Source organism: Mus musculus, chromosome 3 (assembly GCF_000001635.26).
Source record: "Mus musculus strain C57BL/6J chromosome 3, GRCm38.p6 C57BL/6J".
In the NCBI taxonomy this organism is placed as follows: Eukaryota; Metazoa; Chordata; class Mammalia; order Rodentia; family Muridae; genus Mus; species Mus musculus.
The window spans coordinates 127844696-127915938 of NC_000069.6; the positions used below are offsets into that span (position 1 = coordinate 127844696).

Here is a 71243-nt window from a genome sequence, read left to right on the forward strand (position 1 = left end):
AGCTTCCCAGCGGACTGCAGAGGGAAAACATACAGGAGTAATTCCCTTGAAAGCAGTTCATTGCAAAATAAGTGAGCAAATGGACAGACGAGGGAAATTGTGTATGGAAGCAGCCGGAGGCCATGTCAGATAGCAGGGAACCTGTGCTTGAGCTCCGGAAGAGGAAGGGAGAACTGGATAGAAAAGAATGTTTGAGAATAATGGGGGGGGGGGGAGTAAATGGGGCTTTGTTTTACCTTTTAGTTTAGTCTTTTTTTTCCCAATCAAGAACTCGTATAAGCAGGCTGGTCTTGAACTCTGTCTGTCGGTAGAAGAAATGGCCTTTGAATGCCTGAGTCTCCAGCCTCTGCCTCTGCTCCCGAGCGCAGGGATTACAGGTGAGCACGACCATATTCAAAGCAGAGAATGATTGCTATTTGGTAAAACACCAAGCCACACATTTAAGAACACTCGAGAGTCTCTGAGAGGATAAATACAAAGAATCTACACCCTGGCAGGCGGGCTGGCGGGTAACAGTGAAGCTGATGAAAACAAAGAGATGAAAAAGGTAACAAGAACAAACCCACAACAAAACCACATAGGGAGACAAAGAAAGAACAGTGTCTGAGGGGCTGGCAGTACCACTTCAGAGCTGAGCACTTGCTAGCATGCTTCCTGGCTGGATCCTGACCCAGAAAAACAAAACAAAAACACACTCCTAAACAAAAGAAAGCACAGCAATATGTCTCTAAAGGGCTGCAGTCATGAATAGGGCAGGGAGAGGAGACTGATGGGGGCTGTCCATAGCTTTCAGAAAAAACAAAGACAAAGAAGAACACTTTTTCAGTAAACACAAGCTGGGAGAATTCAATGCAACAGAGTTTCACTACAAAACAAACAAAGAAACAACAACAACAACAAAAATAAAGTGAGCAGACTGCCTACAGGTAACAATAGCAGCCAGGCACCCAGATTTATAGGAAAGAATGCATGAAGAACACCATAAGTAGATAAGAAGAAGCTACTAAGTGTTCTTTAACCTAAGGGGAAAGTTAACCTTATTAATAAAAGAACAACGTAATTTTGAAATTGTAGCGAAGAGGTCAGCTCAGAACCTTTGGAAAATTCCACCAGGCACCCCTCCCCTCCTGGAAGAGAAAGGTCTTGCAGCTCATAGGCACCCCTCCTCTCCAGAAGGGAAAGGCTGATTACATTCCTCAGAAAGACCACAGGGGGACCGACCTTTGGCCACTTGCATATAAGGGAAGCCCAGAGCACTGGACACATTCCTCAGGGCAGACCTACTGACTTGGCCACCCGCAGACCTCATTCCCTAAAGACCAATCAGTTTAAAAGTCACACTGTTCTGCCAATCACATTGTGCCTAGTGGTTGTTGCTCTATTCTACTCCTGAAAACTGTACAAAAACTGGCCGAATGGGCTGCCCAGGTCCTCTCCTTCGGGTGCAGGACGACCCCAGCACACTGTAACACTCCAACTCTCAGGAGAGCAGTACAGGAACAGAGGGTATGGCGTGTTAGCAGGACAGTTTTACAAAGACTGGTGGCAGAGAGAACAAGCTAGAAACAAGTGAAGACAGAATGAGCTAGAGAAGGAGAAGAAGCCAGAAGATTAGAACATATTGCCAAAGTCAGTATGTTCAGAGGCAGAGCAATTCAGTGAGAAGCTGAGAGAAGCTGGATTGAATCAGTCAGCTTGGAAGATAACATTGTACAAAAGCTAGTGGCTTCCAGGCCTTGGCCTAGGCATAGTTAAAACAGAGAAGGAAACACTCTGGACTCAGCCCAAGCTGTGTATTCATAAAACTTGGATAGGACTCTCATCTCATCCCTTAATCTGAGGAAATAAAAGTGATATTTACAGCTTGCACAGGCTAGGAATATCCTCTGCCACTAAGATAAATACATTCCTAGCCCTGTAGGTACTTTTCTTTCTCTCTTTCTTTCTTTCTTTCTTTCTTTCTTTCTTTCTTTCTTTCTTTCTTTCTTTCTTTCTTTCTTTCTTTCTTTCTTCCTTCCTTCCTTCCTTCCAACCTTCCTTCCTTCCTTCCTTCCTTCCTTCCTTTCTTTCTTTCTTTCTTTCTTTCTTTCTTTCTTTCTTTCTTTCTTTCTTTCTTTTTTTTTCCCTTAAGTTTAGATAGGCTCTCACCTCTCACTAGATTTCCCAGGACGGTGTTAAAACTGCAACTGTTCTGCCTCAGCTTTCTCATAGCTGAGATTGCATGTATGCCTAGGCTACCAGGTCTGGCTATGGGTTTAACACTTTAACAGTCAAATTTTAGTAAGAAAAATTCTGTAGTGTTGACACAAGTCACCTAACAACTTTTGATTGGTGGGGAATTAACCTTTTCCTGCATGAAATTATGGCTGAGAAAGGAGAATCATTGGAGTAGAGACATCTGTGTCCAACGATTGCAGTGACAAGATGTCAAAGTCTGCAAAGGACTGGAAACTACTAGAGTTTTGAAGACTGGTGTATATTACAGCTTGCATTTCTAGCAAATAGTTTTATAACACTGATCAACTTATTTAGAGCACAACACAAAATGCATTTTAAATCTTCAAATCTGTACACTGATTTCTATAACTGATTAGGTTATCAATTAAAAATGTTTTAGTAGCACCTTGGAAGTGTGGGGATAAAAGGAGTTTTAGAAGTCTTGCCGTTACGCAATCTACGTTTACAGTTTTGATTGGTCTAGTCTGGTCTCCATGGGGAGTTTTCCATGTTTCCCGGGAGGTGTTAACGTGCTCAGGATTGAGAATCACTGTTTCAGGATAGAATTTGACAAACTACAGCCACAGCTTCCTGTTTTGTAAATAATGTTGTATTTAGTAAAAAGCATCAGGCAGTATACTTGTTTCCCAAAGTCTGGCCAGCAGTAGTTACACCCTAAACAGCAACCTCCTGCCCCTCTGCCAGCTACATCATGTATATAACATGAACACCCTCCTGGACTAGCATGGCGGGAGTATTACCATGACAGGTAATGATGGTAATACTGTGTACAGGACAACATTCTTTATATGAAATTCTATCATTTGCAATCCTCATACTAGTACAAATTTAGGCACTAAATCTTAAAACACATACTACACACATACTCAAAAGACAAGCGCAACATTCAGGGTAGTATATGTTCTGAGAAGACAGAAAATACTTGGGGAAGAGAAAGGGCTAAGTTTAAACATAAAGGAAAAAAGACTGGCTAGGGTTGAGAGAGAGAGTTCCATGCAAGTATGCTATGCTCTACACTTTTTAAAAAAGTCTCAAAACTGAGTGATTAAGAGTAGTGGATGTTCAGCCCTTTTAGGTTCTATCTAGTACATTTTAGCAAAATGCTTTTCATTCCTTTGTCTTGTTGAGGTTCTCACAATAACACAGTAAGGTGGGTTTTAATGTTAGTTCTTTCAGAATAGGAACTGTCTCCATATTAGTTTACCATTAAATCCTTAGGTAGCAGTTTAGTGCCTGGCACTTAGTATAGGATCAAGAAATACCAACTGGATGAAGAATCAGTGACTAATTCACATTTCTGTGACTTGTGGAAGCCTAAGAGCTGGCACCCAAGCTCATACTGGCATCGGGCCAGGTATGATTCCCGATACTCCAAGTTAGCTTCCTACCACGTGCTGTATGGTGAAATAATGACTCTGACGAGAACTGCTAACAAGCAGAGAGATGAACTCATGTTTAGCATTTTCTGTAATGATCAGAAACAATCTTGAGAACACCAAATTGATAATTTTACTTTTTTTGTCTTCGGTAAATATCAAAATGAGTAGACAGCTTAACTCCTTATTGTGTAGCTGATATGTTTTATACAGTGACAGTCTGAGAATGGGTTCACTGGTAATACGGGTGGCTGCCTGGAAGGTGAGATAAGCTGGCAATCCATCCCACTGTCAATATCCTATCTAGCATACTTCCCGTGGATAGACATAAAATACAATAAAAGTACACTCTACTAGCTCATTAGCTCGCTCTCTCGCTCTCTCTCTCTCTCTCTCTCTCTCCCCCTCCCCGCGCCCCAGCCATACCCAGGCATGCACACAGCTGGATGGTGTTGTTTGTGGGGATAGAATCTGGGGCCCCAAGTTTCCTTATGCAGAGCATGTGCTCTATCCCGGAGCTACATCCCTGACCCTGGTAACACCTTTAAAGTGGCTTTTCCTTTACCCTGACACTCCCCATTCTCCACCAATTCTTTAGTGCCCAAATATATTTTACTTAAATCTTTATCTCAGTCTGAAGTGATTCAGGCAACTGAAGTCAGCTTCTGTTGTTTCCAACAAAAAATTCTGTGTATATACCTGTTTTCTTTCCCCATGTCTCCATTAATGAGGTACCATTTGCTGCTTATGGGCCTGTAGGCACATAGCAATTCTCTGCTTTAGTTTTCCACATGTAAAATGGGAACAATAAAAGACCCAACCTAGATCAATATGAGATTAATTTGGCCAATATGTGTAAAACATGCAAGACTTTAGCCAACTCATAGCATGGTGGCTTTTATTTCTTCAGTTATTGGTTTTTAGATCAGCTACCAGTTTTAAGGGAAGCTTTTCCTAACTCCCCCCATCAAATGCCCCATTCCTGGGCTCACTTCTGTCTTCCTTTCATAACACTACTTAAATGTTTTTATATCCAGTCATTTATCTTTTCTCTAAACTAGATCTTAATTAAACACATGTTCATTCTATTGTTTTACTTCAAAAGAGCAATCATTGTGGGCTAGAAACACAGTCCAGTGGCAGAGCACATGTGGCCGTAGGTTCAAATCCCACCACTGCAAAAATGAAAAAAAAAAAAAAAACAGGGCTGGCAAGATGATGGGGAGGGCAAGTGGCTTGCTACCCAGCCTGGTGACCTGAATCTGACCCTAGATCCCACATGGTGGAAGGAGGCAGCTGCCTCACACAAGCTGTGCTCTGACTTCCATGCAATGCTGTGGTCCGTGTGTGCCTCCTGTGCCAAAATCAGAATTGAAACAAATAAAACAACAACAACAGCAAAACCCAACCAAATTAATTTTATAAAAAGGAATGGCCAAACATTAAGATATCACTCACAGATTTTACTGAGGTATAATTGGCATAAAATAAGATATTCACATTTCTTTAAAATGTTAGCAGTTTCATACAAACACACACACAGTGCATTCTAATCTAGTTCTAATTCTGATCTAACCTAATTCTAAGTGCTGTATGTGTAGGATGTATTGTGATCACGCTCTCCATTGCCCTCTGGTTCTTCTCCTTCCCACTGACCCCTTTTCTTCCTCACTAATCTCCTACTTTTGTGTCATTTTCTATTTGACTCCCTGAATTCAGTGAGGGTTGCTTACCTGTGCATGGATGAGGGGTTATCTACTGGCGCACAGACAATTTACTAGGGACTCTTATCACGAGACAAGTATGATATCCTCTCCCCTGGCAACCATAAAGTTCCTCATGAGCGCCTCCCTTATCCACTACAAAGTTCTGAAGAGCCCAGTCTCGGTGGGGATCCACAGCTCCTGTGTGTTCACAAGTGCAATGACCATGTCATATTCATTTCATAGCAACCCAGCCTTAGCTCTTCTCTTTCTCTTCTGTAATGCTCACTGGGCCCTGTAATGCTCACTGGGCCCTGGAGGGGACGGTATCGATGTTTTTTTTTTTTTTTTTTAAGATTTATTTATTTATTTATTATATGTAAGTACACTGTAGCTGTCCTCAGACACTCCAGAAGAGGGAGTCAGATCTCCTTACGGATGGTTGTGAGCCACCATGTGGTTGCTGGGATTTGAACTCCTGACCTTCGGAAGAGCAGTTGGGTGCTCTTACCCACTGAGCCATCTCACCAGATGTTTTATTTAACTGAGCATTCACGGTGGTAACTTTCTCAGCCCGTTGACCAGTGAGGAATCTCTGCTCTGACCCTTGTGAAAAGAAGTTTCTCTGGCCAAGGCTGAGACCAGCCCTACTCTGAGTAACTACTCGTGTTTAAAGCACAAAATTTTATAAGCTTTGACATACGTAGAGATGAGCAGAAATATCACCACAATAAAGTAAAGCTTTATATAATCTTATTTTCTACAGCTCTCAAAGCCTCTGAGAGATTTTTTTTTCCTCTTGTTGGAGTATTTCTTCCAGGCATGCTTTCAAGGGTGTGTGTGTGTGTGTGTGTGGGTGGGTGGGTGTGGTGTGGTGTGGTGTGGAGGGTGTTGTGATATCCTGCATAACTTTGGAGGAGGATCTTTATTTCAGTCACATACTGCATATAGGAATATAACCAGCAAGAGGAAATATATGGCTAGGAAGCAGAGTCTCTTCATACCATGGAAACGAGACATATTGCTCAAACTAGTGTGGAAGGAAGCTCTACTGTTGCTACCTGTTGTATGCCGGCCTGCAGGGTATACCTGGGAGGCAGGCTGGAGCTGAAAGAGACTTAGAGGGCGAGAGGTGAATGGAGACCAAGGCACGATTCTGTTCAAGCCCCGCCAGTTTACTAAGAGAGTGTGCTTATAAGGGGGACGGCCCATCCCCTTCCAGCCCATTCTTGGTGTCTGGAGCCAGCCTGTGGGCGACCTGCAGGATAGAAAGTTCCTCTGGAATATCTGGGGGCTTCTCAGCAGGTAGCAGTGTCTTGGAGAGAGCAGTGGCAGGTGACAGGACAAAAGAGCCAGCTAGGTCGGAAGGCTCCACCCTAGGTAATCTCCTTCTTAGTGGTAGCAAGGTCAAAGTCTGGATCAGCCTGCTTCAGGGCTGAGGGAGGCTACAGCCACCCAAGCACCTGCAGTTTAGAAAGGCTGTTAGTAACAGCTCTCCCTGTGTTGGAAGCGGAGAGTTCCCTGTTGTATAAAACTTTACAAGGAAGGTTCTGTTTGTTCTCTGAAAGGATTACTTCATGATACTTCACCACAGTTTTACCTTCTATCTTTACAGGACAACTTGATTAACCCCCTTCCCACAGCTAGACTGTAAACAATGCAGAACCATGCTATTCTTGCTTATTATTCTAACAGTACATTAGTGCCCCACACTTGCTCATGAAGGCTGATTGTGTTTAGAATGAAGCAAGACTAGAAACATCTTTGAGATAATGTCTTAAAGGCCTTCACTACTGTGATGGTCTGTATATGTTTGGTCCAGTGAATGGCACTATTAAGTGTGGCCTTGTTGGAGAAGGGTGTATCACTGTGGGCGTGGGCTTTAATACCCTCATCATAGCTGCCTGGAAGCTAATCTTCTCCAGATGAAGATGTAGAACTCTCAGCTCCTCCTGCACCATATCTGCTTGGATGCTGCCATGCTCCTGTCTTGATGATAATGGACTGAATCTCTGAACCTGTAAGCCAGCCCCAATTAAATGTTGTCCTTATAAGAGTTGTCTTGGCCATGGTGTCTGTTTACAGCAGTAAAACCCTAACTAAGACAACTACCAATTGAAATCGTTTATACTACACTTGGTAAAGCTTCACAGTCCTACAGGGACACAACTGGAGGAGAACTTTAGGACCTGTGCCATTAGCCAACAGCCATGCTGGACGCACTGAGGGGGAACCAATGTCAGAGCCAGAGCTAGATCCACAAGGATCCACAAGGATCCTGAGTCAGAGGAGCAGGAGTTCTAACTGTCAAGCCCGGATGACGGGGATAATGTGCAATAAGCAGAAACAGTGGCTTTCGACAGGCAGGCAGATGGCCAGGATGAGACATGTGTCATGAGTTCATTTCAAATGGCTTTGGTTTGAGGTGCTTCGGGATGTTCACTGCAGGATGAACTGGAAATGTGGCTGGAGTTGAGGATGTACAGCCAAGTGGGAGGCGAGGCGCAGACTCAAGCAGGCTTGCCAGCTCTGCTCCCTGGCTGTCTAGCTCACCACACACTCTGCATAGCTCAAAAACTATAAGGTTTATTTTGGGGGGAAAAAAGGAGGATGAGAAGAAGAAGAAATAAATATACTAATATCTATCAAGATTCAGTGAACTATAACAGATTTAAATTTCAGTGTTCAAAAGCAGTTTTGCTGGAGTGGAACAATGGTCATCTCTTCCCAATTGGTCTGACTTCATTCCCGCCCCCCCCCCCAAGGATTTTAAAAACTGCATCAGAAGTCGCATGACTTGTGAAGATGTTAACCGTCTGGCCCTTTACGGATATGGCTCACTCTCGTGCATTTATTGCTGAGGCAGCAAAGGCTGCTCTGCTTTCTAAGGCGACTTCCCCAGTAAGGAAGACGGAAAATGGCAGCTGTTATAGAAAACAGTCGCCATCTGTCTTCCCTCCTTATACAGAGCCTTTCAAGTGTTTTGATAAGACATCAATCAAGTTGTCTTAAAATCTGTATTCAAAATTTTACATCTTATTAAAAAAAAATGTGTTGGGAGCAGTGAGATGGCTCAGTTGGTAAAGTGTTTATCGTGTAAGCCTAGTGACCCCAGGTTACTCCCCAGGACACCCATAAACGTGGAAGGAGAAAACTCACTTCACAGACTTGTCCTCTGATATGTATGCCACAGCAAAAGCTTCAGCCTCACACAATCACACACACACACACACACACACACACACACACACACACACACACACCCAACACAGCATGGCACAAACTTCCCACCGCAAACTAATCTTAATAATTTATAATAATATATACATTTGTTACAATGTTTTACTAAAAACTCTCTAAGTACTTCAGGCAAGCCCAAATTATTTGCCTTTTAAAGAAGACTAAAACTCTAGGCCTATAATAAAAACTAGAGTGCATCCTTAGGTCAGACCAAGCCTTACAGGCTATGCTGACACGAGTAAGATTAGCTGTGCTCTGTTCAGCCAAAAGGGGGAGCCATGTCGCCTCTGAGGACCAGCGTTCAGTTTGACAGTCAGCCAGAAACAGATTCTTCCCAACAAGAAAGGCTTCTTGGTGTATTAAAAGGTTGCATACGAGGAACGGCAGTACGGCTGAGGCTATGGATGGTGGCCATTACACCAGGAAAGCCTTGGGCTAGAGGAGCACCAGAGAGGCAGGACACTTGACCTGGCTGCGCAGGGCCCAGAGCTGCAGGTCTAATTAAGGCCTTTGATACATTGTGAATTGAGGTTTTGTACAGGTCGAAAGCTTAGTTCTGTTACAAGCACTGGAACTCCGTGCAGTGTTACCAGAAGCATGTGTTGAGGATGCTGTCCTTTTTCTTACTGCGTGTTTTTGACACCTCTGTTAAAGATTAGGCTGCTGTAGCGAGGCAGCTGGTGGATACAGACTGCTATTCTCAACGGGGTTCTTTTGCATTCCTGCCTCTTTTGTGATTGAAACGAAGTAGGTTTGAAATCCAATCCAGGCAAAGACTGTGTGCTAGCTACAGCTCTAAGAAGTATTCCCTGTCAGTGTTCTAGAAGGCATCAGGGTTGTCCCCAGCAGAGAATTAGAGGATTACCATGCGATGACCTCCAGAGCAGCATGTCTCTGAAGTGTTCTGTATGGACTTCTGTCTGCAGGCTGGAAACGGCCACAGCAGTTGCTGACTGCAGTGTGTAGCATCTTGGAGACCTAGACAGGGTTGAGTTCCCTCTGCCAGCAGTAGTTTAGGAAGATCTCTTCCCTTGCCAGAGGCAGTAGCTTCGAGCACAGGGCCCTAGTTCTACCGAGAGTCAGTCCCTGGAATCCTGAAGGCAGCCATCTCTTCCTCTTCCTCTTCCTCGTCTTCCCCCTTCTCCTCCTTCTTTTCCTCCTCCTCAGAATCCGGGAGTGTCCTGCATTCCAAAGCCCAAATTTGCTGGGCACCAGATGGGTCCCAATTGTTGATATTTTCTTTCTGCTGTTGTTTCCCCATGTTTGTCTCTAATTTTACTAATCTGGATCTTCTCTCTCCACCTTTTAGTTAATCTGACTAGATGTTTATCAAGCTTACTGATTTTTTTTCAACCAACCATTTGTTTCATCGATTGTCTCTAGTTTATTGATTTCAGCCCCAAGTTTGATTATTTCTTGCTGTCTGCTCCTTGAGGATGCGATTTCTACTTTTTGTTCTAGAGTTTTCAAGCATGCTATTAAGTTACTAATATGAGATCTCTCCAATATTTTTTTATAAGCACTTAGTGCTATGAACTAGCCTCTTAGAACATCCTTCATTGTGTTCCATATGTGTGGGGATGTTGGGTTTTCATTTTCATTCAATTCTAAAAACTTTAAATTTTCTTTCTCAATTTCCTGACATTTTCCATTCAGAAGTGAGTTGTTCTGTTTCAGTGAATTTGTAAGCTTCCTTTTGTTTCTGTTGTTGCCAGCTTTAATTCATGATGGTCAGATAGGATGCAGGATGTTTCAATTTTCTTGTATTTCTTGAGACTTGTTTTGTGTCCAGTTATATGGTCAATTTGGAGAAGGTCTCATGAAGTGCTAAGAAGTTATAGTCTTTGATATTTGAGTGAAATGTTCTGTAAATATCTGCCAGGTCCATTTGATTTATAGCATCATCTAGCACCACTATTTCTGTTTAGTTCTTGGCTGGATGACTCGTCTATTGGATGTATGGTCTCCTACTGATGCACAGTTGACTTACCAGCTGCTACACTTGGAGAAAACTGTCTCTCCCTGTCCCAGCAGCTCAAAATTGTCAACAGCTACATGGCCTCGTCTCAGTCACGATAGTGGTTGCTTCATAGTAATTAAAATATAGAATGTACATGTATGTGTAAGGCAGAAAGTATGCTGCTATAAGGATTCTAACTTGATGTTTGGGCCATATTGTCAGTTTTCACTCTATGGTAATTCATATTCAGTGATAAAAACATTTACATAACAGGCTCATGATCCCATTACAATGAAAGTATCTATCTATCTATCTATCTATCTATAATCCTAGAAAGCCAGTTTATGTATGTATGTATGTATGTATGTATGTATATATGTATGTATATTCCAAGAAGGGCAACTTCTAGTGGGAGCTTCTATCAATTTCCTCCTCTCGTCAAACGTCTCTGTCTTTGGGCAGCCCAGGCAACATAGATGGTTCTGTGCTGTGCTGTGGTGTTGCAATGGGAACAGCAGGCTCTGAACTCAGATTTACTTACCTCTTTAAGATCAGTCCTGGAGGCTCACTCCTGAGAGGCTCCGGCAGAGCCTGGCAATACATTGGACTGAGCACCAGGTCCCCAATGGAAGAGCTAGAGAAAGGACTGAAGGAGCTGAAGGGGTTTGCAAACCATAGGAAGAACAACAGTATCAACGAACCAGACCCCCACCCCCACCCCACCACCCCAGAGCTGCTAGGAACTAAACCATCAACCAAAGAGTACACATGGAAGCCCGGTGTGGTGGCACACACCTTTAATCCCAGTACTCAGGAGGTAGAGGCAGGCGGATTTCTGAGTTTGAGGCCAGCCTGGTCTACAAAGTGAGTTCCAGGACAGCCAGAGCTACACAGAGAAACCCTGTCTCGAAAAACAAACAAAAACAAATAAACAAACAAGACTACACATGAAGGGACCCATGGCTCCATCTACATATGTAGCAGAGGATGACCTTGTCGGACATCAGTGGGAGGAGAGACCCTTGGTCTTGGGAAGGCTAGATGCCCCAATGTAGGAGAATGCCAAAGTGGGGAGGTGGGAGTGGATGGGTGGGAAGGGGGCACCCTCATAGAAGCAGGGGGAGGGAGGATGGGGTTTCCAGAGGGGAAAGGGGATAACATTTGGAAATGTAAATAAATAAAATATCCCTCCCCCCTCCCCCCCAAAAAAAATCAGTTATGGAGGCACTTAGGCAAGAGTGGGAAGCTCCAATCTACCTGAGGCCATTGTCTGTGGCTAAGCTTCCCTCCAAGTCTCTCCTGAAAGACCTGTGCAATCATTTTCTCTAAATGGAGGTAGAAACCCATCACTTCTAGTGCTCTCCCTTTCACCTTGAATTTTGGGAGGGAATCATGTTTTCAAGGGTTCATTGCCCCAGGGAAGTGGGGGCTTTAGAAATAGTTGTGCAAGTGACATGATAGGTATGGTCAGAATGGCTTCCACTGAACGAAGATGACCACCACCACCACCACCACCACCACAATGACTATGACAACAACTACAACTAGTACTCCTTCCTTCCTTCCTTCCTTCCTTCCTTCCTTCCTTCCTCCTCTTCCTCTTCCTCTTCCTCCTTCTCTTCCTCTTTCTTCTTCTCTTATTTGCTTTGCTTTATTGGGACAGGGTTTCTCTATGACTCCCTGACTGTCTTGGAACTCACTCTGTAGAACAGGCTGGCCTCAAACTCAGCGATCTGTCTGCCTCTGCCTCCCTAGTGCTAGGATTAAAGGCGTGCGCCACCACTGACTGGCTCAACTGAACTTCTTTACTGTGGTTCTTTAAGCTATTACATTCAACTCTCAAACTACCCAGGTCACTGCAAGGATCATCTGAGCAGGGTAGCAAAGCATCTTGAAACATTATAGAAAGAGGTATTAAATGTAATAAATGAGTTTTGGTCAGCTGTTTATCTAGTCAAATTAAGACAGGCACTATTAACAACTTGAAGGAAAAGCACAAGTGTTGAGCAGACATCACAAGGGGCTTCTCAGGGAACTCCTCCTGGCCTCCACTTACTCCCATTCCCCATTTCCTGGCATTCTGCTAAGGTGATGGAAGAGAAGTAGAGGTGGGGAACTTTCTGAATGTACGTTTGAATTTTATGAATGTACATTCAGGGATTCCAGAATTTAAGCTTTCATTACTGACCTCTGATTTTTTTTCACTGACCTCTGATGGCAAACAGCTGTGTGAATAACATGGGTAGTGGTGAGTTCCCACTTTCAAGATCTTCAGTGTCATGCCAGACATTTATATGCCATTAAGCTTGCCTTCCCCACAGTCAGTCAGTGATGACACAGCCTTTGAACCCTGACAGATCAAGTGCAGAAAATAGCTTGGCCTCTGAGTTTGTAACACTCTGCCATCTTCCCGGCATCACGGGCTTCCACCCTCTGTGATCAGGCCTGACCATGCATGCAGCTGTTATTGTGGCAAATAAAAATACTTTGGAAATTTCCATCTTGAAGGCCAGCCCTTTGTGGAAAACTTTGTGAAGAATTCTATTTACTAAAAGAAAACTCAGTTCATGTATTCTTGTGGTATATATATATATATATATATATATACCTTTTTTTTTAATAAAAAAAGAAAAAAGAGAGAAAGAAAACCACTTGTTTGGGGCAGACAAATAACAGACAAGAGGTAGAGAATCTAATGCATAAATCATCACACTTGAAAACATTTGAAACACTATCCAGCAATATTTTGCCTCTTGGAGAGCTGTTGGCAGGTAGTTTCAAGTAGGGAAACTAAGACCCAAGCAACTTCTAGAGCAGCTTGAATGTGCTGTTCCTCTTGCTTTGTTACTTCACAAGTTTGTCATACACATGTTTCTCAGTCATCACTGGAGACCCAGGCAGGTGACCAATAACACATAGAGTGGAGATCCTCGGGCAGAACTGCTTTTAAGTTCCCAGGAGCTGGAGGATCTCCTAATGAGAGGAAAACAGGTGGTGCTGTCAGAAGTGTTTGTCAGACCGTGGAAAACCTTAGACTCCAGAGGGGACTCAGCACCTGCTATTACCTCCCAAGGAGGGACTCTCAGTGATATGCTGAGGTACTAAAGATACTCCATGGCTAGCAGGAATTAAAGGGAAATCGCCAGGCTGCCACCCTTCCAGCCTTCCTCCTCTCCAGGATCCTGTAAGGCTTTGTTGTTCTGATTGCACCAGCTAGTTGGTTATTGAGAGCTCTTTCAGTCATCTCTTCAATCTACTCCCCCCTTGTGTGTGTGTGTGTGTGTGTGTGTGTGTGTAAGAGAGAGAGAGAGAGAGAGAGAGAGAGAGAGAGAGAGAGAGAGAGAGAATGGATAGGAGAAGAGAGAGATGAGTTTCCTTTGATTCTGGCACTTTTTTACGTGGGCACTGGAAGATATTTCAGGCTCATGTTGTGTGCTCCCTGCCTAGCAATGAAATCAGCCATTTCTCCAGGGACTGTGGGCTCCTTTTATTGTGGAACAGTCTTAGAAACAGAGACTTGCTTCTGGTATGTTGGTTGCCCTTGTTACGCTGCTGCTTCCAGGCACTCTCATCTTGGAGCAGAAAGAGTATATACTAATTTCTTGTCTTAGATTATTTCCCTTCGCTGTGATAAAACACGCAGACAAAATCAACTTAGGGTAGAAAGGGTATATTTTGGCTTACAATTCAGAAAGATACAGTCTACTACCATGGTGAGGAAGCCACTGCAGCAAGGCAAGAAAGCATGCTTGAGAGGAGCAGAAGGCTGGCTGCATCCGTCATTCAGGAAGCAGAGAGTAAACAGATAATGGACCCAATTATAAAACCTCATGGGCTGTGATGCACTTTCTCCAGGAAGGCTCCACCTCCAAAAGGTTTCACCACCTTCCCTTAAAGCATCACCAGCTAGCTGACCAAGTGTTCAAACATGTGAATCTGTCGGGGTAGGGGGATGGTTTTAATGAGAATGGCCCCAGAGGCTCATATATTTGAATGCTTGGTCATCAGTTAGTGGAACTGTTTGGGAAGGATTAGGAGGTGAGGTGTGACCTTGTTGAAGTAAGATTAAGAGGTGGCCTTGTTGGAGGAGGTGTGTTGGGGGTGAGCTCTAAAGTTTCAAAAGCCCGTGCCAGGCCCAGTCTCCTCTGTGTCTGCTGCCTGAGATTCAGATGTAAACCTTTTGCTCAACTACTGCTCCCCCACTGTGCCTGTCTACTTCCCACCATGATAACCATGGACCAACCTTCTAAAACCGTAGGCAAGCACCGGATTCAATGTTTTATTTTATAAGAATTTCCTGGGTCACAGTGCTTCTTCACAGCAGTAGAACAAGAGCCAAGACAGAAATCAACGGGAAACTACACAAATCCAACCCTGGGAGGATGACAAACAGCAGAGACCCTTCAGGAATGAAGGTATGGGTCCCTCCTCCAGGGGAAGAACCAAGATCTGCCAAGGTGCTTGCTGAGGGTGGAGGAAACACAGAAACAGTAGAGGAGGAAGATAGTTATAACTACCAGCTTTGTCATGTAACCAATTGCAAAAAACAAGGATTATAATTGACGTGAGTCCTTTAGTTATATTTTGTTAAGATATGTTTGGGCAGATATTTGCTTTATTTTCTTGATTTATCATGCAGTATCACATCAATGAGAGAATACCAATGATTGTTATATGTATGGTTGAGATTCTGAAAGATTTTTTCCTTAAGGAACAGTACCATTTATTCTAAAAAATGCATCACGTGTTTGCTATAGTACACGAGGTAGTTATATCAATTTAGGCATAATTATGGCTTGGTAATTGTTTTCATTTGGAAACTAAGCATGGCTTAAGGAGATGCCATTATGTATCAAGTAGACAAGGGGTGGAGTTGTGATTGATATTCTTGGTTGTCAACTTGAATACACCTGGAATTAACTAAAATCCAAGCAGTTGGGTTCACCTGTGAGGGATTTTTTCCTAATCCAATCATTTGAAGTGGGAAGAGCCATCTTTAATCCAGATCATTTGAGGTGGGTACATCCACCTTAAGTATGGGCCACTCCTTCCTGTGGCAGCCATATAAAGGGCTTTGAAGGAGGAGGCTTTTGTTCTTTGCCTGTGTGCCCTCCCTCTCACTGGCAAGTCTAACCCTTCACTGGCGTCAGAGCCTACTTCTTCAGGATTCCTGTGTATACTGAAGACCAGCTTAGACATCCAGCCTCATAGACTGAATAACCGCTAGATTCTCGGACTTTCTGTTAGGATATGGCCAGTGCTGGACTAGCCTAAGCATAGCCTGTAAGCCACTCTACTAAATCCCAAGTATGTGAGAACCCTGACTTATGCAGGTAGTATTTCACATTTAAACTACAATACCTTCAGGATATGTACTCACTCCTGAGCTTATTTCTATATTCATTATCTCTATCTACATTAAACTATAGGTCAGTTGATGGTCATGTCCTTTGCTTGATTCAAAGGCAACAGTGGCAGCAGATGGTGTCTCACAGTCAATTCTATCTCAGTCTTGCTATGACTGTACGTTCCAACTACTCCAGGAGCAACTTCTTAAGTCTTTTCTTTAGGCCACCTCTAAATATTAGGCTGTAGTAAAATCATAGCTCTGGGAGCAGGGCCCTGCATAGATATGATGACACAAGACAAGCTGGTCACCGAGTATCTTCATGCTGCTCTCTGACTAGCCAAGGTGACAGGCCATATGAAGTGTGCCTACACTCCGAGGACTCAGCAGACCCGTGTTTCTGGTTTGAGTATTCTGGCAGTCACACACAGACAGAGACATGACTCATGTGTGAAGGATAGTGCTTTCAGGGGTCATTTTACTCAATTTCCAGAGACCATAGAGCACTGCAGACATCAGGAAATGGTGCTAGGAAAGCCCCTGTAATTGCAACCAAGACTTAAAGTCTAGGTCTCTGTCTCGTTTCTTCCTACTCTTCCTCCTCCTTCTTTTTCCTCTCTCTTCTCTCTCTTTCCTCCCCTCTTCCTCTTCCTTTGCCTCCACCCCCTTCTAAGTATTTCTGTCATTTTTAAAAACTGTCTTTTGTAACAGTTTTTAAGGCTTTTGCAGGCCAGGTTGATGGGAGAAGAAAGCCTGTGTCACAGACCTGAGTGTCAGCAATATGGTACGGGAGGGGGAAAAATGCAGTTTCCATTGCAGAAGCAATTTTGACCAAACGGCCAGGCACCAAGCTCCTGAGAAATGTCTCTTAGAGCTTGAAAATGAAATGCCTGGGGAGCACTGTACCGGGCCAAGCCCAGCTCTATCTGAACATCTCATAAATGTCCCGACAAGCATAGCCTGACAGCGAAGAAAATGTAGGAGAACCAGTTCTGAAATGCAGTGAGACGGAATAAAGGAAAGCTCAGGCTCAGCTGCTCACGGAAGTTCACATGCACAAGCATCCTAAGCAAGGAGCGACTGTTCGGGCATATGTATGTACTGTTCGGGCGTATGTAGAAATGTGTGTGTGCAGAAAGGAAGTAGGAAGGGGTGGGCCAGACTGAAAATACTGATGGTCCACATAGAACACTTTGAATGGCAGAGTAAGACTGATCAGACAACTCAAAGAAATATATTACATATGCAACATGCTTTTGTAGACTATAATAATAATAATATTTATGAAAATAATGCCAACCATTTACTCCATTGCTTGGCTTCTACTGGTCTACAGACTGTATCGATTGACATTGGTGTTATGTTTATAAAAAGATAAAGAGAAGGGGGGTATGTTCTATGGAGGTGTAGTCAGGTATGGGGGAAGGGGGCTCCTTGGTGGGCCCATGCTGGGGGCCCATCCCTTCCCCCTGAGGGACCAGCCACATGATGGTATAGTATAGAATGGAGTTTATTTAGGACATAGGGAGGGGAGTTAAGAGGGTAGTAGAGGCAGAGAAAGGCAGGAGGGGGAGGGGAGGGGAGGGAGATGAGTAGAGGCTGACAAGAGGGAATGGGGAGAGAGGGGGCAAGAGAAAGCAAGAGAGCAAGAGAGGAGCAAGAGAGTGAGGAGGGGGCAAGCAGCCCCTTTTAAGGTGGGGTAGGGCCTACCTTTCTTGTTGCCAGGTAACTGTGGGGCAGAACTTTGACAATTGGTATGGGAGGGATTTTTTTTTTTAAAATATGACAATACTATTTTGAGTGGGGAGTGAACCTGGTGCAATCATGTTTAAGTGGTGAAGCGTCTCAGTTGGTCATTTAAAGTGTCATCGACACTAATGGATTAGGTTTGTAACTTTTACTTTGATGACATGTTACAGGTTCTCTTTCTGATCCTATAAACATACCATAGTACTTTTGGCATATGTCACACAGTAGAGGTTAGAAATGTTTTCAGGATGGCTTTTATTTTGTAAATGTTCACATTCACAGCAGAACTGTGGGTACACTGCTGAGTGTGGTTTTTCATCTGGCTGTTAAGAAAAGGGGGCAACAGAAACCACGTGGGACTGTGGTTAAATGTTTCAAGCAACAAAGCTATAGAAGACGTGGTCACACAGGACACTGCATCCTGCTCACCAACTCTGTGGGGTCCTCATTTTACTTCCTGAAGCAGTAACCATTCCCAAGTAACACTTTAAATGACCAACTGAGACGCTTTACTGGTTAAACATGATCGCACTGGGTGCACTCCCCAAAATAGTATTGTCACATTAAAAAAAAAAAACCCTATTTAAACTATGAAGACTTGAAAACACATTGTCTTTTGTAGAGTCATATTTATGTTTCCCCCAGCAACAGAATAAGCTTTCATGGATTTCAGCGCACGAGCTTTGAAGTAAATGCCATCTCTTCAATACCAATAGTTACATTTAATAATAATTAACAATTTAATAATAGTAACACTGAAAGTTGGCTATATGTAAATCACTTTATTTCTATAAATTTTGCCACCTCACAGGTAGGGATTTGAAGTTTAAAGAGACGTAGATAAGATCTTTCTTCCTTTCTTTCTTTCTTTCTTTCTTCCTTTCTTTCTTTCTTTTTCTTTTTAAAACAAATCCTACAGTTAGTAAATAGCAGAGCCTATTCTTAAATTCAAATCTGCCACAAAGAAATCTTTTGATCTGAAAGTTTGTTTGAACATAGTTCTAATACTTTCCTGTAAGCAAAGGGGAAAATTATGGCTAAACACTGGTATAGTTTGGGTATAAAACTGGCTTTGGGTCATTGTCTTACTTGATCTTGGTATATGACTAAGATTCCTGGGCTAAAAATAGAAGCTAAAAGTACTTGTAAGGCCCCACAATATTCTGGACTAAGACTGGAGAAAGCTTTTCTGTGTGTGCCTGCTGAACTACCAAATCTGGATGCAAAGATCCTTTGTGCTAAAAATAAGTAGGAAAATCATGATTAAAGCCAAGTCAGTTGCTATTGCACGCTAGGGTGGTGGTGGTGCGCAGGACATGGTTTCTTTATAGATGGGTTCTTCTCTGCCATTGAACGTCTTTTTCAAACAAGCTCTGTTTTTTTTTTTTTTTTTTTTTTTTTTTTTTTTTTTTTTTTTTTTTTTTATTTATTTATTCAGACTTCTCTGAGAACTGGAACAGAGCCAGAAAGCTCCAACCAGAGTGTTAGAAACATCTATAACTACTCTGGAACCTTCCAGCTAGAAGACAAGCTTTGAAGACAATGTGCCCCCACCTGGAGGATTGGGTGACTGAGATATTGATCTAAGAAGTTTATGTGCACAAAATGGATTTCCTATTACCTTAAATAATGGCAACTGTGTTTTTCAGCTGTTTCTAATACTGTTAGGAGGTCTTTGTTGGATATACTGTTTATAGTCCATGAAAGCTTTATTGCAATTCAATATCTGACTTATTAGAGAAACTAGGTAACACAAGCAAGTCCCCTTCTAGCCACCTGACAAATGAATTGACAATGTAACGATTTGCATAGCACTGAGAACAGGTGACCTCAAGCTCAGAGGTCTGTCTGCTTTTGCCTCCTGAGTGAGTGCAGGGATTAAAGAGGAGCAGGGCAGCATTCAGCTGAGAATAGAGCTAGGAAGGACTCAGGGACTATGGGAGGTGAAGAAAGAAAAGAATGAGATCTAGAACAGATCCTGTATTGTGTGTACTGATCTTCCCCTTGAGACTGAAGACTTTATATCTGCAGTTGCTAGCTGACAACCTCCAGTCCTCAGTCTGAAGACTGTTTTTTTTTCCTTGCCAAAAAGCACTGCTTTCTGCCAGTGTGTGGCAGTGCTGAAGAGCCCTGATAGTTCTGGAGCACTCCCTAGTACTACCAAGGCCTGTTCCGATGGAAGCTTGATGCTCTGCTTGCTTCTTTTACAGCTCTCAGGCGCTGATCCCAGGGGCCTCCCTGATGTTCCCCCATGCTAATTTGTTCTGAGTCAACTTCCCAGGGAACTTGACCTAGAGTAAATACCATGGCAGCCCTACTCTTATTGTTTATTTGCACAGATTATCCCTGATGAATATGGTTTGATGTACTAGTTTTTAACTTTACAATGGTGTGAAACCAACACCATTTAGTATAAGATTTTTGATTTTGATTTTGGTCAGTTCCCAGGCTCATGAAATGTGCCAATGAGCCGTCGCTCTCAAATCAGTTATAGGATCGTAAGTGTAAATACTTAACATTCTCTGTGCCAACTTGCTAAAGTGTAATATTCCAACAGATTAATGCATTTATGACCTGTGGAAGATATTTTCAATGCATATTGGAATTATCAGAACATAACCACAGTTTAGAAGCCTCTATATATGGAATATTCATGTAGGATTTTATTGAAAGCAATTCAAACTGGTTTCACACTTAAATGCTTTACCCAGTAAGGAAAATTATCATTATGTTATATATGGAAGACTACTTTATGGTTCATCTTTCAAACTAACATCAGGGGAGTATTGTTTCTTTTTCTATTAGCCTTTGTATTTATTTTGCATTTATAAACATATCCTTATGCCTTAGAGCAGAAATGTATTAGCTAATAGAATGAGTCATGACTATTTTTAATGTTCCTAACATACCTAAAATCAAGAATGTTCATTAATAAAAGTGACTGTAACAAACCAGAGAAAGGCTTTCAGTAGATGATCTATATTCAAAAGTAAGGGTAGCATTTTTACACATTACTCTATAGAAGAATAATTTAATTTAAATTTTCTTAAGGCAACTTATGATATTAATAAATTCACATATATAGAATTTTCATTTCTTCATCTAAAAAATCATGTTAAAATGCACGCTCATAACATGGGGGGGAAAGATTCACACTCATGTTAAGTCATTCTACACTCTAATGTTCAGGGAAATTTGAAAGAAATTTTGAACTAGTAAAGGTTAAATTAAGAGTTGTGCAAAGATAGCTCAGATTTGTTAAGCACATGAATGCCTGTTGTGGATCTGAGACCATTGCAGAATCTTCATTTACACAACAGCCAAAGCAACAGAAAGAATGCACACAACATGGATGTGAAGGGTGAGCGTGACCTTGGTTTTCCTACTTCTCAACTTAGAGGCCACACACATAGCTGCTGGGCTCTGTCTTTCTGCCCCAGCTACAGGGATGAGTAGATAAATTCTACTCTGCCTCAGGTGTGCTGTTGCTGTGGCAATTTCCAAACCCGATGTGGTACCAAGGACCTAAGGAGAAGCCCATGGTGCAGGGAGGCGGGAGAGATGCTGAGAATGCAAGGGTGGAAAAGAACGCTTGCTATTTCACATACAACATTTGGGCTACCTGGTAGAATGAAAGTTTAGTACCATTAGTAAACCTATTTATTATAAAATATTCTTTCCAGAGAAATAGTTAATCAACCAAACATGGCATCAAAAATATTTTTTCCCTAAAAATGTGAATGTATGATAGCAAGGCTGTTTCTGTACACAAACAGCAACGGCAGTCAAGTGAAGAAACATTATTCGATGTACACATGCAACCACTCCCTTTATGCACAATCTCTATTTCTGGAACCAAAGAATTCTGATGTGTGTTAGCATTCCTTCTAGGCTCCTCCCAACAGGTAACCTGGCAATAAGCCAGGTAGGCCTGGCTTCCTACAAAAGGGGCTGTTTGGTCTCTCTCTCTTACTCTCTCTCTTTTCTCTCCCAGACCCTTTTCTCTCTCTCTCCCTTCCTCTCCCCCCTCCCCTTCCCATGTCCTAAATAAACTCTATTCTACACTAAACTGTCCTGTGGCTGGTACCTCATAGGGAAGGGATACCTCAGCATGGGCCCACTGAGGAACCCCTACACCTCACCATACCTGGCTCTACAAAACATATCCTGATCTCTTTTTTAGAAAACACAACAATGTGCAACCAGCTGTAGGTCTTCATTCTTCTTTGTTTTCCTTCTCCGTGCCCAGGAAGGAATCCAGTGCTTTGACCGTGCATGGCAAACACACTACCATAGAGACGCAAGCCACCATCCATCCCCGTGCTTCTTTGTTAATGGAGGAGGTGAGAATGGGAATAAGTGAAGTCGACTTACTTGTTTGACAATTATTTTGAGAACCTATTACATGCCAGCTGTCTTGGTAGGCATTGGCAATGTAACTACACACACAATAGACATATTCTCTGTCCACGTGAAGCATACTGTCTAAGGGAAGAAACTGACATAGGCTGTGTTACATAAGCATGGTTGATGGATGTCTACACTTAAAAGGGAACCAAGCACACGTACACCCAAACTGTATTTAAAGTGGAAGTTTGATGATGTTTAAGTTGAGTACTCCATGTGGTTGTTGGCCAGTCTGGGCGGGGCAGGCATTGGAGCTAAAGAAGGTAAGGTACATGCCAAGTGCTAGAAGAAAGCGTGCCTCTTTCAAGAAACTGATAAAAGCGTTCAGTGTAGCTGAGTCTGGAGAGGGCAGTAGTATAGAAAGACGAGGTGTGGAAGACTAGATCATGAAAGGAGACATAACTATTACAGAGTGAGTGTAGGCTTTGCCATAACAGCGACAAGAAGCCAGTCAAAAGATTAAAATCAAGGAGATCAAAGTCATATTTTAGAGATTTTACTTAACTACAGAGTGGGCAATGAAGGTGGGGAGAGCGATTAGGATTCTCACGGGGAGAATCAGACTGTGAGCGATGCTGGGAAAGAAGAGACGTAGAAAGATTAAAGACATTATTAGAAACAAAACAGGGAGGACCCAGTAATTGGCTGGCTGTGGGCAGTGTGGGAGAGATAGGGGCTAAAGATCCGCCTTACCATTCCTCCTCCTCAGGAGTTGGGGAGAGGTTGTGCCCATGCTGAAGGGGAGGGCAATGCAAAGAGAAGACAAAGACAAAGATGAGGTCTTTTTTGAAGGTGCTGAATTTGAGGAAATTTGTAAGCAAGCAAGCAAGCAAGCAAGCAAGCAAGCAAGCAAGCAAGCAAGCAAGCCAAGCAAGCAAGCAAGCAAGCAAGCAAGCAAGCAAGCAAGCAAGCAAGCAAGCAAGCAAGCCAAGCAAGCAAGCAAGCAAGCAAGCAAGCCAAGCAGTTAAACTGAGGGATCTTCTAGCCTGCCCAGTGCGCTGTTAGTATGCAAATTGCAACAAACAGATGTGTGGAGGTAGAAACCAGGCTGCCAGTCTGACCCCTAAGTAACAGCTGTAGTTACAATAGACTAAATCCACCAGTAATGCCAAAGTTTTGACCTGTGTGTTGTTCTTTAATTTGTATGTTCTTCCTGACCAAGTATTTACTGGAGTTTTAACAGGTCTACAAGAATAATCTGATTTTTTTCTTTTGTTTTCTTCTTAAGGCCAAAAACTGATGATGAAAGTAGTTTCAATAATCAGTAATGAATAGACATTTGTGAAACAACTTAAATAGAAGCTATAAGCCAAAGATCTCTGAATTTCTCAATGCCTAGATTTGACTATTTTTAAGATTATAAATTTCAACTGGTCTTAAGCCAAAACTTGTGGCTCTCTCTTCCTGATCTCCTGGCTTGTCCTTTATGGATTTGTAGCTCACTGTCAACCCAGAAAGATTTTCTCTCATCAAAGCGTTCGGTCTGGGTGGGTACGTAGGGGAGGTGGTTCTGGGTGGGTACGTGGGGGCACGCTGCACCTGCCTCTCTTGTTTCATAACATTCGTTGTCTTCTTTTCTTTGAAGACTGTGGTAGCCATGGAAATGTGGCCTGCAGGGTGGCTGATTGGGAATATGCTGAGGGTTTTTTTTTTTTTTTTTCAACTTGCTCTTTAGAAAAAAATAGTCCTTCTTTGTGGTGCCAATTTTTATGATGTAAATATTCTCACCACAGCCAATTTAATCTACCAATGTGATGTCATCGAAGGCAGAAAAACATACAGTATAGGCTCTTGTGAGCCGGTTCATGTGGCTCCTGTGGACAAATGCACTCTGTTCTCACAAGAATGGCCCTTAACACAGGAAAATGAGCTGCACAAAGTACTGCTCAGTTCAAAGAGAACGGATCTGCTTGTGTGTGGCCAGGTTGGTTTTGGTTCCTGACTTTCTCTCTGAACCCAAGGCTGACAGTACTACCAGCAGTCTGATGACCTGAGCACTCTGCCACTTTTTTATCTTTTTACTTACATTTAAAACTGAAGTAACTGAGAGTCATTCTGAATCTATTTTTATACTATGAACCAAAGAAATTATTTTGCACTTTAAGATAACAGTACAATCTGCATTCTAATGTGTTTTCTATTCTAAGCAAAAACTTTGATGGCATACTACATTCATCCATAATGTATGTGGAGGCAAAGCCATCAAATGCACCCTGTTTTCTCCTCTAATATATATATCCATTGACACCAGTGTGCACACACACAGTGTTGGGCTATTACGTAATACACACTAAGACTTCTTTTAGAGCACTTGTGACAAGAAGCACGGGTAGAACCAGAGCTGCTATTATGTGCACTGCATCTTTTATTTTGCATTCCAAAAGGAAACTGGCTTTCCTGGTAGCACTAGGAAAGAATGTACTCATTAGCATTTTGTGCACATATGCAAAAGCTCATGGATTCTATTGGAACCTTGCAATCCTACTGTATACAAAGGAGACCTTTCTCCCAACTCCCGACACTGATACTCAGCTCGCAAAGGTAAACGCAAGAATATTGTAAACACAATAAAAACCCCATGATATAGTACAAACTTTGGTTTTTGAAAAGCCAAATGCAAAGGCCTATGTTTATGTACAATCTAGAGATGCACAATATAGTCTGTGCTCCTGAATTCTTGTTACTCTGTGCAGGATTTCAGAAAGCCAAGTTCAATGTTCTCACACTATTCTGCTTCAGAATTTCTTGCAGAATAGCGTTTAAAATTGCATGGGTAAGAACTTTACAAAATGGCCTAATAAACACGTTTTAACTAAGTTAACTAAGCAGGGTTTAGTTAACGCCCTGTCAAACAAAAATGTCTCACCACCTCACTTTTGTATTTAAATTTCTTTGTTCAAATTGACGACTCTTAAACAAAAGTGTAACCTTTTAGGTTCTTTAAGAAAATCAAAAATATCAAAGTCATTTTTCATTTTCAAAATGTATTTAAAGAAATGCTTGTTTCAGTATAATAAAACCCCATACTATACATTAGAAACATGACTGGACAATTGGCTTTAATCCTAGAATATTACAAGTGGCTACTGAGTTCTAGATTTAAACATGTGATTTTATTCTGAAGTTTGTACTCTTCAATACAGATATCAAAGAAAAATTATTTGATTTTTTTTTTAAATAGATAGAAATTACTCTTTTGGGAGGAAAACTCCATGCCATGACAGAAAATGCACTGTTTTACATCTCAGAGTAATTGTTTGAAAAGAACTATAAAATTATGAACTTTTGGGAAAGAAATGCACTGAAAATGTCTCTAGAAAAACACATGCAAGCGGCTAGGGACAGTATGGCAGACACTGCCAGGCACCCGGCCGGCCGTGGGACTCACAAAAAGAAATTAGCACCAGAATCATCTCTAACTTTACAATCCCAGGAAGGCCTGAGTACAACACATAAAAACTTACATTTAACCCAAAAACGTTAGCAACAATAATAAATATATTATTTTCAGTTTGAAGACACTAGCGTTCTCACCTTCGCAGCACGACAGCGGTACCATTTACTTTGTTTTGGACTACGCAGAGATAACAGAGACAAATATATTCCCAAAATGGGATTTTTCAACTGAGGTGCAGGTGGAAGAGTTTTCCAATTAAAACTTATTCTTAGCTACAGGTCTCTTTTCCTTTCAACATGTTTTTATTGTAACTTTACAAGAACTACACCATCTCACTGCAACCCCATGCCATGCTATTTGCCCTGTTGCTGTTTTGTGATATTCAGATTTGGCATGGGAAAGCAGTATCTAACAGTAGGTACAGATCACAGGAGTGAAAAAGAGTTTTAATAGGCTAATATATAGTCAAAAATATATATATTCATCCTTGTTGTAACAAAGAGTTGAGTTTTAAAGAACACTCATTTATAATTTAAATTACAAAATAGCCAGTACACAATAGGAAATATGTCAAACTATTTTGGCTTTCAAAAAGCCCAAGTGTATATCAGTTACATACATGGCTATCAAATGTCTGGTGTTTTACTGCTGTACATAAATAATGACAAGGCAAAGAACGGCAACGAGTCCAAGGGCTTGCAGGCCCAGGAACCATAGCATAAGCCAAAAGAAAAGGACTACTACTGGTTCCACAATTCGTTCTCCAAAATACATCCTTGTGAAGCCCATGTTGAGGAGGTTTTTGTTCAGTTCACCAAAAAGTGTTCCCATCTTTTTGTAGTCATCTCCAATGGGTTCGCCAGAGTGGTTTTGTGGTTCTTCAATATCCTTAAAAAAAAGACAAACCAAGATATGGACATAAGAAACATGTAAATATCTCTAATAACAATGATCTTACTATCTTCTCCAAATAACTGGGCACACACTTCTGGTAATTATTTCGTAAACACTTAATAAAGCTGTCCACAACTCATGAGTATGTAACGTCACATGGCAGAGGTAGTCTACAGATGCAAGTAAGGCCTTGACTCTGAGGAGGAGCCACCCCAACCTGCCTCACGGGCTGACCTAACACAGGAGCCTTTTTAATAGAGAGTTGGTAAGATGCTGCGTTTCTTGCTGGAAGATGAAGGGAGGAGCCATGAGCAGTGACTATAGGCAGCCTGCGACACAGGAGGAGAAAAAGGACAGGATAGTATCTCTGAAAGGAGCATTTCCTTGTGACCTGGAGTCCTGATCTCCAAGAATATAAGATAATAACTTTGTGTCCCAGAACAAATTCCCAGTGTTCAGTCAGTCAGTGGGATGTTCCTTTGGATTGGCCTCTGTCTACACTTACTATTTATTTTTTTGTGTAGACTTAGCAGTGACTATATCCCCAACTAGACCATCGGTCTGTAAGACACGGGTAGAGCTCATCCACCTCCACTCACTCCGCAGATCCTGGAATTGCACGGAGGCGCCTGTGTAAAGAACGATGTCCTCCTCTACCTCCTGAGAGCCTGGCTGCAGAGCCCCGTTCTGCGGCTCTCCTGTTTCCTGAAGCACAGGCTTCCTGGCCACTCTAGCCTGGCGTCTGTGAACTAAAGTCTCAACAGTCCCAGCTCAGCTGGCTGGAGAATGGCCGGTTACTGTTTTCAGCCATTGTTATCAAGCTTCTGCTAGCTATGAAGGCTGGTGTGGGGGCTTTTGCACAGCTTCCTGTCAAAACATTACTGAGACTGTAAATGCTTCCTGTTAATATCATCAGGGGCAAATAAAGTTTTGAAACAGGATTAATTCTATACAAGACCAAAAGTCCACTGAGAAGTCAGAGCTGCAGAAAATCTCCATGTATACTCAACTTTATTCAAAGTGTATTGTTACTGCCCTATCTTTCTACAATTTAGAACACTACGCTAGTTCCTAATGTTTCCAACCCACTTCTGTGGTTTTAATATTTATTTCTTCAAAGGTTTATGTGTTGAGGTCATGGTATTTAGTATGATAGATATCAGGAAGTTAAAGCTTTCATAGGTTGAGCTTAGTAGGGAGGTTATGCCAACTGGGAGTTTGTTTTAAAAATTGGTTATTAATTCTTTCACGAGAGTTGTTAGGAAAGGCTTGGACCTTGTTCCAACCAAACTTTGTCTGTATCCCTGTCCCACCACGCAACCACTGCTCCTGAGACTGCATTCTACCTTGAGGGAAGACAGCCATGGTAGAACATGAATCTGCCTCTATCAGTTCATTTTGATTTCTAGGATCCAAAACCATTAGCTAAATAAAACATGCTTTCTTTTTAGCCTGTCTCTGGTATTTCATGACAGTAATGGAAAACTGACTAATAGAATAATCCTTTGGAATTTTGCAAACATTTCTGAGTTCTGGCTCCTGTTAGATTCTAGCAATAGAAAGTCCAGAGAGACACCACGCAGAGGAATGGAGAAGGCGACCTGTTTGGGTTAACCTTGTGGTCATTAGCTCCCCATTCTCTTCTGTGCTCCATGACACCCAATAGCACATTAACACACGCACAGTTGCCCTTGTCTGATATTAAGCCATTTCCCTCCATAGCAGCATCTGAAGAATCTTTGATTTACTTTGCAATTGTTCTGGGTCCACGTCTTGATTTCTCTAGTGTTTAATAATGTTAATAGTGTTTTTGGTTTATTTTTTAAAGTTATTTTTTTAAAAAAAGTTTAGAATCAATTGTTTTCTATGGATTCGTTCATTGTACTTTGGGTAGTTCTTGAAGGGTTCTAAGGTTTTTTTTTTTTTTTCATTCTGTATTTTGCGGGCTTAATATGAACAAAGCACCCAGATCAGATACAATAGGTATTTATTTTAATGTCCTTGTAAAATGAACTAAGTCTATGGATGTGCCTGGGGTTTTCAGGAAAAGAATGGGTGTTGTAGCACTTAATTCCAGCAGGGAATTCGTTAACTGTGAGCCTCGATGCAGCAACAGCAAATAGAAGGACCCTGTAGGAGCTGCCTTGAGTTGCCACTGAGATGGCAAGGTCGTACAAGTAAATTTGGGCAAGTTGTAGTTATTGTAGCCGGATTCTATTAATATATTATATTATATTACATTATATTATATATTAGGCATAAATATTACACATATACATATATATAAATAGAATATATTACAAATTCAATATTTTCAAACAAATATAAAGATATATTTTTTTCAAATATATACACACTGGAGAAAATAAGTACAATGAACAAAATAAGTATCAGCCAAATTTAATGAGTACTAAATTTTGCTACCTCACTACAGTATTGCTCAGTGTGGCCAACTAAAAGATTACTAGGAAAATGCCCCCTCCCCCCCAAAAAAACGTGTATTCACAAGTACAACTCTAGGAAAATATTAGATTCCTACAACGAACTGCAGTTCAAACAATTCAAGGAGGCCACCTACAAGCACAGGGAGGAAAAGGGCCATGTTGCTAAACTAGCCAGGTCTAGTGGGCCCCAGTCTGAGCTCTCTGCATCTATAGAGGAGTTTTGGGGAGGGCCCTCGTATATTTCTGAGGTGGTTACCTCCAGGGTAACTGTGATATCAGTAGCGCTATTAATGACGGAGCGGAAGTGGAGACACGGAGCACCTACTATGGACCAGGCATAGCAGCATCTGAAGAATCTTTGATTTACTTTGCAATTGTAAACACTATGCTACCTTGATTAACTTGTTAGAGGTGAGGAAGCTGCCACTCACGCTCAGCACAGACAGGTCCGTGGGCCACACCCTAGTCCCATACACAGCCAGTTCCTAATAGGTGCTGAATACCTCAGTTTTCAGATACATCTTATATATTTCATCTCTGAAAAACAAAGGCTAAGGTAGTTTGTTTTACAGAAGAACACTTTACTCATTAACAGAGCAAACTGAACATCAGTAGGATTCTTACTTTACATCTTTTCTCTCAGTTTTAAAGTAAGTTTATTAACCAGGAAAATTACTCAAGCTTATTTTCATCTTGTGCAAAAACTTAAGTGAGGTAAAGCTATCTGTAGACTTGTACAGTTTCATCGCTTATAGTGACTGGAATCCGCATTAAAATGTCAAAAGATAGAGAAGACAGAAAGGAAGACAGAAAGAAAAAGGACCCCAAGCCTTCTATCCATCATGAAGCAAATCCTCCTGGCAGGACTGGAATAAGACTGTCTACTGCACACACGAACAGTAACCCGAAGCACAAGGGCAGATGGAGCTTTCCCTGCTCTGACATTAATCATCTGTGTCTCTGCCAGACTTTCTTCTTTGTGTGTGAGGCTCCAATGAAGACCATTTGTCAAACAGACAGCTCCTTTTAGGGTTACACAGGACTACTAGAGAGTGTTCTCAGCAAGGCACTGACAGCCCTTGTTTGTTCATGATTGAAGACATACAGAGAAATATAAGAGTGACCCAGCTGACTCAAAATCCTTTTAAATGTTTTCTTTTATCACGTGTGAGTGTGTGTGTGTGTGTGTGTGTGTGTGTGTGTGTAGATGTGCATGAGTGATGCTTGTATTGGTATATACATGGTAGATGTATGGTGGTCAGAGAGTGATTTTGTGTAGCTGGTCCTCTCCGTTCACCTTTTTCAGTTCTGGGGACTGAACCTATGGCACTAGGCTTATGTAACAGGCAGGGAGCTTTACTGGTTGAGCCATCTTGCTGCCCTCAAAATCCTTAATAGTAACAAATTAAAGGTAAATTTTTAAATAATATTTTTGAGAAAAATCCTTAAAATAATTACATTAAGATAAAGGTCAAGTTCCATAAGCCTACTAATAAAAAGAAGGCACTGTTTTAAAATACTGCATACAAATATGCAGATAAACCACTGCTGTAAATATTCAGAGAACACATGACTATAGCAGTAAACACTCAGGCTGGATTTATCTTTGGTGACATGAGCCCATGGAAGTCATAATGAGGAAGGTGAATTTACGCCAGGATGTACACCAAATAAAAGAGAAATCCTTTCTGAGCAGGGTGACAGCGTGCGGACAGAGCTTTACTCATTTGAAGATGAGGTTTTTTTCAGTGTCACTGGCATGCTCGGATCTCTCAGCCGCTCTCTTCACTTACCTGACAATTTCTGATCAATCTGCTGTTAGCTTCACTGAGCTTCTCGGTATGTGGTGAGTTATTTTTCTCTGGTTGCTTTTAGGGTTTTCTGACTTTCAGCACTTTAACCACACATTTCACCCCCTCGTGTTTATAGTATGTAGATTTCATCCTCTCATGTTTATAGTATGTAGATTTCATCCCCTCATGTTTATAGTATGTAGATTTCATCCCCTCATGTTTATAGTATGTACATTTGCCTGAATTTTGTGTATACTTTAGAATTTTTAATCAAGTTGTAGAAGATTTATTTTAAGTATTATATCTTCTGAAGTGGAAATTTTTGGTCTCCAATTCTTTGGAGACTCAGTTGTGTCATGTGATGTTCTGTTCTGGAAACTGTCTTATGAGAGGATGTTTGTGCTGAAGCAGACATGTGGGAGGATGTTTTGCTGAGAACAGACATGTGTTTTCCTGGAAGCAGCCTGGAAGGGGGTATATTATGTCTTGCTAGGGCACATGCGTAAGAGAACACGTGATGTTTGGAAAGGGTGTAAGTGTAACCCAGCAGACAGTGGCATTGGTTCACCTTATCACTCTTTGTTGGTCATCATTGGGCTTTGCTGATGACACTGTATGATACTGGTTAGCCTTGACATTTTTTGATGGTCATCATTTGTCATGACCTCATTGAGAAATGCACCAAAAAACTTCTGGTGGTGTTCTAGTGGCTACTTGCTGCTTCCGCAGACTCAGACTGATTAGCAGAGCCTGGTGGTTTCTTCTGGACTGACCTGCCATTGCTGATTCGTGAGTAGTGTTTGCCAGTGGACTGAGCTGCTGCTACCGATTCATATGAATGGAACTGCTGAGGATCTTTACAACACAGACTGGATTTTCTCCAAAGAACTGTTTCTAAACAGGTCCCCATCCTCCTTTGCTCTACTAACCTTTCCTTTCCACTACCTCTGGTGGGTGGTGGGCTAGAAAAGAGCTTAAAGCATTTAAGAATCCTTATTTTGAAAAATCTACACCTCCATACAACCTTCTCTTTCTCAATATCCCTATTTCCTGTTTGTTGATGTGACTGAAATTACCCGACTGATCCTGAGATTTTATAGTTTTATTTTACCTATGCCTGGATTACTGTATTATCAACTCCAGAATTTTCATAAGAAAAACCTACTAAGTAAGTCTTTGGTTTTTTTTTTTTTTTTAACATTCTCTATTCTCTCTCCTCCTCTTCCTCTTCCTCCTCTTTCTCCTCTTCCTTCTCTTTCTTGTTTTCTTCTTCGTCCTCCTCTTCTTCACTTGTATGTTACATCCTAACCTCAGTTTCTCCTCCCTCCTCTTCTCCTCTTCTCCCCTCCCCCTTCCCCTCTCCCCCAGATCCACTCCTCCTCTAATCCCCTTCAGAAAAGAACAGACCTCCCAGGGATATCAAAGTTAGTTAGGATATCACACACACGTACACACATATACACATACACACTCACACATTATAAAAGAAAACATTTAAAAGGATTTTGAATCAGCTGGGTCACTCTTATATTCCTCTGTATGTCTTCAATCATAAACAAACAAGGGCTGTCAGTGCCTTGCTGAGAACACTCTCTAGTAGTCCTGTGTAACCCTAAAAGGCATACCAAAGTTAACAATAAAACTAGGGACATCCTCTCATATTAAAGCTGGACAAGGTAACCCATTAGATAGAAAAAGATCTCCAAAGCAAGCAAAGAGTCAGAGACAGCCCTTGTTCCCACTGTTAGGTGACCAAGACAAACAACCATAACATATATGTAGAGGATCTAGCGTAGACCCATAACAGCCTCCTCGATTTTCATTCTCTAAGTATGATTTCCTTCAATTTTTGTTTGTTTGTTTGTTTGAGACAGGGACTTACTTTGTAGACCAGGATGGCCTCAAGCTCATAAGAGATGTACTTGCCTTTGCCTCCTGAATGCTGGGGTTAAAGGTGTGTGTCCAGCTTGGTGCAGTTTTAAAAATATATCATAAAACTACTTTGTTCTTTTATGTGCCCTTTTATGAATTATATTCCCTTTGTCAGTGGAGGCTGAAGAGACACAGGTCTGGTCCCACTGGCCATGCCTACATAGAAAGGAGCTCTGTAAGGGTGCCGGGAGTGAAGAGGAAGAGAGACATTGGAGTACACCTTTCCACGTGAAAGTCTTGCTCTCCATCACACATTGGCATGGAGATGCTAATGCTGCACCCTGATGGGAAACAGTGATGGACTGTGGTGTCACTCAAATGCCAAAACACCATTCTTCAGTGTTAAGTAAGAATATTTTTGACCAAAATGTGATATTTTAAAAGTTACAAAATGCTTTTGTATTAACTTGAATAAAAATCAATTTGAAAGGAGTCGGCAAAATCTTAATATTAAAATATTTAGGTTTATATCTTTAAAGATGAGGTGTTTAACTGTCTTTGTATTATAGCACAAACTATTCTGTGGTTGACAAACAAGAAAAAAAAATAGAATACAAACAAACAAACAAACCCCCTAACTGAAAGGACTTTAGAACAACTTGCAATTTCAACTTGCCATATGGTGTGGTACAACAGGCTTCTTTTGAAAAACCTAATGTTGTCCTGTCAAAGGGAGACTGTTATCCTATTTATCCCTTCTGCAGGGCTGATCAATTTATTTGTGGACTAGAAAACAACTCGATCACCTCTACCACATAATCTTCTTTAAGCAAAATCTAATTCTTCATGGCCTTGCTCCTTTATTTAGTTGGGTGCATATCTTTCTTTTGGAGAAGAAAATAAAAAAAACAACCCTTGACAACCAATCAACCAACCTTTACTTCAATATTTAATTACTTGCAAGGATTAATTTCTTCCATTTTGTTTTTCTTTATCTCAAAAATGAAATATAGTGCTAACCTTGTAAACCAACAAGTAAATGAAATTTTAACTGTTTTTTTTGTTGTTGTTGTTATTGGTTTTTTTTGTTGTTTGTTTTTCGAGACAGGGTTTCTCTGTATAGCCCTGGCTGTCCTGGAACTCACTCTGTAGACCAGGCTGGCCTCAAACTCAGAAATCTGCCTGCCTCTGCCTCCCAAGTGCTGGGATTAAAGGGGTGCACCACCACCGCCCGGCTTTAACTGATTTTATAAGTTATTAATAAAAGTAAAGTTTGTTAAATAGCTCATGTTAACAGGTCAAAGTTTCAATTATATTGATTTTGAAAGTATAAAGAAACTGAAGAGAAGAGACTACATAACTTAAGTCACAATCACCTTATAGCTGGTGGAGGAAGATGCATTTAGCAGTGTGGTTCTAATAACCACATTCCTAAGGCCCTGTCTAACTGGCATATGCTTTATCACTATAAAACCAAGAGTGTGACTGTTCATATTCTATTGGCCTTAATATATTTGTATTTTACAGCAGTTTAAATAGTTACATGTATCTTCATCCATTTTATTTAGTAAAAGTAGTAATTTAAATTGGCCTTATATGAGACATGTTATCATATTGTACCTACACTCAACTGTGATACTTATGACTTGTTGGGATTTACATTTTTCTTAAAAAGCAAGCAAGCAAACAAACAAACAAACAACAACAACAAAACAAATCCAAACCACTCACTAACCTTGATCCTTGTCTGTCAGAAGAAAACAAAAGCAAGAGAAGTTGACAAAGAGTCCAGGCATGTAAACAGGACTGTTGGCATCCAACAACAGCAACTCAGGAGGATAAGGCAGGAGGATCTCCAGTTCTAAGGTCTTTGGGGGCAACTTAATGAGAAGACATGTAATAAAGCAAGAAGCAGTGGTAGGGTTCCCCAAAGTACCCTAAGCTCAACCCCAACTGCAACAAAAATAAGAGTCAACAGAAAAGACTAGAAGCATGAGAGACATCAGAAGCTGGTGATATTCCAGTTTCCTAACTATATATAGTAAAGAGAGAAATGTATTTCAGTCAACCAGAAATAACTACCATCTCTTCCCCCACCAAACTTTTCTTGACTTTGTAGTAATATACTTAATGATAGCTCAGAGCTAAGAACTTCTGCAGAGGGAGCTCCAGGGATCATGGTGAGGCTGCCTACAGGCATCATAATTTTTTTGTTTTTTTATAATTCATTAAAGTTACACAGAGATAAAAAAGAAAGAGCAAGAAAAATGAAAAAAAAGAACTTGGGAGTTACTTACTAAGGCCTTTTGTACTTAGGCCTTCTCTTTCTCCACTTAATCAACTTCACTATTCCACTCAATCTCTCCAAAGAAAGGTTGCTTTAAAAAATGTCTTGTTACCTTCTTGGGAGGAGACACAGAGGCAAAGCAACAATAGCATCTAACACTATAGTAAGGGGACTCGTGACTCTTTATTAAGCAGTTATGGATTTTGAAAACCTCTGATTTACTTGTACATTGGGTTCTTTTGTATTTTCCCCTTGAAACCTAGAACCTTAGTCTACCATTACAGTACGAGTTTAGACACTTGCTCTTCCTCGTTCCTCTCCAAGGGCTCCCAATCTCCCTGTTCTGTGGTATTGTAAACACTGTGTCCAGATATGTTGCTATAAGAGCATGTCTCATGGCTCCTAGTACTTTTCCCACATTCCTGAATCCTTTCAGCCACCTCTCATTATCTGTATCCAATTTCTCATGTGAATTGACCCAAATCTTTTTCACTTTTATATTCTCCTTCCTAAACATACTATTTCTGTTTAAGATTCAATTTACTATTCTATCTTCCTATGTACATGTTTATGCTTTGTTGTCTGTCTGTCTGTCTGTCTGTGTGTTTGTATGTGGAAGTGTGCATGAGTGCACGGCATGGGTATAGGGGTCAGAGGACAGCTTCAGGTTTCCCTCACTGCCTTGTTTAGGACAGGGACTCTGTTGTTATTCACTGCTGCATACACCCGTCTAATTGGCCCCCAATCTGGCAATTCTTCTGTCTCAGGTGCCTATCTCCCAGTAGGGGCATACTAAGATAGCAGCTGTATATGCTACTGTATCAGCTTTTTAGACTGTGGGTTCTGGGGTATCCAAACACAGGTTATCAGACTTGCACACCAAGTGCTTTGCCCACTGATCCATTTCTCCAAGCCAATTCATATATTTTATACTATAGCATATACGCTTACTCTGATAGTAAGAAAAGGAAAAGAAAAGATCTTGATTTGAACTAGAACCGATGACTATTAGGCAGGTTACACTTCCCTTGAGAGGTTGGCCAGAACATTTTACCTAGGCGAAGGCCAACTCCTAGAAGCACTGATGCTGCTGTTTGGGCTATCTGAATGTAATATACTGAAAATATTTTTTTAAATTTATGATTTGTAAATACACTTCTGGTGAGGTTTAGGACAGAGTTTTCCAGTTTGTACCTAAGCCAAGAAAATACAGTTTACAGATGTTTATAAGCTCTGTTGCTCCCATTTTAGAATGTCCTGGGACATTTATACAAATATTCAAATATAAATGGTCAGTGCTAGAATTAAGTTCCTTTTAAATTCATTTCTTTTCTAAGGCCTATAATATGATTTGTTTACTCAAAGTCAACAGTACTTATAAGCCTGACAAATTTTCAAAGCTTACATACATACTATTCCTACAATGTTTGGAGTTGCTCGTTATATCCTATACCATAGAAGCTTCATGGTGTGAACTGATCTTTCTGTCAAGCCTAGTGACTTGGCTGATTCTTTTCTTTGCTGTTCTGAAATAACAACTGTGCAATTCTTAAGTAAAATGTCTCAGTTATCAATCATTTGACTAAGTGGGAGAGACCGGTTTTAATGGCTTTTCATTATTTATAGCACTAAAGGATCTGCAGGGATCTACCCTTGTAGATAAAGAGAAGTGAACAGTGAGTGAGTGAAGGGCTTGTGCCTCAATGGGATGGCAGGTTAGAGTTGCCTCTGTGTGAGCCGATGAAGCAGAGTCAGAATATGAACAAATGCACCATATCCCAAAGAGAGAAATAAAGGAAGAGCTTGGGAAGCCCACAAAGGGAACAGAAACGTACCAGAAAAGATAGGAAAAACAGGATGGGCAACACAGTGTACTTGAACTCAGCTTCTGCCATGCTCCTTGGACAAGGAGGGGAAACAACGGCCTCCAAAAGGTAAGCCAGATAAAAGCTGGGTATCCCCACCCTCAGGACAAGTCCATGGCTTTCGCCATCCTCAGACCCACTTATGGGTTTTGGCTACACAGTGATTTCTCTGGCATATAGGTCAGTAGTAGAGAGAAACCTCATTTTGTCGTGTTCTATGATTCATAGGGCCTGGAACCATCCTGAGAGAGGAAGTACTGTTAAAAACTGACCATACAGGCCTCTGACCAAGTCAGGGAGACTTCATTCAGCTCGGTACAATTGCTGGGTGAGAGAGAGTTAGAAGACCTAGAGTCAGATACTGACAAGCCAAAGGTACAGATGGGAGGAAGCTGGCTCAGGCAGGGAAGTACACAGAACAACAGAACTTCACTGTCAGGTGGACCACAGCTTTCATAAGCTGAGAATAACCCTGGTGTCAGAAAGCTTAGAGTCCAAGGCCAGTGGGCAGATCAAACCCTGGAGCCACCTTATCTCTTATTCACTGCTGAAGTACTTGAGTGCTTAAAAGTTTCTAGAGTGTACTTGGTACCCAAGGCTACATCACTCCAGTGGAGTTCTGAACACTTGACAGAATGAAGATAGTCCCATGCGTGTGCCAACCTCACTGCTGGGATTGCCTCCCACATTCCTGATGCACTTGAAGGATACCCTCTAGCTGAAACGTTAGCCATACAGAGGAATTGTTCAGAGGTCCCTGGCATGGGGGGAGGGGGAGGGGGAGAGGGGGAGAGACCAAGAATCCACAAGTTCAACTGCTGCCCCCCCCACCCACTGAGCTTTAAATTGACGTTTCCACTATCTTGTGGGTATCTTTTTCTGACTCTTATGATTCCTATCTACTATTTTTACTCAATGTTTAACAGGATTTTACTGTTATGTATTACATTTAAAATTTTTGTTATTTCCCCTCATACATCTATCTAACATTACCTTACACTTTATCGGGCAGTCTCTTTTTCTTAGCCCTCTTGCCCTTTTCAGCCTTTGTACCCCACGATTCCCCTATATCTTCCTCAACAAGTAGTAGTGCTTTGGCTTTACTTTTGGCTCCTTTTTACACGTATCTAATTTTCATTATTGAACTTTCATCATTGAGATGTCTTGATTTCCCCCTTTTGCCTCCATCTCTTGTTCTTTTCTCTTCCCGTCAATGACATCCTACTCTTTTCTTCCTTATTGAGCGTTGCTTCTCTGCCTCTTCCTTTTCCATGTCATCTTCCTTTCTCTCATTCATTCACTTCCAAACATCATGTGACGTTAAGTGTTTCTTCCTCTCGGGTGGGCAGATGTTGCTGACACAGCGGCTTACTATGTCCTTGTGGGCAGTCCTGGGGCCTGAGCCTGCTCAGGCATCTGCTCTGCCAGATCCCATGTCAAAACACCAGAAGGGATAGCCAAACAAGAAAATGTTCAAATTGAAACAGAGGAATTTGAGAAATATAAAAAAGACGCTCCCAGAAGACCATAACTCCTCAAGTACTGAACTCAAAGATACTGAAATAAGCAAACTGCTTGATGAAAATTTCACTAGTTTTCTGGTACAAATGTTCAATTATCTGAAGGAAGGCACAAAGAAGCAAACAGATTTAGCTTAACACCTGGAGAGGAAAGCCAACAACAGAGAAGGAAAACCCAACAAAGGAAAAAATAAGCAATATGGATGAAAAAGTAACCAAAATGAAAGGTGAATCCAGCATAGAAATTGAGATCTTTGAAAGAAAACAACAACAAACCTATTCCCCAAGAAACCAAACAAACCCAAACCACCAAATAGAAAATAAAAGTTGGAAAAGAAACAAGTGAATCAAATAAAAACACACAGAATGGCATTGGCAACACGTGTGGTCAGGCAAAGGAAAGAACAGAGAGAGGAGAGACTCAGGACAGGCAAAGGAAAGAACAGAGAGAGGAGAGTCTCAAGAGTGGAGGACAGGGTTGAAGAAACAGTGCATGCAAACATCAAGGGAGAAAAACAAGCCTGACTGAAGTAATCAAAAATTCTGGGACATGATCAAAGCTAAGCATACATAAGATGGAAGGAAGATAAACATTAAAGATACACTGAATCTATTCAATGAAATTATATCAGAAATCCTCCCAAATTTAGAGAAAGACACAACATTCAAATACAAGAAACATGTAGAACCCCAAAGAGTTATGACCAAGTTAGAATTTCTCCATACTATGTTACAGTTTAAGATAAAAGTCTGGGGCTGGAGAGATGGCTTAGTGGTTGAAAGTACTTGCTGTTTTTCCAGGGGACCCCTGTTCTGCTCCCAGCACCCACATCAAGGTGGTTCCCAGTTGCTTGTTACCGAGTGTTGGGACAAGCAAAAGAAACTTATTTTAAGTACTACCATTTCATTTTCAGACTCCATTTAATCACAGGGAGAAACTAAATTCAAGGTCCCAGGCCCTAGAAAAGCTGGGGACTTCCCAATAGCTGAACTGCTTCTACTACAAGGAAACAGTTTTCTGAGCCCACACGTCTCAAGGATCACTTGTAAGGGAACAGATGTCTGAGTCCAGACATCTCAACGACAACTTCTTCATCTCACTGGCAAGGTCAAACTACATTCATCTTCCCAGGTCCTAACCTGATTGGTGAAAACTCCCTGACTCAACCACTTATGTCAAAATAAGGTTGGACAATGCTATAGCCAGCACTGCAGAAAATACTTAAGGAGTAGCTCACAAGAGAAGGAAGAAAGACTCTCATAAGAAGTGAAGTGAATGGAAACCCCAGACATGCTGGCAGAGATGGCTCTTTTGGTATTTGGTACAGTAGATATCAAACCAAAAGTCCTAAGAAAAGCTAAAGGAAGCTACCACATATTAAGATGAATAATTCCTCAAGAATATATAAAGCTTTAAATAAACATACACTCCTAATGTTGGGGTTTCCAGTTTCATAAAACAAACAAGGGCTATAATGGACATAAGGTCAAATGGAGCTAGATATAAAAGCAAGGGTGATGCCCACATGCCATTCTCACCTCCAGTTTGGTCGCTAAAACAAAAATACAAGGAAATCTCAGTTGAATTAAAACAAATCAAATGGAAGTAAGAGATATTTTCAGAATATTCCCCCTAACAGATATAGAATACACATTTTTCTCAGTAGCCACAGATTGACCCTCCAAAACAGAATGAACTTTTGGTCAAACACCAAGCTTTAACAAATGTAAGATAATTAAAATAATTTCTTGCACCTTATTGGGTCACAGTGGAAGAGAAGTAGAAAGCTTTAGGAAGAGAGACCACAGACAGGCTGCAAAGCTGCCCATGAGGTAAAGTGCTTGGTGCAAACATGAGAGCTCAGGCTTGGCTCTTGCACCCACACAGAACGCCAGGTGTGCTTGATAGACGTGTAACTCCAGCATGGAGACTTAGAGACCTGTGGTTTCCCTGGGGATGTTCTGGCCAGCCATCTGAGCCTGATTGGTGATTAGTGACCTCCAGGTCCAAAACACAAGGTGGATCACTGTCCTAAGGAATAACACCCGAAGTGGACCTCTGCTTTCCACACATGTGGATGCATACACCTATATATGTACAAGATATATACAAATAAACACACACACACACACACACACACACACACACACACACACACACACACACTGGGAACACAGAAACTGTACAAATGCTTAGACACAAACAAAACACTCTTAAATGACCAAAGGCAATTTAAAATTTCATAAAATCAATTGAAAATATAAGCACAACCTACCAGATCTTTTATAATGAAGTAAAGACAATTCTTTTTTTTTAATTACGTATTTTCCTCAATTACATTTCCAATGCTATCCCAAAAGCTTCCCACATCCCCCCCCCCCCAACTCCCCTACCCACCCATTCCCATTTTTGGCCCTGGCGTTACCCTGTACTGGGGCATATACAGTTTGCCTGTAGTAAAGACAATTCTAAGAGGTAAGTTTATAGCCAGTACCAGGCTGTTTCTGCTCACTCTAAATACAGTTTGATAAGGGGGAAAAGTCTTTGATGACTATACATCAGATGAGATTAACAGCAAGGACATATAAAGAACTGCAAAAGTCAAATACCTAACCCAACTATCAGTCAATAGATGGGCAATAAACTTTAAAAAAAAAAAAAAAAGGAAAAGCATATGGCAAAAAACCTTGAAAAAGTGTTTAGCATCCTTACCAATTAGGAAATGAAAAGTAAAACTGACATTTACAGAAAATAGTTGGAACTGGAAAAACCATTATGTTAAGAGAAATAAGTCAGACTCAAAAAAAAAGACATAGTGTTGTCTCTTACATGTGGAACCTAGGTTTAAAGCTTTGTGTGTTCATGTGCATGCACACATGTAGGTCTCAAGAATAGAAAATCCATCATGAGGCTCTGGAGAGGCAGAAATCTCAAGGGGGCAGGAAGAGGCTAGCTGCAGGCATAGAGGACAGTGGGAGTCGGTGGGCGAGAGGAACAAATGAGAACCCAGGGCAATGATACAAATGTGTGAGTAGGCCATATGGAACTCTTTACTTGGTATGTTAATCTTAGTAATTAATACAATAGGTTTATCATGATTCTTATGGAAAAAGCATTTTGAAAAGTAGCACATATAACATTGGCTTTATCAGAATCTATTAATTGTTTTAGGTAAATGATGGTGTTGTAAAAAAGAAGTTTTCTGCTCAGAATTACAGTTTATAGTTATATTCCAAAGTAAAACATTTTCCCATGGCAAGTTTTGCACCTGCATTTTATGCCCTGCTTGTGCCAAACTAGCCTACATAAACTTGACAATTTATTAGACCACACTCTAGCTCTTGGTGTACCTAAGTACCATGTAACTTTGATTGTCAACCTCTAACTCTGATGGTTCATAATCCTTGATTTAATTATCATGTAAATTTTCAAAAACAAACAGAGCCTTTAGTCAATTTGGTCCATCTTAACAAATGGTTGACTGAGAATCACAAGCAAGGCAGGTGCTGTGAGGTCCACACAGTAACTCCCTGCACCAAGCTGCTTTGTGTATAAAGAAAAGAAAGGTAGGGAGAGAGGCTCGGATTTAAACACGGCTACTCTCTCTCTCCCTAATCATAAGAGTCGCAGTCCTGAGCACAATTTCTGAGCTCATGCACCCCTTCAGATTTCTAGACTGGTATGCTCAACTGCAGCCCATCATTTCCTTGCAGACACCCTGAAACCCCAAATTTAACACGTTCAGTGCCAAGCTCAGTCATTTGTTTTTTGTTTTGTTTGTTTGTTTCCTACAGAATATCCTGCCTTCGTGGCCAGCACTATCTGAAGTGTAACTGAAAACTCTGCTGGTCTTTCTAGACATCCTTTCATCCTTTCCTCACATTTGCCAAGTCATTTCCTTCTGAGATCATATTACTTTATATACTTTCTCTCAGTAGAGATTTCATTTGCTTTAACGGTATTATTAATGCTTATGTGGTTTATTCAATGGAGAGGCTTTTTTGAGACCGGGTCTTATTTAGCCCAGGTGGTGTCAAGTTTGGTATATGGCCGAGGATGATTTTGAACGCCCTGTAATCCTTCTGCCTCCACCACATCCCAGGTACTGGGATTACAGGCATGCACACCACACTCAGTTAAAATGTTTAATTTTGAACTCGTTGGCCAAGAGAAAATTATACTTGTTTTCATCTCTTCAGAAGAAAAGTTCCAACAATTTAAATTTGATCCATGTCACTTGACCTTCACTGTCTTTCTTTGCTTATTGGCTATTTGTTCAATAAACTTGTTCAGTATTTTTATCTCAGACACTTGCTCATCACGAAGATGCTATAATTAAGCTGTGTGCTATTAGTCTCTTGAAATTGAACACACACACTGTAGGACTTCCCGAGAATCGGCCAGCCAGGATTGAAGGCAGGGACTTCTGACAACAAACCCCGAACTCATTCCAACAAAAAGTACCACAGTATTTTTAAAAATATGTTGTGTGTGTACTAATGTGCTTTACTCAAAATAGCGTATCTTCTTTCTCACTCGCATCCCTTCTCAACAAGGAATCAGACCTCTAAATCTTTTACTGCCAAAGTTATAACCAGGCATTAAAAACAACAAATTTTTAACAAATGTATTACGAAGTATGATTATAACTCAAGAAATGTATTTAGATAGATTTATTATTTTATGTGTACTTATTTACACCTAAATGTGTATACATCACATGGTTGCAGGTGCCCACTGAGACCAGAGAAGGGTATCGACCCCTGGAACTACAGGTAGTCTTGAGCCACCCACACAATGTGCTGGTGCAACCAAGCCACACCAAATTCAGCGGCAAACTCTCTTAACGATTCACTGAGCAATCTCTCCAACCCTTCAAGAAATACAGTAAGAAAGAAAAGAAAAGGAAGGTAGCTAGGTAGGTAGAAAGGAAGGGAGAGAAACTGACTAAAACAAGTTCAGGGGCCAGGAAGATGACTCAAAATGTAGTAAGCAAAGGTGCTTGCCACACAAACCAGCAATATGTGCACAACCTCAGGACCCACTCTAAGCTGGATGGATAGAAATGACTCCACAAAGTTGTTGTCTAACCTTCACTATCACATATACCCCTGCATATACATAGTGCTGATTGTAATAATTAAAAAGCATTCATGATTTACTTACCCTTTGATCTTTCCAGAAGGATTTGAACTCGCTACAGGAGAAATAAGGAGTAAAATAGTAGTGTAAGATAGAGAAGCGAATGAATGGTGAGAATCTGGACTGGGGAGCTGTGCTAGCCCAGTTACTAAGAGGCAACCTCCTACTTGGCTCTACCCTCCCGACGAGTCAGAGCAAAGCCCATCTGAGTAGGATCAGCCATCACTCAGTGGACCCCTGTGTGTGTGCTCACTCATTCTAGCCAGCAGTCCCTCCCACACCCACCACTAGCCACCTTGTGTGCTTTAATGCACGGTCTCCCCTCGCCCCAGGCATAGTACCAGATTAATTAGAGGAGAAAGTTGAACATATTTTTGTTTATTTGTATGGCAGCCTTGATAATCAGGGCCTGGCAAATAGGTGACTCATTCCAAGTTTTTGATTGACTAGATTAAAAAGCTATCAAGGAAACAAATGCAAGCAAACACAAAACCAAACAACAAACAAAGCAAAAACTTTCTAGGATACAGTCATTGTAATAATTTTCTAAACATGAGATGTTCAGTATGATATAAGTGGATATAAGTGGATAGGACAAGCCCACTTTTAGGATATGGCCTAGTTTTTAGAACAACCAAAGTTTTAACAACAGTAATCAAATATAGAGTGCCTAAAGACTTTGATTGAGAAACATCCAGAAATATCACAATTGTTATGCCATATTCATTACCATGTAAAATGCACTGTAATAAAACTAATCAATACAATAAATAAAGGGGAGAGAACTAAATATGAAGTGTATTCATTTTATAATATACCTTATACGCTCTGCCTAAGGTTAATGAATGCAGTTTCCTGTGTACTTGAGTTGTGACTGTAAACTCTCTTGGAGGACTTGAGGTACTCAGTGGACAGATACTCAGCCTGTTAGGCACGTTTCCTGCGTTCTTCCTGTGGTGCACTAGTGTATCCTACAGTCTGGACAGTAACAGCATCTACTCACAGGGAGCCAGATCAGGTTTCTCACCAAAAGACTTTGTATGAATTGGTGATGGAAGAAACTAGCCAAAGTCACACAGTTTTCCTACAATGTGACTTTCCTTCTCAAGACTCACTTTGTAGTAGTGTGAGAGTACTTTCTCATATTTAAAAAAATTACCTCTGGAAACTATGGGATGAGAAATTCTCAATCAGATTGAGGGAATTGGCAATATGCAAGACCTCAGATTTAAATTCTCTACCTCTGTAGGCATTCTGCACATCTATAGGTAAAAATATGAACAAAGGGATTAAAAATAATTTTTACTAATTGGAAGAATGAAAAATATTCCCTATTTTTCCCTACAGGGAATTCCTTTAGTTCCATCTGGTATTACAGAGTAATATATCAAAGGAAATATAACAAAAATTTAATTTTCTTAAGAATGTTCCAATAGTAGATATTAATGATTTTGTTCTTCATTTTTCCTAAGTTCAAAAACTTGTGCTATGTTTTCCTTTGATCAGAATTCTGATAAGCTGCAGTTGTTGCTGTAGGAAAAAACAGGCACAAAGCAGGTCATTTCCTCTTCCTGTGCCAAGATTAAGCACAGATGCCAATGATGTTAAATGAAAAGAAGGAAAGCCCTTTAGATACAAGAGAATATTAGATTATAGAGTAGAAAGTATATTTTCTATTACATTCATTGAAAATTTATTTTATGTATGTAGTCTAATTTTCAAATGTCTTATCAATTCCCTTACATGCACACCCATAACTAACGTTTTTTTGCAGATAAGTGGTTGCTATCGAAGAGCTGTGAGCCCAGAGCAGACAAACCTAAAGACAGGAGACTAAGGTGCAGGGAGGCACAAAGATAAGGCTTCTACTTATGCTCCCTGAGCCAGCCTGACAGCCATGGCGTCTTCAGTTGGCCCTTTAATCTTGCTTTATCATTTCTCCTAAGTAGGGAATTGAAAAAATGTCATCTGGGATTATTTTTGCTCCTGTCAAAAATTATTGACAAACTGGGGAGAATCAACTTAAGATCTTCATTTAAAAGGAAAACAAAACAAAACAAACCTTGTCTCAAACAACAACAACAACAACCCAACAAGTTGGTAAGGTTTTTTCCCTTAGAGAATTATAAAACAATTAATCTTAGAGAATATTTACTAAAATGAAATTCTATGATGCTACTAGTTGAGGCAAATAAAATTGAACCAGAGGGAAAGGTGAAGAAGAGAGCATGAATTAGAGATAGGGAGCTAATACTTACTGAAGGCCTACTGTGTGCTGGGCATTCTGTGTAAAGTATATCTCAGTTAAGAGGTGGACAGCACTACACCTATTACAAATGAGGAAACTGGTCATCAGGCTCAGGTTGATCAAGCAGTAATGCCAGGCTTTAAATTTAGAATGACCACACTATAAGTCCTGTGCTGCTTCTTAAAAATGTCAACAAAGAAGACATGGGAAAAGGAGAATGTGGTACAGGTGAGTGGAAAGGAATGAAAGTGCCATGGGAGAATGAGCCCAACAGGAAAAATGTAGAAAAGAATGTGGAGGAGAGAAAAGGCAAGTTAGCGGAAAGAGACACAGAGATCAGGGATTACCAATTGGGATTATCTGATGGAAATATATATACTCTTCAAGACAAGAAATAAACTATTTTCACCTCTTCTGAGGGGGTGGGGGTGGGGGGGACACAGACTAGCATGGTAATTACTCACAGCACTGAATCCTCCTTCCCTGTGAATTTTTGGGTAGCATTTGGCATGGCTGACATTTTTTAAAATATTTTTTATTATTATGTATTTTCCTCAATTACATTTAGAATGCTATCCCAAAAGTCCCCCATACCCTCCCCCCCACTTCCCTACCCACCCATTCCCATTTTTTTGGCCCTGGCATTCCCCTGTACTGGGGCATATAAAGTTTGCGTGTCCAATGGGCCTCTCTTTCCACTGACATTTTAAGGCAGATAATACTTTGCTGTGGTATTGGTTCCCTTCTATCACTTTGACCAAAGTCCTTGATATAAACACCTTAAAGGACAAGGGTTCATTTTGGCTCACTGGTTGGGATTTAGGATGCAGAGGGCATGGGAGAGAAGTTTACATCAGGCAGCCAGAGCAGACAAAAGAGGCCTCTAGGAAGGGGTTTTCCTCAGCTCCCAGTGTTATCACATTATGAATCCATCTGGGTGAGAGCTTTATGATCTACCTCTAACCTTCTGTGACCTTGCAGACTACCCAGAGGTATGTTTTACCAGTGTTCTAGGCATTCCCCTTTAAACAGAGTCTCACTCACACACAGTCTAAACTGACCTTGAACTCACTGTGTAGCCCGGGCTAGCATGACAAATGTGCACTACAGAACCGAGTTTTCTCTCTTTCTTGATCCAGTCATGTTGCCAGTCACAACCACTCATTCCAAGGGGACTGTTTTCTACATTATAGGCTGTTTAGCAGTACTCCTGGACACTTTGATGCCTGGTAGCACCAACTACCCCATGTATCAACAATCAAAGGTGTTATTAACACAGTGTCACATGGATCCTAACACAAGACTGTCTTCAGTTGAGAACTACTTACTGACTATCTAAACTCAGTATTGACACAGTATTGTCTGCAAGCTGCTTTTAAAAGATGTGAAGCAGTCTGGTATAGACAAAGTCCTAGTCTTGAGCTATATAATCTAAGGGAAAGCAGCAGAGCTATAAGAGACCAGTCACCATGATGGTGACTCTGTATGTAAGTTAAGAGGACTAGCTTTGGAGTTTAGAGACCTGGGTTCTCCTCTGCTCTGGTACCCCTTACCTTGTCAGCTTACGTTGCCTGTGAACTCTTGCCTTACCAAGAGTTCAAATATACACTTGAGGGAGAAGCTGTTAAATGGCTTCCTTACATACATCTATTACTGATCTATTAGTACTATCCTAAAGGGCCATTATAGTGAATGATATGGGTTAGTGCACTTGTATTCCCTCTATTTCTCTGCCAAACCGTGGTCTGTGGTCATAGCACTGCACCACGTGAGACTCTGGTAAGAGATGTCAAGGGTCAGACCCTTACTGAAAATTAGCTACATCAAAATCTTTGTTAGCCAGAGATGACAGGTCATGCACGTTAGCTGAGAGTGCTGCCACAGCCGCCCTCCGCCTGGTCTCTCGGTTAACTGTGGGTGTGAAAAACCTTAAAGACTACTTGTCACATTTCTTCTCAGTTCCGGTTTGACAAAGTGGCTCCCGCAGCTAACACCTGCATGCTAGCTAATGCACTAGGGACCTCTCGAAGAAAGCTTTTCATACATTATTGACTCCTGCGATCCACCCCTCCTAGGAAGCTGGCATAATTATCATTCTCATTATACAAATGGAGAAACTGAAGCCCACAGAGGAGGGTTAATTAACTCACCGAAAGCTTCAGTTCTAAGTACAAACCCATCCAGAATCCACACGCAAACCCTACCTCTAGTGACAGATCAAAGGTTACCCCATTATTTTCTGAATCACCTTTGAAAACCTTTGATACGCACTGCCATAGAAGTCCATCTTCTTACTTACTTATATTTCTAAGTCAGTATCAGTCTTTGTAAAATTCTAGGCACTGCGACAGGTGAAAAGCAGAAATGAAGCATTGTTAGTTATTTTGAAGGAAGCAGGGGGAATCTCTGTGAGTTCCAGGGTAGCCTGTTTCACATACTGAGGTCCACACCAGCCAGAGCTGCATAGTGAGACTGCCTCAACAACCAAAACGACAAAAAGCAGGACATCTGTTGAATGCACCCCTTGGGGTGCTGCAAGTCGCTTCCAGGAGCTTGGCTCTTTCCAACCTACTTTCTCCACTTGTAGGAATCTATTTCAACATCAACAGAAGTGTGATGATTACTAGCGCATATTTTTTAGACAGTATTATTTATGAAACAAAGTTTGAAGTCACCTAAGTGTGCACTGTTAGGGGAATGGACTACTGGGAAAATCTAAAAGTCATTCTTTCATGGGATTTTTCTAATATGGGGGAAATAATGCTCACTTTCTTTTCCTTTTTTATTCTTTCTCCTCTCATGTATTACATCCCACAGTTTCCTCTCCCTCCTCTCTTCCCAGTTCCTCCCACCCTACTACCTGCTCCCCCAGATCCACTCCTCCTTCTTTCCCTTCAGAAAAGAGTAGCCCCCCCCCCACAAAGGGAAAAATCAGACAGAAAACTTGGCTGAAGCGCATGATGTATACATGGGTACTTAAGCCAAAACAGATACAGTAACCCCAAAGTGCTGGACTTCAGGGTATCACTTGGAATAATTCCTTACAAGTATTTATTTTCTTCACATGTATTTTAGAATTCCTGAAATACATATTATGTATATAATCACAAAATTAATATTAATAATTCTAAAGTCAATTTGGGAGTCATGGGATTGCCCCCATGCTTTCTGTAAATACAGCCATCTCAGGTTATCGTGAATCGTAATCTATGTTGTATATGAGCAAATGCCACTGACATTACAGACATGAGTAAGACCTAGAGAGGTTTAGCCTTCCAGCCGTCCAGCAGGGGACTCATCTTCCACAAAACCACCAGGCAGTCACTGTCAACCATAGACTTGGATCATCTCTCCTGAACAGAATTACAAATTCATGTGGACACAGCTCTCTAAGTCTAGACTCCCCGGTTCCCTGGATAGCTACACACATTACTCCTTCTCTAGAATTCTTATCTCTCTTAGAGGCTGGCCTTGTACTTCTCGTGGGACACAGCTTCTTTTTCTCAAGGCTTCCTTTTTAAGGAATCCTTGATTTTAACAAGACCTCTTTTGTCACTCATCCCGCCTGGGAAAGGATTCAGGCTGAAATGCTAGCTTAGCTTTTCCTCAAATGGAGTCTCGGCTAAGGACAAACTGTAAAGTATGATGCTGACAATATGTTAGTTACAAATAAACCACCTGTATCCACAGCCGTGTTTCAGAATCTCAGGACGTAAAGTGAAGGTGCGTTCTGATCGGGCGTTTTAGCAACAACAAGGCAGAGGGAAAAGAAGTTTTGGATACATGTTTATACAAGTCTTCCAGGTTGAGGGAATGGGCCTTCCAGACAGAAGAAAGGCAGAGATGGGAGAGATGTATGAGGAGACTGTAGGCTGGGAACTAACCCAGCCTGCTTCTTATCAGAAAAGGAAACAGAAAGCGAACAGGATAGAACATGTAAGATTAGGAACTGACAAAAAGCAGATTCTGGAACCCACCACATTGGCCCCGCCCAAGAGAAGAAGGCATTGCAGAGGGCTGTGGCCTTCAGTTCCCTCTCAATGTCTAGGAGGCTGAGGCTCTGGAAAAGCAACTGAATACACTAAGCAGAAAGACGGCAGGAAAACGGCCACTGCCTCCTTTCAACCTAACTAGTTTTGCTTCCATTTTGGTTTCTGTCATTGATTTTCTATGGAAAAATTCTGTGTAAATTTTAAATAGTTTAGAAAGGAATTTTCCAGAATTATTCAATTTATAATTTGGAGTTCTGGTATCCTTAAAACCAATCCAAAAAGAAGAACAGGAGAATATCTCCATGATGAAAAATTAAAATGACTTTTTGGAATGTTTTATGTTGTTAACTCTAATTCTCCTTCAGATAGTATGTGTACAAAAACAGCTCTATCTATGTGACATTGCATGGATTTTTAAATTTCATTTGCAGGTTGTAAAAAAAAAAAAAAAAAAAAAAACCAAAACAAAACCCTAGATGATAGGCTTTGTGATACTGTTGCCAAACGATTGATCACAAAAGTTTGCTTTCTGCATTATCGAGTTGGGCTGTACCAGTTCTGAGCTCCTGATAAGAAGTTCCCAGGTGCTGATATAGTAGGATCTCAGGTGTGTTTTTTTCCATGAGTGTGAGGACTTAAGAGTATACAGGTAAAGTATGTAGCAAAATTACAACGACACAAGCAACATGCAGAAGCAGGCAGGAAAATGAAATTTCATAGTACAATAGAGGAAGCAGGCATGTGATAGGGTATCTATTCTCTAGAATGTATATTTAATTTTTTGTTTCATCCCCTTTCCTTGTTCTAGTAACAATATCAGTAAGACTAGAGTTCCTGGCGCTGTCCATGTCATTGTATTGCTAAGGTCCAGAGATGGTTAAGGGAAGGATTTCACATATGCCATTACAACCATTTGCACATTTACTTTTGGAAAGGGAGTTTTAGTTGCTGGCTGTGTTTTCCAGTTGAGCAAGAGTAAGAGGAAATCAAGACCTTCTCTATTGAGACATGCATGGTACAGTTTGGTAAGAACACCGCCCGCAAGGGCACCAGCAAGATCTCCTAGCTACCAATTTATTTGCTTCAGTCACTGGCTCCTATATTGTCACATAGATGAATAATTACTGTCTACACGGTGATCAAGCCCACATTAGCATTATTTTTGTTTCTTAAGTAATGGGTTTTATTAATGTATTTAGTTATTAATGTACTTAGTGATATTAGAGGACAAGTTACAGGTATTATTAACTGATGATTCCAGAAGTCTAGGCTTACTTATGTGATTTCTAAAGGTCTTTGTATCTGGGGGATTTTTGAGTAGCTAATTACTGTACTGCCTGTAAAAAAAAAAAAAAAAAAATCGTCCCACGTAGAACTCCATCTTTACATTCAACTGCTAGTCTAGTCTTACAGATATCTGATGTTATAATTTCCCTTAGTCTTCTCAATGATATCCAATTCTGAGAACTTTAAAAGTACCCAGTTTCCTTATTATGTCTGTTACTAAAGCTTCCTTCCCTTTGGTGCTCACAGCAGGCAATTTTCTTTTTTTTTTTTTCCTTTCCACTTCTAAAATGAAGTTCAGCTCTGCTCGGTGGTGCTGTGAAACTTGCTCTGGGAGAGTCCCGGTGTCACCTAGGCACCGACCCGTGCTTCCCGATCCTCTGTGCGGGCCGTCCGCCCACCCCGTCCAGGGCGCGTGCAGTGCTCGGAATTCGAGCGCACGGCGCGCCCACGTAGCGCAAGTTGCCGGGTGGTTTTGAGGTGAGGCTCCGGAGGGCATTTCCACCGAGCCCGGCCCCGCCCGTCAACCGCTCGCCGCGTGCCCAGCCGCCACCCCGCGGCCCGCGCGCCCGCGCTCACCTGCTCGCCCTCGTCCTGCGGCCGCCGGCGCCGCGGGCTCGCCCCGTGCTCCGGCTCCTCAACCCGCCCGGCCGGCGCCGCCCCGTCCTCGTCGCACTCCCCGCCGGCGCTGCCGGCGCCGCCCCGCAGCAGCTTCCTGGCCGAGCACATCCCACCGCCGACTCCGGCCGCCCGCACGGCTGCCGCTGGCCACACCGGGACTCCCGACGCACACGGGAATCCTTAGAAGCGCGCCCGCCGGCCTGGGGGCCAGAAGTGCAGGAGCCGCCCGCCCCTCCTGTCAGCCGCTCGCCCCACCCCCAGCTCGGGGGCGGAACCCCGGGGGCGGGGGCGGGAGGAGGGGCGGGGCCATAGCGGACCGCGGCCCAATGAAGGCGGGACCTGGTGGGTTGGGCAGGGTACTGGGAGGGGCGGGGCCAGGGAGGGGCGGAACCAAGGGAGGTGTAGCATTATTCCAGTTAGTGCATGAAACTATGAATGAGGCCATAGGCTCCTGAGGGAGGTTGTATGTGTCTGACACCTATTAAAGTATATGACATCTGTGAAATTGTGTATCTGTAACTATCTGTACACAACAGACAGATATCCTGTGGTGTGTGTGTGTGTGTGTGTGTGTGTGTGTGTGTATGTGTAAAAGACAGAGAGAGAGGAAGAGAGAGAGTGTCAGAGGTGAGGAACACTGTAACAGACTACATGAGGGAGATTATGTATGAAATCGGCCATAGGTGCATGAGGGAGATTGTATCTGACAGGTTTTTAATGCATGTGAGAGCCCATGTGTGATTGTGTGTGAGTAACTATACACACACACACATACACACACTTAGATGTTGTGTTTAGTGTGTGTGTGTGTGTGTGTGTGTGAGAGAGAGAGAGAGAGAGAGAGAGAAGGAGGAGGAGGAGGAGGAAGTTATGTGTTGTGAGAAAGTGTGTGTAAGAAACATTGTAACAGACTGTAACCAAGTGCTTACAGGAGATTATATGAAAAAGACCATTAGATGCATGAGACCCTGTCTGATAGAGTATTATAAAAGCCTGTGTCTAATTGTGTGCCTGTACACAACAGATTGTGGAAGACTGTATACCAGAGTCTTTTGTGACAGGACAGTGTGGGAGATCATAGGTGTTGAAAGTTTGTGTGAGGATGTAGGTATACAGAAGAGGGCAACTGAGAATAAGAAGCTCATATGAGAGGGAGCTGTGTGCATGAAGGTGTGGGCACATGTAAGAGGTTCTGGGAGTGTGAAAGACCACCCAAACACACAGTATCCCTCCATACCAGCTGCAGCGGGCGCTCAGCTGTGCCTGGGTGTGCTGTTGGCTGCTTGTGCCTAGGAAGGAATGCAGGCTCTCTGTCGCTTGTTCCTCCCCTTTTGCCTCCTCTCCCTAAGCATCTCTGAGTGACCATGCCTATTTCTCTCTGCTTCCTAGTGTGTGTGGCTTGTGGGAGCCCTGGGCTCATTTCCTGGTCTCTCTGCCGTAGTGTGCATTTCTAGAAATGGTTTAAAAATTCTCAGCGACTGGTAAGAGAGAGAAATCGAGTTTCTTTTTCTTTTTTCTTGCTAGCCCATCATATAAGGGTAAACTGGGGGGCATGAAAGTAAAACAACGAATGGTTTTGCTTTCCTTTAATCCGTGCATTGAGGAAAAGGTTATGGTGTAGCTGGTATATCAGACTGTCGATGGAAATTATTTCCTATTTAACAAATAGGCCCAGAGACGAGTAACTCGTTTGGGAAAGCCTCTTTTAAAATGCCTTCAGGGGCTGGAGAGATGGCTCAGCGGTTAACAGTACTGACTGTTCTTTCAGAGATCCTGAGTCCTATCCCCAGCAATCAGATGGTGGCTCACCACCATGTGCAATGGAATCCAATGCCCTGTCCTGGTATGCAGGTATACATGCAATAGAGCACTCAGATACATAAAATAAATAAACCTTAAAAAAAGAAAAGACTAGTACCCAAAATGTCTTTAGGCCCAGCCAAGGAATTAAATAGGCAGGGACTTACAGGCTTATTTTAAAAAGTGGTTTTGTTTTGTTTGGGCTAGGCAGAAGCTTGTCCCTTTTGCTCACACCTAACACACACACTCTCTCTCTCTCTGTGTACTCAGTGTCTCACAAAAACACCCTTTCTTATACCCAGTCTGTTACACTTTGTAATGTAACCTAGTTTCTTTCTTACAACAGCATCTCACAAATCCTTCTTAATGGTTTCTGCCAAACATACACCGTCCCTAGAGACAAGAAAAATATGCTTTTGGACATCACAAATTAGAAAAAAAAAAGAATCTGGCTTAATGTCTGTCTTAAAGGTCTTTAAAATCTTCGATGACAGCAATAAATATTGTATGTACATAATCAGAAAGAGGAAAGCATTTAGTGGGAAAGGCTGGGAGGACAAGAAAGAGAGTGTAATGGTGTGTGTGTGTAAATATGACCAAATACTCTCTCTTCTCCTCCCAGCTTTTCTCACTAGACACTTCCCTCTTTCCAAACAGGGTGGCACTGGCTCCTGGTTATATACATTATCATTCTTTTTGTCTAATGGCAACATTTCATTTGAATTTTGGAATTTTTCTCTTGACTATTGTTCCCTATAAATGATCTTTAAGAAAAACCAACTCGCCGGGCGTGGTGGCGCACGCCTTTAATCCCAGCACTCGGGAGGCAGAGGCAGGCGGATTTCTGAGTTCGAGGCCAGCCTGGTCTACAAAGTGAGCTCCAGGACAGCCAGGGCTATACAGAGAAACCCTGTCTCGAAAAACCAAAAAAAGAAAGAAAGAAAGAAAGAAAGAAAGAAAGAAAGAAAGAAAGAAAGAAAGAAAGAAAGAAAGAAAAAAAAAAAACAACTCTAGGATCATATGTAGCAGCCCAGAGAACCTTAACCTTCCCTGCCAACCCTGTGGACTTAAGACATTTGTGTCTCTCCTTTGCATGCTTGCATTAATACAGAGAGTGCAACAGCTATGCTCTGATCCATTGGGCAGAATAAAGGGAAGCCTCTTGGATCGGTGAGAGCTCAAATAGCAGGAGATGCACACAGACGGGTTAGTGAAGACATCCAGAGCTTAGCTCGCTCAGTGCATGAGTCCTTTAGAACATGCTGTCTGATTTTCTCTTAAACATTCATTCCTTCTCCTCCTCCTCCTTTTCCAAGACAAGGCCTTGCTTCTGAACACCAACTGGCCTGCACTCAAGTCTCTCCTGCATCTACCTCCAGGGGGCTGTGACTGCTGCTGCATGCTACCGGGCTGTCACAGGCTCCTTAATTCTTTGAGAAGTGTCATTTAATGTTTCAGTAGGTCGTTACTGATGGCTAGGAGGCATTGAGCTCAGACAGATAGCTCTACTCTCAGGAAACTTCCCCTTTAATAAGCACATTCTAGTATGCTTCTCTTGGCCAAAGTAAAATAAAATAAAAACTTTTACCAAGGCATGGGCAGAGTCCTATGTCCATAGTCTCTTTCTATGATACACATTTGGTTTTTTTTCCCAAATGATATGCTTTTGTTCCCAAGAATTTGTTTTTCCTAGAGACCCAGAGAATTACATCTTGCTGCAAATCTAATAATAGTATCTACACAAGACATTATTCAGATTAAATCCCAGATCATACACTTTCAAGTGCATTTTATGGGAAGAGTGGGCTATTTTTACTCTCTGAGCCATATGAGTAACAGCTAAAGAAAGCTATCAGCCACTTGCCCGTGGGAAATATAAGATTGTTATTACCTAGGCAACCACAACATGTCAAACTGAAATTTTTTTCTAGTATATTTGCCTGTTTCCCCAGGAATTAAGTGGAACAGTTTACTTGTTTACAGAGAGTCCAGTGTAGCACAGCATGGCCTACGCAGTTGCTGTAAAGATGACTTTATATCGCACTGTTACCCCTTTATAGCTTTTAATACTCCTTCACTTGATTCATTCGCTCATCTCTCCAGCTGTTGTCAACTTGACACATCATCTCTCCAGCTGTTGTCAACTTGACGCAACCTACACATTCTTGGAAAGAGAAACTTACCATTGAATCTCTTGTATCAGATTGCTATGGCAAATCTATACGGCATTTTCTCAGTTTCTACTCGATGGAGGATCTGGTCCACTGTGTGTGATGTCATCCCTGGGCAGGTGGGCCTGGGCTATGTAAGAAAATTAACTGCAAGTCAGCATAAGAAAGCCAGAAAGTGGCAGTCCTCGGGTCTTTCTTTACTCTAGTTCCTGCCTTGAATTCCTGCCTTGACTTCCTTCAATGGTTCGCTGTAACCTGTAAGGTGAAATAAACCCTTCCCTCCACAAGCTGCTCTTAGTCGTGCTTCCACCATAGCAACAGAAAGCAAAACAGAAGAGCGGGACAGGGTTGCAGATTAACCATCCCAGACAGCCAGTCACTTGCAAAGACAATTTGCCCTACTCTTGGAATTCATTAAACCCTCTGTTCACTTTCTTTCCTCTGGTGTGTTACCTTTGCTCAGTGGTCTGTTGATTTCTTTCCAGGCAGTAGAAATGTTGTCATTTCGGGTGGGGTTGGGGAGGGGAAAGCATGAGAAAACTATCAAACTCAAGGGGAAGAGACAGGGAGGGGAGGGGGAGAGAGGGAGAGAAGGAAAGGAGAGGAGAAGAGAGGGGCGGGGAGGGGAGAGGGGAGGGGAGGGGAGGGGAGGGGAGGAGAGGAGAGGAGAGGAGAGGAGAGGAGAGGAGAGGAGAGGAGAGGAGAGGAGAGGAGAGGAGAGGAGAGGAGAGGAGAGGAGAGGAGAGGAGAGAAGAGAAGAGAAGAGAAGAGAAGAGAAGAGAAGAGAAGAGAAGAGAAGAGAAGAGAAGAGAAGAGAAGAGAAGAGAAGAGAAGAGGAGAAAAAGGACCGATAGCATTCTTAGGACAGTGCACACTCAACTGTAAAGGTATCTGTGCCACTAAGCCCAGATAGGAAGCAATTCAAATGGTGTGTCCTGAACAAAGAGAAGGCTATTTAAAGGGAACAAAGTTACCATTAGATAGGAGGAATAAGCTTTCCTTTTGTGCCCCGTGGTGACCCATAGTCCCATATTCAATAACACTCCGATATGTACTTCAATGTACATAATGTACTGAGCACAGACATTGAAAATGCTCTAGCTGTAAAAAAAAGCGGCAAGCAACCAAGGCTCTGGATATGCTGATCAGCTTGACACAATATTCTGAGACACCACATCTATGGTACCTCATTGCCTCATGAGTGCATCTAAGTATTACTTGTCAAAAATAAAAGTTGAACAATATTTTAAAAGTTTGTTTAAGGATGTCCAAGTAGAACTACAGTCTAAGATGACATTTTATGCCAAACATTTTAAAACACAATGTAAGGCAGGATGATGGAGGGCTCAAGGCCAGCTGAGGCTATACAGTGAGTTTGAGGCCTGGCTCGGCCACCGTAGATATTGAGGACATTTTCAGAAACAACTAAGAGAAACCAAAGCAAATGAACAAGAAAAATAACTTCCGACTGAGAGTAGCAGAACAACCCTGTTGTCTTGCACCCCAGGATGCAGGCAGAAAGCAGGAGTAAAGAACTTTAAGCTCTGCTCAGTTTAGGTTTTAAAAATTTTAGGTGTGAAATTCTGAGGACAAATAGATCAAGTTCCAATCAGAATTCTAAAATGTGTTTTGTCCCTCCCCCCCTTCAGAGAATGCGACTCTGGATGGTGCTTTCTTATAAACGTGATTTTCATGTTTTGATTGGAGAGTACAGCATTGTCAAAGATCTGTATCTGTTTTCCCTGTGAAGCAGAATTGCTATCACCCAAAGTCGAGTCGACTCGGTGTCGTTGCTGCTGAAAGCGCTGTGAGCTGTGACCGTTTGTTGAATAATTTAGTTCCTGAGTGGGCTTGGATCTTTTATTCATGCTAGTCTCAATAATTTAGAATCAGAGCTGGAAAGGAACTTAAGAGGCAGCTTAGAGCACATCACACAATGGTGAAGTTCTTCTGCCACGCTTCTGACAGGTGGTCACCCTTACTGTCCTTAAAGACTCCTGTGCTGGTTAGTTTTTGTCACCATAACATAAGCTAGAATCGACTGGGAAGAGGGAATCTTAATTGAAAAACCGCCATCATCCCATTGGCCTGTGGGCATTTTTGTGGGGCATTTTTTTATGTAGGGATTGTTTTGGGCAGGCCATGCCCATTGTGGGTAGTGCTGCCCCTGGACAGGTGGTTGAAAGTCAGTTGAGGAAGCCATAGAGAGCAAGCCAGTAAGCTGGGTCCCTCCATAGACTCTGCTTCAGTTCCTGCCTACAGGTTCCTGCCGTAGTAAACTCCTGCCTTGAATTCCCTCAGTGATGGGTTGTGATCCAGGAATTGTAAGATGAATTAAATTCTTTCTTCCCCTGTGTTGGTTTTGGTTAGTGTCTTATCACAGAAATAGATAACAAAGTAGACCAGTTGCCAGCTATGGCAAACCCACTATTAACCTCACACCATCTGCTTAATTACTGGATAACTCTAACTGCTGGCAAGTCGTTTTTACCCATTGACTTGAAAACTTTAATTTACATTTATTTATTTGCTTGTTTATAGGGGTAGGATCCTAAATACAGTCACAGAGGTCAGAGGACAGTTGGTAGGAGTTGCTTCTCTCCTTCCACCATGTGGGTTCTTGGGAATAAACCCAGGTCTTCAGGCTTGATGACAAGGCCCTTCACTTGCTGAGGCACCTTGCCAGCACCGTCCACTTTCTAAATCTAATTTGTATCTCCTCTGTACCACTGAGACAAATTAATTCCTGAAGTACAACGGATCAAATGAAAATTTTTCTCCCCTTAAGACAGTAGTTTGATGCCGGGCAGTGGTGGCACATGCCTTTAATCCCAGCACTCGGGAGGCGGAGGCAGAGGCAGGCGGATTTCTGAGTTCGAGGCCAGCCTGGTCTTCAAAGTGAGTTCCAGGACAGTCAGGGCTCCAGAGAAACTCTGTCTCAAAAAAAACCAAAACCAAACCAAAACAAAACAAAACAACCCCCAAAACCAAACCAACCAACCAAACAAACAAAAAAGACAGAAGTTTGAAAATTTAAAACTACATAGTTATTAGTGTGTGTGTGTGTGTGTGTGTGTGTGTGTGTTGTGTGTGTGTGTAAACATGCATTCCACAGCATGTGTGTGCAGGTCTAAGGGCAATTTGTAGATTTGATTTTTTTCTCTTAACATAGGTTCCAATGATTGAACTCTGGCAATCAGACTTGCTGAGCCATCTCACTACCCCTTTCTGTGTTTCTTTTTAAAATAGTTTTGTTGAGGTATGCTGTGTTAAGTTGTGTCTCTGTCCTTCCTCCCCTACCTAAGGCATTCTCTGATTAGCTCTAATAAAGATCTAATGGCCAATTAACTGGGCAGAAAGTGGAAGGTGGGACTTCCTGGGAGGGAGAAAGGAACACTGGGAAGAAGAGGAGAAAAGATTTTTCTCCAGGAGACATGAGAAGAGACAGACATATGACTACGGACTTGAAAGTGTCTGGATGGGCCTAGGTGGTCATGTTAACTTAGATGAGCTAGTTAAGAGTCTGCCCAGCTAAGGCTTATGGCTTTTAAATATTAAAAGGTCTCTGTGTTTTTTTTAAAGAAAAAGCTGGCTAAGGAATAATTGCCATTGTATTAATTACTAGCATTAATTAAATATACAGAAAATATTTTAATTTAAAAATATAAAATAATTTAAAAATAAAAAATAATTTTAATTTACATAGTTTTGATTTTTGCTTAATCTTTATTCTCCCAGTTGTTGCTCAAGGTGGATACTGGATTTTGCCATTGCTATCTCCACCTTATTTTGTTTTCGTTTAAGGCATAGCATATTCATCACTACCAGGAAGCAGGATACAATTGTTTTATTAAGAATGCTCCAACTGCTAAAAATTTTATTTGCCAATACTATGATTTCAGTAGCAGGGAACCTACTCCTGAGCCCATCATGGGAGAATATGATATTGACTAAAAATTCAAATATATTTCACTGTTCCTCGCTTTTAGTGACCACTGTGGCGGGTTTGAAGATCGGCACATAACCCAACCCAGGCCAGTTAGGACCAGTGAAATTCAACTCTGGGCCCTTGGTTTGTATGTGTAACAGGAAGAACAATGTCTTGTGCAGGTGACTGATGTGCGACGACTTACGTAGGACAGCAGGAAAACCATCACATAGCATCCAAGACTGGAGTCAACCCAACAGAACTTACAGCTGACTAGTGAACTTTGTAAGCCAGCTGGGTCCTAAGTTAGAGCAATCTCTGCACACTTTTTATCAGTTATGTTAGTCAGCAAATCTATCAGCGTAGTGTCACCTCCTCCCAGTATCCCTCATGAGCTCTGTTGGGTTGGCTTTTCGTCAAGTACTGAAAGAGTCAGAATGACAAACTCTGGGATACAGGAGGAAGAATAGTTCTTTGATGATCAGCCTATGGGAAGTTTGGGCAGTTCATTGAGAATGTCTGCTTCTGGCTTTCATCATCAGAAAGAAATGAGCAGTAGATATTTCAAAAGGCATCTTCTTGCATTTAAACTTTCCTGACCTCTGAATGGCTGTGTTTCTAGATCCAGCCTGAGTGGTGGTTTCTTTCTGCCCGCCCTTCCTTCCTTCCTTCCTTCCTTCCTTCCTTCCTTCCTTCCTTCCTTTCCTTCCTTCCTTCCTTCCTTCCTTCCTTCCTTCCTTCCTTCCTTCTTTCTTTCTTTCTTTCTGTCTTTCTTTCTTTCTTTTGTTTTCTTTCGAGACAGGGTTTCTCTGTGTAGCCCTGGCTGGCCTGGAACTCAGAAATTCACCTGCCAAGTGCTGGGATTAAAGGTGTGTGCCCCCATGCCTGGCCTCAGCCTGAGTGTTTTGGCTACTGTTCACCGCATTTATTGAAATTAGTATGAAATTGTTCTCATTAGAGGGGTTAATTCTTAAAAGTCAGAGAATAGAAGCAATTTCCTTGTGATACTTCATCTTGTCCCTAGTAATTAAATCATCTAAAGTTTCAGTTTCCCATCCTCCCCCACTGCAAAGAATAGCCTTTAAAATATCTCAATGTATATATAATTTGTCCCATTGTAATTATAAGACACATAATTTTAAGACTGTAATTTTTGTTCAGCCGATAGTAGTCTCATGTGCCTTTATTCCTTTATTAAAACAAACCTACTGTGCCCTCAGGAAAGTTGTAAGAATAGCACAGTGAATAACCATAGAGCTAAGTCACATAGTCTAGCTAATGTTTTTATGTGTTTGCTTTCCCTGAGCAAGTCTGCTGCTCTAAGTGTACACATGAGAAAAATCATAGACTTCTAAGAAGACTGCTACCTTTTCCAGGGAACACTGTAGAAGGATCTAAAGGAGTAGAGGTAGTATAGTATAAGGGGTAGAAACTTCAAGTCTTGACTGCGTCTGAATTTCTGGCTCACTAGGCTTCTACTGTCTTATTTACAAAGCTTAGAGCATTATTGACATCTAAGTTTATACCCAAACCACATCAGCCAGCATTAATATTACAACAGTGGAACCAATAACACGAGGGAAGATTTGATAAATTTTTTATTGTAAAAAGGAAATCTTAGATGATATTATATGGGGTTGGACTTAGGTTGTATTATAAAGGAACTTGAAACACTGAAAAGGGATTTATAGAATGTGTGTTCTAACTGGGCAAGAAAGCAGACTGTAAATAGCACGTGCTGATGTGGTTCTGTGGATGTAAGCCTCGATCCAGGGAGGCAAGTGGGTTTCATCTCATGTACTGATTTCCGAGAGTGGCTACGTGGCATGTTGTCTAAGAAAGCTGTGGGAACTGGAGAAGAAAGACAGGATGGCATGAGACATATTGGTCCACTGCTGCTATGGTCTCAGGTGTGCCCTACAACTGGCCCGTTGAAACCTGATGGGCGATGCAGTGCCATCCCAAGATAAGGCCTGTAAGAGACGAGGGCAGAGCCCCCATGGATGGGCTTTGAAATGTGTGGATGAGATACGTCCCTCAAACATTTACAGCTAAGCAAGGTCAAAATCATTCAGGATGTCCCAGACGGCGCAATCTGTCATCTACAATATACTATTCAGCTTCAACTTATTTCTTTGTGTGATGTAATTATCAGGGAAGACAATATAATTGAAAAGCAGACATAATATCTCAACATTATCCCTATAACTGGAGACAGTCTTTGATTAAGAGTACTTACTGCTCTTGCATAGGACCCGGGTTAGGATCCTAGATCCTACAAGGTGGCTCTCAAACATCTTTAATCCCTGTTCCAGAGGATCTGACCTCCAAGGGCACCGAGAACAGCACACACACGGTACACAGACATACATGCAGGCAAAACACTCATACACATAGAACAAAACAAAAAAATCTAAAAGAGAATAAAAACATTCCTATAGGATTATCCAAACAATTTCACAGGTTTAACGTCCTCTGAGAAGAGGCACATTTGACTGACACATAAATAAAAATATGGAAATACACAAAAGAAAGCAGGGAATGTGGCATATGCATATTTTCTTGCATAGTTGCCTTTTATCAAATGATACTTGAGGTATCTCCTGCTCTTCCTTCTTGTCTTGCTCTTCCATATCTCTGAATCTTAATAAACTAGAACACAGTTAGGAACAAGGAACTACACTGAGGCCTTCTAAGTGACTCTAGAACCTCCTGAGTATTAATTAGTTCAACCACTTAGAAATAACTGCTTCCTGGGTTCTCAGAGGGGACAGTGTGCTTCTTCATAAACGGCAAGTGCAACCTCTGAGGATGCACAAAGATGCCAGGTGATGTTTGGACTGTATATGCAAGGCACCATGGGGGCTGATTTATATGAAGGGGCACAAAGACTATTAAGGAGCCTTTGTTCTCATTTTTAAAACTCTTAATGGAGCTCATAAAGCATTTGGGCCTCGAAGGGTAAACCCCAACTTCAGTCTCATGGGGACTTGCAAATGGACTGCTATGCAGTTCAAAAGCAGGGAGGTTGCTCATGCCTACAGCACAGGACTGAAATGGCAAAGCTGGAAGGGGTTGGGGGCGGGGATTGCTGTAGGCAGGGATATTGTCCTGTCAGCAGCTGAGGTTGAGCTAACACAAAGTGGAAACTTAAAGGTCCTTGAGGATAGCATCTGAACCTCAGTTCAGGAGCCACTGACCATGGAGAGAAACTTGGAAAGACTTTCAGGCCATCGCTGAATAATACAACCACAGCAACAGATGCTCTAATGCTTCATAGCTTTTGCACTTGGAAGTTCCCTTGGAGGCCTTCTGGGCGTTAAATTGCATAAAGGACACTTAGAAGGGATAAGTGACTTACTCCAGATGAGAGGGAGTGTACCATCCCTGACACACCTTTTTTTCCTTACCTAACCCACCCTTCTTGCCTCTCCTGGCAACTACTCTCCCTGGCCGGCCTTTATAACAGATCTACTGGCTTAGAGTCCTTCCATGAATTCTTAACTTATACTTTTCCATCTATTTCTTAAAGTTCCGTGTCAGGATGGGTGTGGTCTTGTTTGCCTGTAGTCCCTGCAGTTGGGAGAACATGGCATGCATATCGAATTCAGGCAAGCTCACATACATTTTTATTTTGTATGAATGGGTTCTGCCTACATGTCTGTCTGTGGACATGCATGGGGTACCCTTGGAGTCCAGAACACCGACTTTATCTGGTGAGAACCTGTCTTAAAGAAGAAGCAAACAAGCCAGGCGGTGGTGGTGCATGCCTTTAATCCCAGCACTTGGGAGGCAGAGGCAGGCAGATTTCTGAGTTCGAGGCCAACCTGGTCTACAAAGTGAGTTCCAGGACAGCCAGGGCTAACAGAGAAACCCTGTCTCAAAAATAACCATCAAAAAGAAGAAGGAGAAGAGGAAGAAGGAGGAAGAGGAGGAGGAGGAGGAGGAGGAGGAGAAGAAGAAGAAGAAGCAAACAAAACCACCACTAGCAACACCAACGCCGCGCCTCTACGCCACCGTTGCCGCTGCCACACCACATGCCACTGGCCAGATAGTCATTTTGTAAATATCACAGTGATAACCCGAGTATGCCCACATGGTTTTGCTGGCTGTAAGATATACCTTGAAAATGGCTATCTTGTCCTCACCTTTTACCATCAGGTCCTAATTCCCTGCCCTTCATTCCCTCTCCAACTTCACTTGACCAATAGGTTAGCAATGCTTCCTGGGTTCTCAGAGGGAGTGCCCCCAGATATTACCATCTCGAGAACCCCAGGTTATATGAGAAGCTCTTTCCCCTTTGACCCTGTTAAAGTAGCCTCATCATGTTACAACTGTGCACTTATACCTCCCCTCTTGTTGAATGGGAATTCCTTGCTAACTATGTTTTCTTTACCTTTGTTTGTCAGAGCATGTATATTAGGTGCTTACTTCAGAATGTTCACGTGTAAATCCCCCAAATTCCTATGTTGAAATGAAATCTGTAATGCGTAATTACATATAAATTACATATAAATGTACTGTAAAATGTAATCGTCTTTAGGGGCAGAAACAACAAAAAAATTATCCTTATAAGAAAGACAGCAGAGAATTCCTTTGCTTCTTCTGTCATGTGAAGAGACAGAAAGATGTCTATGAATTAAAACATGGATTGTAGAGGAATTTTAATCCAGCAACATGGCCACTCTAGATGGAATACAGATATACCTTTAATCCCAGTAGAGAAGGAGAAGTAGATCTCTGAGTTTAAAGCCAGCCTGGTACAGGGCAACTTCCTGGTACAGAAAAGCTTAGATCCAGGAGTGGTGGTATACGCCTTGAATTCCAGCATTCAGGAGTCAGTCAGTTCTGTTCAGACAGTCAGCACAGAAGGCAGTGGAGTTGAGTTTAGTTCTGTTCAGTTCGCGCAGCAGAGGCAGTTGAAGCCACAGAATAAGAAAGAGTCAGAAGATCAGAACGAATTGCCAGAGTTAGTTTGAGGCCAAGCAGAGCAATTTAGTGAGAGGCTGAGAGAAGCCAGATTGAATCGGTCATCTTGGAGAGGAGTTTGAGCCAGAGCAGCTGAGGTGAACCAGCCAGCCAGAGTTCAGAAAGAACTAGAAAGAATGAGCATATTCAGCAGTAAATCTCAGAGGCAGAAAACATTCTAGGCCTAGTTTAGATGGTGCAGAGGCTGGATGCTTCCTGGACTGGGTCAAGGTTAGCAATCAAAGGCAGTAAGCCTCCGAGATGACAATTACATCCATTTTTATTTTGTATGACCGGGTTTTGCCTACATGTCTGTCTGTGGACTACATACATGTACTGCCCACAGAGTCCAGAACACAGACTTTAACTGAAGTCCCAGATGGTTGTAAACTACCATGTGGGTGCTGGGAACTGAACCCAGGTCCTCTGGAGAAGCAGTTAGTGCTCTTTAGCCTCTGAGCTATCATCTCTCCATGCCCAAATTTAAGCCAGTTAGTGTATGACATTTGGTTAAGCCAGCCCGAATGGCCTTGAATTCAGAGATCCACCTGCCTCTGCCTCCCCAGTGCTGGGATTAAAGATGTGAGCCACCAGTGCCCAGCTATTGCTTTCTTTCACATGCTTTTAAGAATCAAGTTGAAGTCAAAGTAATGTGCAATAGACTTCAGAAAGATTTACATTCAAGACAGTTAAACTCTCTCAAGAGAACAGTACATTGTAATAACGTTCATTAATGATTATGGGCAGATACGGTTCAATGTCAGTTGATATTGCTCAATTATTTATGTTTTACTTCTCCACTTACTCTGAAATAGGTTCCCCCCCCCTTTAATTCTTCTCTTTGTAATTGTTTCTTAACGTGTTATGCTCGTTTCCCCATTTACACTTAAGGAGCGTTCAGTCTTTCCTACCTGACGTCTCCTTTTCAGATGAAACGACTCCTTTCAACGTTGGCTTTTTTACATTCATGATTCTCTTAGACTACCTGGTTGCATCTCTACAAAGTAGCTGAAGATTGCCCTTTACAAGCAAGATGGCCAGGGGTTTCTGTGGCTTCTCAGGGCTCTGAGGACAGGTGCTGCTGTGGGTAGGAATTTGGCTGATGTCACAGTTTTCCGTGGACATCACGTGCTGCTCAGGCTCAGGCAGTAAGCCCGTTTCCACCGGCTGTCTTGGAGCAGGAAGACAACCCCTGTGTAGGTGGCTTTGAAGAAATCTCCTTCTGGCTTTCCTGCTCCCAGCTGGTTTTAAGTTTCCGGGTCCTAGTGCAGAGTCAGCCTCCGAGTTTTGCCCGAATTGAGCAGGATTACACTTACTGTGTTTGCAAGACAATTCATGGGCAGCTTTGGTTTCAATTAGATACATTTTATGTGACAGTTGATTTTTAGTTTTGAGTTTGCTATTTGATTCAACTCTAAGGATGTCCCAAATGCATGTTTATGCTATTTTCATCCTACTTGTAGAGAGGGAAGTAAATATGTAATCCTTATTAGTGCTTTTGTTAGATTCTAGATAAACAAGAAAGCCATGCTTTTTAAAAGTTCTTTCATGAAGCTTGTTGTTTTTGAGTCATCAAAAATAGACTTATAGCCGGGCGTGGTGGCGCACGCCTTTAGTCCCAGCACTCGGGAGGCAGAGGCAGGTGGATCTCTGAGTTCGAGGCCAGCCTGGTCTACAAAGTGAGTTCCAGGACAGCCAGGGCTATACAGAGAAACCCTGTCTTGAAAAACCAAAAAAAAAAAAAAAAAAAAAAATAGACTTATTAGCCACCATGAACCATTTAGTGCTTATACTTCTGTTATCTCATCATCATCATCATCATCAAATTATGTGTTTGTCTTGGTAGCTAGCAATACATATTGAGTTCAGACTAACTTGTTGTTTCTAAGTGCTTAAGAACTAGTAAAAAATATAAGGCATTTACCCAACTCAGAAGACATGTTTTGGAGTTAAGACAATGTCAAGATGTGTCAAGGAAACATCTCTGGGGTTTTCAGAGACACCTACTCTGAAAGAGAATTTTCATTCCATCTTGACCCAGGCTTATATTTGCTGATTCTTATAAGAATAGAGGACAATACAAATGGATGCCCTATAATTTATTTTTATTTGTTAACTAAGTCCTCTATGGTTTTGTGCATGTAAATTGGCATAGACTCCAACCAATTTTATAAAGGGCATTGAAGTGGTGCACAATGGCTAGTTAATGAAATATAGCACATTTTGTTTGATGTTTCCAAATATACATTTTCAGGAAAATCTGCATTATAACATTAGATGCTGGCTTACAATGTTAGGTTTCAACATTAAAACATTTATAAGTTTCTAAAAACCATAAGTTTTAAAAGTTATACAACATATGAACTTTTTATTATTTGGGTTTAAAGACTTTAGCCATAAAGGCTTTTCTGTCATTCTCTACGTAGTATTTAGGTCTGGGAGTGTAGCTCAGAGTTAGAGAACTGCCTAGCAAGTCCTTGAGTTCAAATTCTAGCACCAAAAAAAAAAAAAAAAAAAAGTAGTGTTTTGTTAATAAAAGGTGATGTCTTTTGGAAATCCAGTATGCTACCATTGGGCCACAGAGCTACAGTGGTGTCTTTGAAAGTATTAATATTAGTAGCCATTTCTGATTGCTGAAAACAGTTGACGATTTAATATTGTATGTTTATCTCCATTCTTAGACCTATTTTAAGGGGCGAGGGAGATGGCTCAGTTGGCAATGTGCCTTCCACAGACACATGAGGACTACTTTCAATCCTTAGCATCCATCCATGCCAGCTAGAGAAGAAATACCCAGTAGTCCCAGAGTCTGTCTAGGAGGAGGCAGAGTGGGAAAGAAGCTCCCTGGGATACCCTTAGCCAAACTGTCAAGTTTCAAGATCAGTGAGAGACTGTGTCTCAAAAAATGAGGAGAAAAGTGATTGGGAAAGAACTTGGCGTCAACCTCTGGGCTCTTGTGCAGATGATCACACAGGCACACACACCTAGGCACACATGCACAGCATTACATTCATGCACAACAAACTGTCTTTTGAAGCTTTATTTTTAAAAACCTCGATAGCAATCAGTTTTGAAACTGCACAGGGTAGATTTTAGGTTATGAAAAAAATTCTTCTAGCTGCCTTTCTTTCTACCTTCATATTTACAACTGTTTTATATTCAAAGAAATGGTTCTTTGTGAACTATTGCTTTTTGAAAAGTGGTCTCAGATGACTTGAGGTTTTAATTTTATTACTAAGGACTGAAAATACCGTTTGCCTGTCTAAATCACGACAGTTATTATTATTCAGTGTATTATTATGGAACTAATTGATTTGCAAGAGATATTTGATATGCTGTCTAGGGAATATGGTGTTCGGGGCTATGCTAGCATTACAGGTAGAGGGAGAGGAAAGTTCGAAGAAGGAAAATTCCTTGGTAAATGCACAGACTTTGACAAGAAAGAGCTCAACACCTGTAGTGGGAGGGGTTTTAACTCCAGGTCTGTCACTCACCTGCTTCATGGAGGTAATTATGGGAGACGATATGATGAACTTATCATGGTCAAACATATGCCTTAAAATCACAGACTAACAGTTTATATTGCACATAACTTTGATTATACCTTGTAGGAAATTTTGATCAATTAAGTTTATTTGCTTTTACAAAAATATTGTGATTATTCCATAGTAGGGGTCTAGAAAGTATTTTACTTAGAGACACTTGTGCTAAAATAACAGTCTTTCAGATCAGACTTATACGATTCAAGAGCGTGAAATAAACCATAAGAAAGCATCTCTCCCCCAGTAGGATGCTGAGTCTTGCAGAATAGATCTCAATTTATAGATCTCACTATAAATTGAAGTCTATGCAAGAGACAGATATTCAAATGTCATCTCTCTGGTGGCCTGTGTTAGATCTGCCTCAAAAGCAGGGAGAAAGGGGATAGTTTTTGGACTAAAAGGACTCAATGTCTTTTAAAAATGAACAGAGCAGGGGAGGGAGGCCGGGGTGAGGGTGGGGGGAGCGGGGCTTCTAAGATGGCTCAGAGGGTAAAGCTGCTTTATGCAAGCCTGACAACCTGAGATAGATCCCTGGGACCCACATGATAGAGGGAGAGAATCCTTCAAGTTGTCCTCCTGCCTACAGAGGGAGGGTGGGGAGGGGGAAGGAGGGAGCGAGGGAGAGAGAGAGTGCACAGGCGTACAGGTTGGGGTACAGGGGCAGGGCACTTGCATGGAAGCACATGAACAAAATAAGGAAAATCTTTCAAATTTTAATGAGCTCTTAGAATAGTTAATAGTATCTTCTGTCTACACTGTCTTGCTTGGCATGGTTGCGACTGCTCCCTTCCCTTTCGAAAGCATCTTGGGATAATATATGACATGCCTCTCTTGCTTAATTGTGTTCATATAGGCCAAGAGTGGCTAACTGTTTGGAGAATTGTGAACTCTTCTTGTAGTATATAAAAAAAAACTGTAGCTAGCAAGACTAACTGGATGCTTATCTTCTGGTGTAATATGCTATAAGTGGGAAGACCTGCTCCTAGCTTGCTAGAATAACCAGCACCTTGTCTGGGAAATATATCCATATTTTCCTTTCTTTCTGTCTTTTTGGGTGATCGTTTGTTTTGAGAAAAGGTCATTTTCTTTTTCCAGTGCTGAGGATTGAGCCCAGGGCCTGTGCATGCTAACCAAGTGCTCTACTGCTCCATAAATCCATATTTTCTTACAGATTCTCTTAATGACATCATAAAATACAAAAAAAAAAAAAAAATAAAGATTGCCAGCTCCTGGCTCCTGTTGCCCCGGGACACTCACTAAGTCTGTGATAGACAGAATAAATTAATACTCTTATAGTCAAGATGATTGCCTTAATAGAAGTTTGTTAAGAGAAAATAACTTTGTTGAAGGATAAAAAATAGTTACAAAATCTCTTGAAGTCAGGGCGCTTGGTAGGGGACTCTCCTTACAGGGCAGGAAGGGGGCTCTAAATGCGGATCTTCCCAATCTCTCTGAAACCCGGGGATTAGAAATCTTGCCAGTGTTTCATCTGAGGCATCCACCACTTCAGTGGGATATGGAAATCACTGGATAAAGGACTATTCAAATAAAAAGTCTCCGCTTTGGGAGACTCTGGAGAGCAGGGGACAGACATTTGAGTAACCAATCAATACACACAGGTTCAGTGGGCGCTTGGACCCACAGAGGAAAGGCACAACAAGTTCTGCCCTTGTGGGGAGCGCCTCGGGGAACGCACAGACTTGATTTTCTTTGAGTTCTTCTTACCCGTGATCTTTCCTTCCTGCTTTTAATCAACAACTTATTTCTTCTCTGTGATCCCTCAGGGTTTTTCCCCTCTAAGTGGCAAGGGGAAAACGATTTCTTAAAATGACTAACAGAAGAACACATGGTCTGCCTACTGTCCGCGGACTCCCTTGGATAGTCTAAATATAGACTACAATCTAAATACAGACCTCAGAGTTCCCACTGTGTTTAAAGGCAGCACACTGACCAGCCAAGGGGAGCTTTTTGCGTTATTCTGTGCTGTTTCTTTAAAGAGAAATGGCGTGAGTTTTTTGAAATAATAACTAGTAGGAGAAAAGACACTGCAATTGCTCAATTTTTAAGTAATTGCCTAACTAGGGAGCAGAGTCCCGGGAGAGGGCTGACGGAAATAGCTTACGCTTTTTTTAGCTGCCAGTATTTTAACTATATACAGAGAAAAATGAAATCTATGTGAAGTACAAGTATATACACAGCACTGGAATTTCCAAGGGAGTTAAATAGGTAAAGAGTTCATTCTAACAATGTCAGACACTCAAATGTAAGGATAATTTATACAGACATCATTGGAGTCATGTTCTTTAACTTAGTGAAAAGGGGGTACACGCTTTCTCATAAGGAAGAGAAAGGCACATGGCACAGCTTCACCTGCATTTCATAGAGATTATTCGATGATTAAGGTATAATCACTAGAATTATTCTTCCTTTATTTAATCCTGATTGGTCTTTGGGAATTTTGTTTGAATGCTAATTTGGGGGTGGACAAATAATCAGAACATGGCGATTGACGTTGGTCTTACTTCCCAGCTGCCCTGTCTCAGATGCTGGAAGCTCTAGGAGAGGCAGTTTAAGCATCCTCTGCCCTTCTGGCATCCCACCCTCCAGCTTCTCCACTATTTCACTGGTTTTATGATCTGTCAAGGTTCATGACAACCAATAACTGGAATTAGAAATTTTAATAAGAACATGTCAGACTTGAGGCCAGAGATTATTACATTCCATTTTCCTGAAAAAAAAAATTTTTTTTATGTAACACCTTGGAAAGGAAGCAGGAAATGGCAGTAAGCATCAAAATTGTGGATCAAATTTCCTACCTACAGCTTTCTGCGGCTATCCTTTAGCCACTGTAATGGCCTTCTTGAAAGCTCGCAGCTCGATGACTTTTAGTAAGCTGTGCACACAGTGTTTCTTCCCACCCCATGGCAGCCTCATTCCTCCCCCCTCCAAACCCACACCTATCATTTCTACTCTCTCAGCCCCAAGTCCCTGACAGCCAGTCATTTCTTTGGACTTTATGGATTTGCCTATTTGGGGAATTTATATGAATAGAGTCATACACTAGTCAGACTTCGTTGTATGTCTTATTTCACTTAGAGTAACATTTATTCATGTTCTAGCACGTATCCTTACTTTTAGTTCAAGACTTTCCTTCAAGTCCAACTGCTGCCATCTCCCAGTGCTCTGCTGGGCTTGCTTGCAAAGATCAATAGCTGGGCTTGTTGAGTGTTTTCCTTTCCTCCTATAGGATGAGGGAAGATGAGCAAAGTCAGAGGACCCTCGCCTGAGTATTCACCCACTTATCCCTACCAGCTGTGTAGAATTTTTACCTTATTGCATATGGTCTTGTGGGATGGGCAGATATAGGTGTGGAAGATGTGGAGGGGGTGGGGCTTCATCCATACAGTCATCATCCCTGCTCGATGCTGGTGTTCCAGTATGGGTGCTTTGGACC

General features: G+C 41.7%; 1 protein-coding gene and 1 long non-coding RNA gene across 2 annotated transcripts; one reads left to right on the forward strand and one right to left on the reverse strand.

Moving 5' to 3' along the window:
- The first annotated feature begins 16622 nt into the window (after positions 1-16622).
- On the forward strand, positions 16623-22908 carry Gm35585. The gene is made up of 4 exons (XR_376054.4): positions 16623-16958; positions 19052-19179; positions 21863-21956; positions 22813-22908. It is a non-coding gene; the product is annotated as a predicted gene, 35585 (long non-coding RNA).
- Positions 22909-24992: 2084 nt separating this feature from the next.
- On the reverse strand, positions 24993-51628 carry Fam241a (family with sequence similarity 241, member A). Its single transcript, NM_027482.3, has 2 exons — positions 51339-51628; positions 24993-26305 (listed from the first exon to the last, which is right to left on the reverse strand). Exons 1-2 carry the CDS (start codon positions 51486-51488, stop codon positions 26060-26062), a joined length of 396 nt encoding a protein of 131 aa, NP_081758.1. The 5' UTR covers positions 51489-51628; the 3' UTR covers positions 24993-26059.
- Between the last annotated feature and the right edge of the window lie 19615 nt (positions 51629-71243).

Bases quoted from the DNA above. Each gene is read 5' to 3' on its own strand.
- Fam241a (NM_027482.3), bottom strand. From the start codon at position 51,488: ATGTGCTCGGCCAGGAAGCTGCTGCGGGGCGGCGCCGGCAGCGCCGGC. The intron at 26,306-51,338 runs GTGAGCGCGGGC...CTTTTTTTTAAG, and splicing joins CGCAGGACGAGGGCGAGCAG to GATATTGAAGAACCACAAAA.